Raw genomic sequence first — 71,217 nt, forward strand, 5'->3', positions numbered from 1 at the left:
TAAGATATCAGTTATGATATTTGTGGGTGGGAATGGTGGTGGATTGATCCCTAACCTAGATCTTCATCAAAATAAAACCATTGGTCCCCTACCAGGAAGGTTGATTTTCATTTTGCTATCATATTTTGAGAAAATACAGATACGTGAATATGTATACATTATACATCGTACAAGCACTATGTTTAAATGGATTACATAATTTGTCATTATAGTCTAAAGGGAGCATGCACAGGATCATCTTAAAGAAATGATTACAATGGATGGATATAATAAAACGATCAGATCTACACATTGCGATAAGATATTTGTGAACTATTTTTCAGGAGATTTCTCAAAAAAGGAAGATACCTTAAATGAAACATTTTTCTCTTTTAAGGATGTTCTTAAATTAGAACACATTGAACCCTCTTTTGTGCTAAAGAAAATAAAAAAAACAAATGGAAAGAGCATTTCTTTAGCCAAGGATTCTGCAACTTGTAACGTTAATATGCAAGATCACTTAAAACCATATCTTTATGTTATAATGGAAGACAATTTGGTCTAAAGATCGTACTTCATGACTCATGAGCATCCAACTTTTGTTAAAGTATGAGTTTTAAAGAGTTTAAATTTATTAAGACCCCGTACAGCTCAACTTACTTTTGTGTTGTTTTGTTAATATGGAAAACAAAATACGATAGCCTCTTTAATTTACAACTATGATACTGAGATCGAAAACGGGTACACAGAATAAGAATCATATGAAAATATTAAATAAAAATTAAAAAAAATTAAAAAAAATTAGAAAGCAGATTAGTGTTGGAAGCATGTATATATATAAGAAAATTTTATAAAATTTACGATTAAAAATTATATAATTAAAATTTTAAAATAAAGCATTTATTCATTGATAATAATTTAAAATTATTTCATATTAAAATTTTGAAAATACACATAAATTAAGTTTATAAAAATTGTCATATCAATCATTTTCAATATTTTATAAATAATTGATACAATATATTTTAATATATATGCTATATCTCAAAAAACTTCGATGGTTAAAAATAATTTGTAAATGCATAAATATTATTTATAGTATTAGTTTTAATATTTGTTTATTTCTATTCTCTCTATTTCGTTACTAAATTTTTTTAGATTTTATATAAACACACAAAAACACAACTTTATATTTTATATGTTATTTATTTATAACATTTTTAAAGACGGAATTATAAACTTCCGACATGTTTTTAAATACAATATTTTAGAAGTGTTTTGTAAGCGATATTCCGTAAACTTTTACAAAGTTCTGAAGCGGGAAGTGAAGATCCAATGAAACTTCCATGCGACCTAGATTTACACATACCATAACAATTTTGTAGTCATAAAAAAATTGATAATTAACTACTTCCTTCTCAAACGAATGAGATAATTATTTAGCCTATTTAAATAACTATTTTATAATGTGCTATTTGTCGTCACCTGAGGACTAGTCAGCTTTTACTACACACATAGAGAAATTTTGCTGTATTAAGATCTTTTTCTCTAATTTTAGGATCATACATATTCTAAAGACACAAAATACAATGGCGGACAAGCTTGCACGTGGTGCGAGGAGTTCTCCTTCGGCTATGCTATATGTTGATTCTACACTTCCGGTTTGGCTTTCTAATCCGGCGGTTTTGGTAGTAGAGTAGATTCAATTGTTGTCAAAAAAATTTAACAAAACATACATATTTTAAATCAAAATTCTATCAGTTTTATAAAAATATCATTTTGAGATTTTATTCTTGTTTTTACAAATAATATGGTATTGTAGTGTCACATGTAAATTAAATTTCATTCTTGTCTCTACTAAGCTTATAATTTAAAAAAAAAACTGTTTGATATATCAACAAAGAGTAACAAAAATTATATTTTCGTATAAAATATGTTAAAAGTGATATTTGAAACATAGAGAATATCAAAATATGAGATTATATATATATATTAATCAGGAATAATTCTAGAGCTCTTACCTTATTTTACTGATGAGATCATATCTAGACCAAGCGAAACAGGAGCTCTTGACTCGTATATATGATATCCTACAACTTCAAGATCCTACTCAGCAAAGTCTGGGTACGCAGCAGCAGCAAAGATTGCCCCCGAGAGACCACTCCTACCAACTGTTTAGCATCTATCAACTGGAATAAGGCGATATGGAGGGTCCCCTGCCCACCAAAGCAGAAATTATTCATCTGAAAAATCCTCCATAATACCATACCAACTGGAAACAACCTATAGAAAAGAAGAGTGCTCCATAACACAACTGCTCCTTTTGCGGGGAAGAAACAATTGACCACTTCTTCCTCCACTGCCCGTTTGCGACTCAGACACGGACTAATGCTCCACTGAAGATAACATTTGATTCCTCTTTGTGCTTAACGTTCACAGTTGCACTTGAAGCATCTCAACGATGGATCTGCCTTCAACCAACAGAAGTTATGGGAGACATCTTCTTCTGGATTGTCTAGACAATCTGGACAGCGCGAAACAAAAGACTGTTTGAGTCTCGCTACTCATCTCTTATGGAAGTCATCACCAGAGCCCTCAGAAGCGCACAAGAGTGGATTGCTGGCTTAACCTGAACTGAAGACAGCAATCACTGCTACAATGACATCCCCGCAGCAGCCGATGCCCTTGATTCCTCCCCATACGATTCTCTGTAACTCTGATGCAGCATGGGACCCAAACACGAAAGCTTCAGGTCTGGGATGAATCTTCACGACACAAGGATCCCGAGCGCTACATGGCTTCCAATCTAAATTGCATGTACGATCGGCTCTTCAGGCGGAAGCATTGGCGGTCCGCGCTGCTCTAAGTCATGCCATTTAACTTGGCTACACCAATATCTGGCTAAGATCAGATTCACTTGGACTCATCAAAGCCATCGTTTTAATCACCAAACCAAAAGATTTTTACGGAATTCTTTCGGATATTGAAAATTTATCATCTGCTTTTTACTTCTGTTTTTTCTTTTTTGTGCCAAAAACATTTAACGGATCAGCAGATGTTATTGCAAAATCTGTCTTCTGTAGCTTGAACTCTTCATGGGTTTAGACCCCCCAAAAAAGCTGTAAATGAAAGACATGAAACCGAAACTATATCTTTTTTTTTTGGTCAAACCGAAACTATATCTAGTCTACTAATTTTACCGTGATCTAAAAGAGGAGTATATGTATGCTATTTTGACCTCGACTAATAGAGGGTTGACTACTATTTCTTTGAGTTGTACTCCCTCCGTTTCAAATTATATGTCGTTTTGGAGCAAAATTTTCGTTTCAAAATAAGTGTCGTTTTATGATTTCAATGCAAAATTTATTGACTTTTTAATCTAATCTATTTTTCTATTGGTTGAAATCTAATTAAGTGTATTGGTAATGATGTTTTTTATCTAGTAAATATACAAAATTAAATGTTTTATTAATCTGTGTGCCGAAGTCTAGAACGACAAATAAATTGAAACGGAGGGAGTATCTGCGAACATTTATGTTTTAATAAACATTCTTAAATATTAAATTCATCTGAAAAGTCGATCAGACACATTAAGTCAAGTTATAAAAAAAGTTCTTTGTTTATTCAGGCAAGACAACATTAAACAAAACACAATAACAAAGATTTTCTTTGTAACCTCGTAAGAGCATTAGATCATGACAAGGGACAAGACTGTGAAGCTAAATGTTAATTAGGTTGTTTTTCTAACAATAAAATGGGCCCCTCAGCCTTAATGAAGCGAAACAAATTGACAAATAAAAATTAAAGGGGACGCTAACAATGATTAGTGCTAATTAAAAAGAAGCCAAAACAACAAATAAAGACATGCTCGAGTGTTTTGAAAAGACACTGATAACCCCTGTCTGTCTTGTGAAATTCTAAGCCTTGCGATTAGTGTTGATAAGTGCTAATTAAGGATATTTGTGGTGCTTAATTATGTTATAGGCAATCAATTAGTCTTTTTTTCAGAAATAAGGTTCTTTCTCACTACTTTAGCCGTTCCACACACAAAAAGTAGCGAAATGAATGAATTATTGATCATTTTTATTTTCACATTTGATCAAGGGTCATTGGATGTGAAAGAAAATATACTGGTGTGAAAAAAGGTCATACTGGATACACACGCATAATTTATATATTGGGCAAATGTAAAATACTAATGATATGACAGGGATGTTTCTTTTTGTTTCACTGACAGGGATTTTCATGAGCTAATCACTTATATATTATTTTAGAAGTATTACTGCATTTTTGTGACAAAAAAAAGAAGTATTACTGCATTTTAGATATAACACGTGACATCGTTAAAATGATTTTCAAAATTTATAAAAAATATATTTAATCATATCAAAATATATTATACTTTTCATTGAACTAGGCATAAAAATTAACTAATAACGTACAATTAATATTATTCATCATTTCCTTATATAAAAGATAAAAATTACCAAATATGAATAAACTATATAAATGATAATTAATGATTTTAATAATAAATGTTTATAACAATTTGTTTACCCTCACATCATTGTTTAATTTATATTATTAAAATAAATTTCAAAATTATATAAGAAAAATTTAGATTTTTTAGTATATGTTATATTTTAAATACTTTTAGAACGATTATAAATTATCAAAACGGTTAAAAGTCCAACATTAAAAAATTTGCGATCGATGTTTTAAATTTTTTTATTATATCAAAATATATACCATATAAAATATTTTAATTTCAAAATTACATTGAACAAGAATAGAGAATTTAATCTAATTTTTAAAACTACTAAAAGTTTTACATTGAAAATTTTGTTATCAATGATTTAAAATATTTTTTTTATAAAAATATACAAATGATCATAAAACTATATGATTAGGAAGTTTCATTTAATAGATAACCATATTAAATGTACTATATATATATATTAATATCATTTAAATTTAATTATATATCTTACTAAATAGATAAAAGAAATTGTTTAGTTTAATTTACCATAAAATGATGGTAAATAAACAAGTCATTGTAATAACTTTTAATTATACATTATATATTTACTATTTTGTTATTTCTTAATATATAAAATAAAGTAAAACAAATCATAGTACGTAAAATAATTTGTATATATTGTTCTGCGTAAAGCGAAAGTCTTAAACTAGTTAGTGTTATCCTTGTGTGCTCTCTCGATCATTTCAATATCATCTAGCTAAGTCTCTTAGAGAAAATTGATAACAATATATATATAAAATAATTGTGTATCCTCTGTTCAAGCTGAACCTGTAAACTACTCTTGCCATTACATATTGAAAAAATAATTATATGTTTCTTTGTTTAATATGAATGATGACTAAAAATGTTAATATCTGTTTTTTTTTTGGAATATCATACTTGTATGATTTTCGACAATTTGATTGGGGTTCAATATATTCTCTAGTATAAAAAAGAGAGTTAGAAATCATATTTCACAAAATTCAAGAAAAAAACATTTTGAGTCATAATGCTCCATAGGGAAAATTGCAATCTTTAGTTTACGTCAATTGGTAAATGTTTATATTCTAATGCAATTTTAGATTTTAAGAAAACAATAGTGTCAATGTTTCATATTATTGGTAATAACGTATATATGTAACATTATATTCATTCAAATACTTGGTTTTACTATAAAAAAAGAATACTTGGTTTACTTATTTTTATACAATATCATTTGGAAAATGGTAAACTTTAATAAAATTGTTTAAAATACTAATACTATAAGTAATATGCTAACCATATATTTCTTCCTCCTAATTTTCTAGGGGATGCATCAGTGAAAATGTGATTGAACAAAATTTCAGAATTTTAAATTTTAAAAGGAAAATTCTTTATCTTCTAAAAGTGTGCATTGTATGGTGGATTCTAGCCATAATTGATATACTTGAGGAAAATGTGAAATCCAAGAAAGAGTCAAATGCAACGTGCTAGAGAAAAAGTTGCATTGAAATAAGGGTGGCCCGATTTATCATGTCACATACCTACTACAATTAATTAAATGTATATTAATTCAATATTCTATATACTATCTCTCTACATTCCACTTGATATTATGACAACTTCAAGATTAGTTTTATAACACATGTAATCGGAGTGGTAGATATATTGGAACTTGAAAATACCTTAGAAATATAGGGATGCACTATTAATTTTGAAATTAGTTTTCGTTATAGAGTCTTGCACACATATAAAAAACTGGTTAAATGTTTAAATTTGTTTTTGTTTGACCATTAGAAATACATAAAAATATTCTTTATTTTAGTTTAATTAAGAATAAACGAGATAAATTAATGAAAAATTAGAATCATAAAATGACATCTATTTTGCTACCAAAATTTAATGCTACAAATACATTTAATCCGAGAAGGAGAAAAAATAAATTTATGAAACTAAAATGGTCGAAAGGTAAAGAATCTAACAACTCGGTAAATTACTCGGTAAATGACATGAACTGAAAAAATTACTCCTTTCATTTTCTTAAAAGTATCGTTTTGGAGTTATATTTTATTTTTAATATCATTTTATATTTCTAATGCAAAGTTTTTAATAAATTTTCATTTGTAATTTTATTGTATTAATGATGAAGTAGAAGCTTTATATGATAAAACTAGAAGTCTATTGTATCTAAAAATACCAAAAAACTAGAATAGTCATAAAATTATTCGTTTAGTCTTAGAATCCCCGAATAAACCAAATCTTCTTAAATTTATTGAGATTTCTATAAATTTACCGAAACAAGGAATAAAAAGAACTCTAAATTTTATTAATTAAATCATAAACTGAATAGTATTTATATGAAAACTTATAAACTATGAAAACCTTAATTCTAATTAAAATAGAAAAACTATTAAAATGAAAACAATACAAATAAATAGTAGTTATCATAATTCTACCTTGCATCAATTAGTGTATAATTAGAGAGAGAAAATATTTAGTGTGTCAATAGAGAATAAAATATAGTTTTTAAATGATGTTAACTGTATGAAAAACCTTTAAACGACATTTTTATGAATCAGGGAGTATAAGTTTTATGTTTGTGGTAAAAATGAGATAAGAAAGTGACATAATTTGGTTTCACGATTAATAAATAAACATGAGCATGCACTTTTGAGATCTAGTAGTGGAATCATATCGATGATGTAGGCCACAAAGGAATAAATTAAAGTTTTGTATCTGGTTCATATCTGTGCAGTGCAATAATCAAGTCTACAATATTGTAAAGTATACTCCCTCTGTCCCATTTTATGTGATGTTTTAGGTTATTTCATATAGATTAAGAAAACACATATTTTTATGTAGTTTATCTTGGTAACATAAAAATACATTAAATAAAACTAGTTTAACCAATAATAAAAAAGTACAGTATTTTATAATTGGTCATAAAATTCAAATCATATTAAATTCTATCTAGATTAGTGAAAACATCATTTAAAATGGGACAAGATAAAAATCCTAAAACACCATTTAAAGTGGGACAGAGGGAGTATTATATTTGATGGGTGTATTGATAAATTTAACAAATATATATTTTAGTATAATTTGATAAATATATACTTAAATAATTATGATTTCGAAATGATAAACCTCTAACCAGTGGGTCTATATATTTTTTTCATTTAGAAAACCGAATTTTGATAACTCTGAAACTGGATAAGTTGATGTTTTGTAAAAAACATTATAGCAAAAGAAAATGTCCACTCGAATGTTGATTATATATGCCTTTTACTTTTTGGGTACATCTTTTAACACACGTAAAAAGGGAAAGGTTAAACATTAATATAAAAAAATACTAATACGAAAAGCTGGTAGTAATTATTCAGCTCAATTTCTTCCAACATGCTTTCCTAACGGGAGACACTGTTTTCTCCTTATCCCTTTCTTTTACATTTGAATTAATTGACAGAAAAGAAAATCCTTCGAAAAAGTCACGAGCTGTAATTTTCACATTGAGACTAATTGTTTGAGTTGCTAAAAAAAAGACTAATTGTTTGAATCTTAGTTGATTCCTTTACTCAACTTTGCCTAAGTACATTACAAGGCCCATTAAAGTCTACAGAGATTTGTGCCTAAATAAGCCATTACTAGGAGATGCAAGACCTCTTATTGTATACCGTCTAATAACCAGCCATGTCCAATCAAGCCCATTTCTTCCTCTACAGTCTTCACTCCCGTCGACTCTTTAACTTCTATCTCAATTTTGTGTTAGTGTCTATCTTTCTCTGTCAACTTCTCTATATGTTCCTCTTCATAGTCAAGCTTGCTCTGATACCTTATGCGAGCATCATTTTTCACATATATTACCATTTAACAACAACAATCATTTAGTTCCTGAACCAAGTGGTTGTAGCATTCTTGGAGCTTGGTGTGTACCCATATAAGTCCTTCTCCTTTTTCATCGACGACTTCTGCAATTATTTTCATCGACACCATGAATTTATCCTCACAGTGGTGGTGGAGGCCGTGGTGGAAAAAACGGTGGATACAAACATAAGTTTGACGGTCGCAACATCACTAAAAATGAGGCTCAGTTCCGTGGAAATGATGACGGTGGAGGCCATGGTGGAGGAAGGGATGTATACTTCAGTGGAGGCGGTGGTGGTTATGGAAGCGATGGCGGAAGACGTGTGGTTAGTGGTGGTTACAATGGTGGTGGTTGGTAGAGGTGGCTGCCGAATCTTCGTCCACAAAATCTTGAACATAAGACCGCGTCCACAAGATCTTCATCCACAAAACCTCTGTTCTAATTGATATTTTTTTTCTGTGTCCACAAAAACGTATCCATACAAAATTGTCACAGAAACCTCACTCCTGCTCCAACTTTTTTATTTTATTCATGATTGATAAAAGAGAGAGACATTTAGTATGAGGACATAGTTGTTGTCTTTTTATTGATAGATAATTATAACTTGAGGATTGTGAGGTAGCACTAGGCAAATGTTTTAAAGTTGAAGCAATTTGTGGATGTGTTGGTGCTAGGGCTGCACACTCTAATTGATTCTGAATGAGACTCAAATCTGAAAGAAGCTATCTATATCCACAAAATAATGTCCATAACTTCTATGTCCACAATTTGCATGTCCACATAACATGTAGACGTATCCATACAAAATTGAAGAACCAGATCTGAAAATAATCGAAAATCCACCATTGTTGTTCGATCTCTTATGTGACGAGACAGAGATGGCGATGACCAACACAACGAGGCTTGAATCCGAGTATGACACCATCGGCAGAGTAAAACGACATAGATGGTATGGTGGCGCGAGACAGACGCGACGAGCTGCTGCGGAGAAGAGAGAATTCGAAACAGGTGAATCATAGAGGAGACAAAGCATAAGCTACAGAGGAGGATTGCGGTGGAGAGCTATTGGTCGGAGTACAATGGCTGGCAATTGTAACGAGAAAGAAACCGTCAAGCTTGATCGCGACGAGTTGCAGTCGAAGGCGAGAAAACCTACGAAGAAGATGAATCCAGTGAAGCATGCGACAGAGAACATCGTAGTTTGAAAAAAAGACATCAATAGTCTAATTATTTTCCTAACTTAACTAATAAGAAGAAAGTAAATGATTCTTTTTTTTGCTAACTAGATAAAGGGTATAATGGTCAAAAAAACGTCTTGGTTTCGTGAATTATGTGCTACACATACAATGTGTTCTTTTGTGTAAATGTATCTTTTATTGTAACTCTCTCTAACATAAAGTTTTTTCGATGTAGGCAATGAAGTTTACGTTGATGTGTCTCAACTGGACAATTCTTACAGATACTGTTACCTCTTCTTGCCTTGTGAAGAACAAAATTATTGGTTTGTGCGTGAAATCCACCCTTTAGTTCAGTTGGAAGACAAAAGTTTTGATTAATATTTACCAAAATGAGCCATCCATTTAATTCAGTTGGATGTCAAAAGTTTTAATTAATATTTGCCAAAATGAGTCATCCATTTAGTTCAGCTGCTTGTCAAAAAATTTAATTAATTTTTACCAAAAAGAGCCATCCATTTAGTACATTTGGATGCCAAATTTTTAATTAATATTTATCGAAAGAGTAATTCATTTAATTTAGTTGAATACCAAACATTTTGATTAATATTTCCTTATTCTTAAAAATATTTTTTGTAAGCATAAATTTTGAACTTATATATGCTATATCTATTATAAAAAATTCTAATGAAAATAAAATTATGTTGATCGAACCAATATTTATCTAGCATTATAGAAAACTGATATTACAAAATGAGGCAATTATAAAAATATTATGTACTAACAGATATTATGAAAACATAAAACAAGTGGAGTGGTCAGTGGATGACGAGAAAAAGTGTTTATATGCCGTCTGCAATGGACCAATTGATGAATTTGACGACCAATGCTCCTAGTTTTGGTGATAAAAACACAACAAACAAAACAATTACTCTCTCCGTTTCAAATTATATGTCGTTCTAGAGCAAAGTTTTTGTTTTAAAATAAGTGTCGTTTTCGGTTTTCAATACAAAATTTATTGAAAATATTCTCTATTCTATTTTTATATTGGTCGATGTGTATTGGTAATAGTATTTTTATTTTGGAAATATGTAAAATTAAATGTTTTCTTAATCTGTGTGCAAAGACTTAAAACGACAAATAATATGAAATGGAGGGAGTAGTATTTAAGTAGGAGCTGAGAGTTAGGTGGCAAAAGATAGGAATGCTATGAAATTTAAAGAAATAAAGGGAATAAAGGAAAACATATAAATTATTAAAACAAGATATACCTATGATTTTTCTCACTCATTACCTCTAACTTTTAGCTTAGCCGAGTTTTTCATTAGGGGTAATTAAGACCTTTCGAGCAATTCTGTTTTTCTTTCTAATTTTTTTTTTTGAGACTGCATCTTTTTTTCTTAAACCATTTTAATACTTTAGTTTTAAACCGTTTTTTCATAATTCTAATCTGGTATATAATTTATTTAGTCCCTAATATAAAATTATAATTAAGTTTCCAACCCTTAAATGACATTACATTACGTCGATTGAAACCATAAAATCTAAACCTTAAAGGCTTAAACACTCTTTTTGTTTGTGTTATCGTTTTACTCTTGAATCAGATTTATTAACAATAAAATGTTACTAACCGAATAAAACTATGAATGTTAAATACATAAATCAAATCATTTTTTCCATCTACTCCCATGATCTGAAAATTTCATCTTGCAAATAAAGTGTTTTTTGAGAGAACATTTCATACAGAAAATAGTTATGAACGTAACCCCTAAACTGTTAACACAATCTTTATAAAATCTCAATTTTCATATATTCCTAACAGTACTAAATGATGCTATTATTCATTTTAAATACTATAGCTCACTTTAAAATCAGATATTATGTTTAAAAATTCTGATTTTATATAATCCTAACTATACTAACGCTTTTGTATCATTCATTTAAATTTTTAAATTATAAATATTTGTTCTTTTAACTTAACTCTAAAATTTTCTCATTTAAATTAAATTATGTAATATATTTAAATATTTAATATGGAACCTTCCATAGTTATTGTATTATTCTAAAACTTGGGCGAGTGTCAATGTATTAACTAATGTATATATGCAAACTTTCATGTCTTAACATATATTATATACTTGATCGATCGTCTAAGACCCTATATTACTAAGTAAATAATTAATTTACTTAAATGCAAATGTCGCTATTTTACAGAAGAAAATTTCTCCACTAATTTTTAAATTTTAATTGATCTGCACATATATGTTAGAAATATAGATTGTCTATATATTATCTTAACTGTATAAATGTTTTCTAGGAAATTCACATTCACAAAATATCCGCAACTTCCTAAACTACACTAAAATATTCTCAAAAAATAAAATTTAGGTTTTACGAATACTCTATTGAGAAAGATATATCCGCACATATATGTTAGAAAGGAAGATTGCCTATATATTTATCTTAGCTGGATAAATGTATAAATGTTCTTTAACAAATGCACATTCTCAAAATATTGGCAACTTCCTAAACAACACTAAGATATTCTCTAAAAATAAAATTTAGGTTTTACGAATACTCTATTGAGCTTCTCTTAATTATAAATACAACCAGTTCCATCGACTTAAACTCACAACCGGTTAGAAGTCTTTTGCTCTTTTGCCGTTCACATTTTTTTGGGTGATATGAAACCTTTCAAAAGCGGTTAGAAGGTTCATGTGAAAGTGTTACATACGTGGAAACAGTATAATTCTGTTCTTCGGAGAAACACTTGAAATCATCTTAGCAGATGAGCGTGTATGTTTTGAATTATATTTATACTATAGATTTATTGTTATTTTTTTCATTAAATTCCTTTACTAACTAACTATGCTTGATTTGTATTTGTACATATAAAAAGATGAAAAATTTATGCTTCGTGCAAAAAGACGTACCTGGAAAGTAAGGGGCGACTTCTACTTATTGGAGCTTGGAGGAATATTCAAAATTTCACTCTCTGTCCAGCAACATGGATGTACAGATCAACTAACCACTCATACAAAATGGGTTTTGTTCATAACATAACAATCACCAGATTTAATAATCTGAACAATGACATGTTTCTAAGTTTAGTCAATTTTCAGTTGGTTATAAGTGGATCACTGCAAACATGTTTTCTCATAGGTAGTAAAACAAGAAATTATATATCTATATTTAAATGCTTATGAAATTTAATTTTGTTACACACATATGTTCCAAACGAAGTTGGTCAGGTTGTTGAAATAAGAGATCTAGAAACAATACAGTGTTTAGACAAACCAAGAAGGAAACTTGAGTAATGATCCTCCAAATATTTAATCACTATATTTATAAACTGTATAGGATTGCAAATCCTTCTCTCGAAATGTTAATTATCTTACTCATTTGTTTGAAAGATATATTTGGAGATGGTATTACTTTAGTTGTTGCATACATAACAAAAAAGTTTTTTTATGATTGAAACTAATGTGAAAAATCTTAATGGATAAAAGATCACTTCACATATTTAGTGTGTGAAGTTTCTATGGAAAATGTTACTTCCGTAACACCAAGGTAAACTATAATGTTTTCTTCGTTATATAACTTAAGGGTTTTTCTTTTTAGGAATATGCTTTAAAATTTCTAATGGTGTTGTTCTTAGGTTTAAACTTCATTTGATGGTGTGAATGATGATACAAGAGAAGCAAGATTGATGCTTCTTGACTTGGTGGCTAAGGGATTGATTACTAAATCTACTACAAAACTTTGAACAGATCATGAGGTACATATGATAACTTACTTTTTATTTTCCAAAGGTCTTTGAGTAAATTGCTAGCCCGTATGTATTATTAACCATTATTTCCAGTTTTAATTTGCCATCAGCTAGAAAATCCTAATGACTTGCCTGACGCCATTATTCAAGTTGTAGGAAAATTTTTAAATTTTGGTGTCTATGTTCAAAAAGAGCACATTGTTTATGGACCTGAGATTTACATGGTTGGTAAGGTATTTAAAGAGAGAAATGAATGCTTAACCGATGAAGTCACTCAAACAGAATCCTTCTTAGAAAAGGGATTGACATTTACAAGTGGTGAAGAGGTAATATCTACGTCATTCACATTTACAAATGAAATGCTTAAACAATGCTCAGTGTATTTTTGTAATGTCTCAGAGTGCTTTACATTTACTGATGATTAAGATAACAATGAGGTAATGTCTACGCCATTCAGTAGGTGCACCTGACATATCTTCATCGACTAGGAAAGTTTTCTTCAAAACAAGTTATGTTTGGAGACGAAGAAGAAGATGGAGTTTAAGTTTTCTTTTTTTGTTTTTTTGAACTTTTAGGTATTATTTGTTTTTGGGGTTACAGTTTTTGTTTTGTAATTTTCTAAATTTAATAATATTGAATTTATGTTTAATTTAATTTTTATTAGATATTGGTTTTATTATTTAATATGGACCTTTCGCAGACATCTTTAAACATAACTTTTAAAAAATCAGAAATCCCAACATATCGGCAGTGAGCTTTCTCATACTAATATATGAATCTATTATGGCCCAAATAACATATACGCGTTGTAAGTGTCTTTATTGTTCAACTGAAATACCATAAGTCTATAAAACTTTTTATATATAACAATTTTTATTGATACTATTTCTACGAACCCTAATATCAATCTTCTTCTTTCGGTCCTCCAAATCCCATATGTGTAAGTTTTTTTGTTTTTGTATTTTTTTAACAATACAAGTAGATCATGAGGAATTTGTTTAGATTTATTTCGATGGAAGTTTATTTTCTTCATTTATATTTGGGATTTATATTTTCTAGAAATTAGGTCTAATAGATTTGTGAGATTGTAGATGATCTAACAGATGGAGACTTATTTTATTGTTATAAAATCATTGTCATATTTAAACAAATAAGTAGACCATGATGAATATAGTTAGATTTTATTTCGAAGTAAATTTATTTTCTATGCTTATTGGTTTAAGAAAATTAGGTCCAGTAATAGACTTGTGAGATTTTAGATGATCTAAATGGAGACTTATTTTATTGTTATAAAATCATTGTCTTATAGATAAACATTAACTATGAATGTAGTATTGTAACGTGTAGTTTATACATAATTTCTTCCTGTTCTAAACCGATATTTTGATATGAACATGCAGGAAAACAAGTGACGATGGTAGACAACATAAACTTCAGAACAAGTGAGGAGGCTTATGCAATGGGGAAAATGGAAAGTAAAGAGCATCATCGGGCGATTCTCGCTATGTATAAGGATCAAACGAATGCCATGGCTGCCAAGCATGATGAGGAGATTGAAGTGAAATGTATTGAAGCCAAGCTGGATAATTTACGAACTCATTCTGTTGTCAGCCCTGAAGTCTAAGAAATAAAAGCTTGAAATCTTAAACTTGCACATGCGAATGTGGATGATGTGAAGGTTCTTAATATCGATAGGTTGAAGATGGGTGAGCCAAATATGTATGATTAATCTCTTGGCTTTCTAAATCTAAAATTTCTTAGTAATTATAAAATTGTATGTACTTTTTCCCAGCATTATTTGGAACCAATCAAAAGTCATTATTTTGCAATTACATTAAAAAGTATTTAATATAATTCTGTTTTTAACTTTTTTAAAAATTTTGTTTTCTAAATGTTTGCACTATATTTTTCCAAAAAATCTTTCACATTATTTATTATTTGAAATCATTTATTAAATGAAACCTCAAAATAAAATCAAGTTGAAATAACAAATGATTAAATCAACAAAATCATAATACGGGTCTGAATTATCTCAATTCCTTAAAAGTAGTTTCATTTAAAATAAAAACTAAATCACATAAACTAAATTTAATAGAATTATAGAAAATATTTTGAAACGCACAAATGAATTTTTCAATACAAGAGTGTTGAAGATATAAAATATTTTATTTAAACTAAAAAATCAGTGTAAAATAAGTTTAACTAAGTTTTAAATAAATAAGAATCTTCTAAAATTTAGTCATACTGAAAATAACAAAAATAAGTCATATAGGTAAATTTAAGATAAATTTCATAAAAAGTTAAAATAGATAATTTATCAAAAATCATAATTTATTTACGTAAAATAATTTTCCAACAAAAAATATACCCGCCCTTTTTAAGGGCGGGTCAAAATCTAGTTATAATACTAAATTTGGAACATTCTTCGTTGATGGAGATGTATATCTTTGTTTTATTAACCAAAAATTGAAGCTCACTTCTGCAAATTGATATACATTTAATAAACTTTTGTGGTTGGTAGCGGTTGACCGCGTTTCAAAACAATCATACAAAGTTACAAACTGTTATAAATTGTTTCAAACCGTTTTGAACCTTTTAAAATCAAAAATTGCTTTCATCTAGCGTTTGCGTTTGCGGTTGCAGGTGGATGGATAAATAAATATAAAATTATTTTTTAAAAAATATTTTAAAATTTTAAGAATAAAAATCGATATATTATAAATAAAATATAACAAATTTTATATATTAATTTAAATTCACAAACAATATCATAATTTCTTTATAAAAAGTTTGAACTAACTATTCATTAGAAAATTTTAAAATTTAATATACATACAAATATAAAGATATACACATATAAAAAAAATATTCTTAAAAGTTTTAACATAAATATAACTTTGAACTATTTTAAAAAATTGAATATTATTATTAATCATATTATAATATAAAATTTTATATTTTATCACAATAGTATGCTTTATATTTTATAATATTATAATATGTTTATATTTATAATTTATTATTAAACCTTTGTAATCTCTCGTAATCAACCAGTCATAAATATCACGTAAATACAACAATTTTTAGACGTTGTACCAGTCATACAAAACGCTAAATAACACTTGAAATCGCAACCACCCGAATCCGCAAATTCCATGACCGCAACCGTAACCACTGCATTTGAACCAATAAAACTTTTAAAACCAGTAAGACCTTTAGTGACCGGTGTTTGAATTTTTATGCGTGTATTATTTTTTGGAATATAAGCATATAGAAGGAAATAAAGATTCTAAATCAAATAGTATTTTCAAAGATATTTGAATCATCATAATTTAAAAAGGAATCAGGTTCGTTTTTTACGGGTTTAAAAACAATGTTTCTGGGTAAGTTTACCAAAAAAGACCAGAAATGAAACCCTTAATTTGATTTAGATCTGTTTTTCATCGTATAGTCTTTCAAAGAATTTTGTATACAGCATGTAGTATCGTTTTCCTTTTCCCCCGTAGTATTTATTCTTATTCTCTTTTGTTGGTCTACTATCTATAAGTTATGGTCTTGTTTTCATTAATTTATATTTTTAAAAACTATAGCAGTTGTATATTTATATTTAATGTATAATTAATCAAATGATAATATAAATAATTTATTTATAATTAAAATATATATATATATATATATATATATATATATATATATTTTTAAAAATATTATTATTTTGTATTTTTTAAAAATATATATTTTTCACAAAAAGTTTTTTCATTTATTTTTTTAGAAAATCACAGATTGGCAATTTAAAATCTCCCAAATCAGCATCCGCCATGCACAAAATACTCATAACTCGCACCAGTTCCCGCAAATCGATTTTTCAGCTTGTTCTACATGCACCCACCCTGCGGCGGGATCAAACGGGGTGAGACCCACGTGTTAAGACTTGAATCCCGAAGCCTACTCTTTACTCTCCTCACCATTTAACCAATTCTCTCCATAATTCACAAAACCCAATTCCACAGGACAAAGCAATGTATATATGAATTTCTTCTATATTTACCTTCTCCTTTCCTGTGAACAAAACCAAAGAAAAACCTTTCCTCTCGCCTTCAGTTACCTGAGGAAGGAAGGAAGAACAACGATAGATACGCACCCACACTTTTACTCTCTCTCTCTTTAATTCATAGCCCTGAACGAACTAACGATTATTTTTTCCTTAAACGGCTACCTTTTTTCACTTTCCCTTGACCATAACTCTTCCCCATAAAACTCGAGGAATAGAGATAAACAGAGACACATAGGCCAGAGAAAGAGAGAGAGAGAGAGATTGGTGTGCCAAAACTCAGATGGAATTTGAAGCGTTTCTTCTGTCCTTAGGGACATCAGCATTCATCTTCCTAGTTCTCATGTTCCTTTTCACCTGGCTTTCTCGTAGACCCGGAAACGTTTCCATCTACTACCCGAACCGGATCCTTAAAGGTATGGATCCATGGGAAGGCAGCTCCTTGACCCGAAACCCATTTACTTGGATCCGTGAAGCTTTTACTTCCTCTGAACAAGATGTTGTTAAGTTATCCGGCGTCGATACCGCCGTCTACTTTGTCTTCTTGAGCACTGGTTCGAACATTCTCTCTCTCTCTCTCTCTCTCTCTCTCCCTCTCTCTGCAGCTTTTGTTTGATTCATATTTGCTGAATTTTGTTGCTTCTAATCTGGGTTTGGAGTTTAATGTAATAAACTTTCTATTTTTGGTGACAACTTGATGAAAATACGTTTCCTTTTTTTTATGTTGTTGTCTCTGTTTTACTTTGTCCATATCTGCTTAAAGTACGTTTTGATCTTTTTATTACATGTTATTTAGTACAACGAAGAAGACAAAACAGTTTATTTTTTTTCTGGATATGTTCTTCGTTACTCAATATAACACGACAAAAGTGTTTCTGGTGGTCTTGAAATTGGCTTTTGTTTGGAACAGTCCTGAGGATCTTTGCTTTGTCCAGTCTTCTCATCTTACCGATTCTACTCCCTTTAGCCGCTACAGACAACAGTATAAAGAACACAAGGAACGAAGCAGACACCACAAGCAAAGGAACTATTAGCCAACTTGATAATCTATCAATGGCTAACATCACAGTAAGTTAAAGCAACACACATACTTCATTCATTCAACTTTTGTTTTATTCTATTTAATGTTTTCCTTTCGGTTTTCTAGAGAAAGAGTTCAAGGCTGTGGGGGTTCCTAGGAGCGGTTTACTGGATCTCTCTGGTCACGTATTTCATGTTGTGGAAAGCTTACAAGCATGTCTCTACGTTGAGAGCTCAAGCTCTCATGTCTGCTGATGTAATTCCGGAGCAGTTCGCTATTCTTGTTAGGGATATACCTTCCCCACCTAACGGTCAGACCCAGAAAGAGTTTATCGATTCTTTTTTCAGAGATATATACCCCGAGACATTCTACTTGTCGCTTGTCATAACAGAGAACAGCAAGGTAGATAATCCTCTTGTTCTCTCTTAAAAGTTTCAGGCTTCAAATGTTTACAAACCACCGCACCGCAGTTTATAGTAACAAAAATCTCTAAATATACATATACATGTATATATCTATATGTTTTTATTATTACCGCAGTTGTTTTTCGTTGTTGCCATTCGGACCCTCATTTTTTAAAAAAATTGATTGCCTATGTTTTAAAGGTGTTTTCTTATTTTTGTAGGTTAATAAAATATGGAAAGGTCTGGAAGGTTACAAGAAGAAGCTTGCACGTGCAGAAGCGATATTCGCAGCGACTAGTACACGACCAACGAACAAAACAGGCTTGCTTGGCCTGGTCGGAGAGAAATTAGACAGCATTGAGTATTATACCGACCTAATCAACGAGTCTATGGCAAAACTAGAGACAGAGCAGAAAAAGGTTCTTGCTGAGAAGCAGCAGACAGCAGCTATTGTGTTCTTCACCGACCGAGTCACTGCAGCGTTAGCCGCTCAGTCTCTACACAGCCAGATGGTCGATACATGGACAGTGACCGAAGCACCCGAGCCTCGCCAGATCATCTGGGAGAATCTCAAGATCAAGTTTTTCACTAGACTAATCAGACAGTACTTGATCTACTTCATTGTCGCAGTAACCATCCTGTTTTACATGATCCCCATCGCGTTTGTCTCCGCAATCACCACTCTTGACAATCTCCAGAAGGCTATTCCTTTCATAAAGCCGGTTGCCAAGATAACTTTCATAAGAACCGTTCTTGAGTCGTACCTTCCTCAGATCGCGCTTATCATCTTCTTGGCGATGTTGCCTAAGTTCCTCATGTTCCTCTCCAAGTCCGAGGGGATACCTTCGCGGAGCCACGCAGTTAGAGCTTCCTCGGGGAAGTACTTTTACTTCTCCGTCTTGAATGTCTTCATCGGTGTAACACTTGCAGGGTCTCTGTTCGATAATTTGAAGGCTCTCCAACAGAAACCAAACTCCATTGTAACCGTTTTGGCTACTAGCCTTCCTAAGAACGCTACTTTCTTCTTGACCTACGTTGCTCTCAAGTGAGTTTCCCTTCCTCTTGACTTGTATGAACATAGCATTTGTTCTATAAAAGCTTTATGTTTCTTGAATCTTGAAAACTTTCAGGTTCTTTGTCGGTTATGGCCTCGAGCTGTCACGGATCAAACCGTTGATAATATTCCATCTGAAAAAGAAGTATCTGTGCAAAACCGAAGCAGAGGTCAAAGAAGCTTGGTACCCAGGAGACTTAAGCTATGCTACTAGGGTTCCAAGTGACATGCTCATCCTCACAATCACCTTCTGCTACTCAGTAATCGCTCCTCTAATCCTCGTATTCGGTGTTATCTACTTTGGTTTAGGGTGGCTCATCCTGAGGAATCAGGTCAGACTTTCTGATAAAACCCTATTAGGTTTAATAATGTTTTTTTTGGATTATGAGGTATCTTGGCCCCCACAGAAGTGGGTCCAGACTAGTCACGTGTTTGCAGTCTATGTTTTCAAAAATATTAATTTCCATGTGTCTGACGAGGCCAAAATGTTAATTTCCCAGTGGCCGGCGGGATTAAAAATGTTTTCAGGTGATCATGATCGATAAAAAACGTTGTTTTGATATATGGCAGGCGCTGAAAGTGTATGTTCCATCATACGAGAGCTATGGAAGGATGTGGCCACATATTCACACCCGCATACTAGCGGCATTGCTTCTGTTCCAAGTAGTTATGTTTGGTTACTTGGGAGTCAAGCTATTCGTTTGGGCGACCTTCTTGGTTCCTCTCATTGTCACCTCTCTCATCTTTGGATTCGTGTGTCGCCGGAAATTCTACTCAGGGTTCCAACACACTGCTCTCGAGGTGGCTTGCCGCAAGCTGAAGCAGAGTCCGGACCTCGAGGAGATTTTCAAATCTTTCATCCCGCATAGCTTGAGCACTCACAAACCAGAAGATCACCTGTTTAAAGGCGCAATGTCTCGTTATCAAGACTATGCTGCGATATCAGCTGCTTAAGGTTTGAATCCGTTCCCTAAATATCTCGTAAAATTTGTTTTCTTGGTTTTATTGTTGTGTGATTATTATAGGGTTTACTTAGGGCTTTCTTTGTATGTGTTCTTCAGTTGTTGTAACTTGTAGCTTTGTAGAAGCTACATTTTAAGACAAGCAATCAATGTAGGATTTTACATTTCTTTTTTTTTTAAACTCATAAACTAGGAACTGTATGGAAGATATTCAAACTGGAATATATATGTTTGCGTGTACGCATCTTTGTTAAAAGTTCACATTGTTTAATGAAATATCAAAGTGTAAACGCAACCATATACTTTACTTTCACAAAGTGAGCTATGTTTATTGAATTCAACTTTTAATCTGTTTACGATTTGATAGACTTGAATTTAAAAACTTAATTAATTATAAAAACTTGCAAAAAACTGAAATTGCAATTGTAACCAAAAAACATTGCTGGTCACACTCTAGCATACATTACTTTCACAACTTGATCTATAGTTTGATCCATGTACATTGATTTCAAATGTTGTAACTTTTTTTTTGAACACATCAAATGTTGTAACTTGTAACCGAAACTCACAAAGACAAAAGATTTAAAAAAACGAACAAATGGAAATGAAATATAGATTATTTTCTCATAAGCTATGAATTGGTCTTGGTCCGGTCGATAAGGGAGAGGGGATGTCTTCTGGCGCACGGACCGGCTTCACCCACCTACCGGTCTGTTTGTTGAGAATCAGACCCTTGTGTGCCACTTGATACCAACACTCAGGTATTCTCAGATGATCCAACAACATATCTGTGCTCTTGTTCACAGAGGCAACATCTCTCCTGGCGTTAACCCTAAACCCTGATTTCTTGCGGTGGAAGCCATCCAAAACATGGAGATACACCTCGAGATTATGACACCCCGCTAAATCAGAATCTTGTTTTATATAAGGCGAAGTGAATACATCGAGCTTAAGCTGCGTGCCAACGTGCCTGTAGACCCAGCTGAGTCTCGAAGTTATGGGGTTGAGTTTGTTGAGAACCTTGTTGAACACGATACCAGGAAGTTTAGGGACAATGTCTTGCTTGTTCACCACACGCAACACCTTAACACCTAAACTGTTCATCCTTTCCTTGAACGCCAAGTTACCTACCCTAGGCGCACCAAATGAGATCACAGAAACATTACCAGATAACTCCGGGACATCTCTGGCTGCCTCGTAAGCGTTCATAAGAGCCAACGCGCCTCCAAGGCTATGACCGGTCACGGTTAAGCTCACCTCTTCGCCTCTATCCTTAAAAAACTTCACTAACCGCTTCACTTCCTCCATCGTCTGCTCAGATGCACTTTCTTTGTTGTACCTTGTGAGCTCGCTTTTGGAGTTGTAGATGCTGAAGAAACCGCTTTGCACCTTGACCACATTCTTGCCGTGTTCACTTTTACAATCGAACGGCTCTTTACTAGTTCTAAGATCCATGAACCATTCAGTAGGAGTCACGGTTCCACGCCACGCCACAACGATGTCTCTCCGACCGATCCTCAACGACTCTCTGTCTCCACTCACAGCGACAAACCCCATCCAGTTCGAGTCTTTGCTCCATGTCTCCCCCAAAGATGAGCTCAAGAACCACTGAGGAACATCGACATGAGACATGGCGTAGATGTATTTGGTTACCTTGTAACCATGTCTGGTTAAACCTAGCTCTTCAAAGAGTTTGTTCCTGTTGTATCTACAGCTTCCGCAAAACTCGGACAAAGGATCGAAATCAAGTGAATCATAGACTGATTCAACGAACTCTCCGTATTTGGTTATCTCTCTCCTCAGCCATGGATGCAGAGGATCAAGAAGATTCTCCCAGTTCTTGGAACCGTGAAGCTCACGCCACGCTTTGGAGATATTTTCCCTTGGAGACGCAGCTGGAGTCATCATGTCGCCGCGGTCTAGAAAATCAGAGGCTGAATACTTTGGAAGCTGAAGGAGATAGGCCAGCGAGTTGGTGGCGTCGTTGGAGATTTTGCAGATCCTACGGGCCGCTTGGGCTAATTCTGGTTCTTGATTTCTTGATTTCACGTGCGTGAGGCGTTTCTTGGCTAACAAGAAACCCGGTAGATGTGACCTGACCCGGATCTTGATTGACTTCCATGCCAGCTTCAGCTTTTGCTTCAGTTTCCAGGATCGTTTTGTTCTTCTTCTTCTTAGCTTTCTCAACGGAGTTTTGATCATTGACTTCTCCATCTCTGAAGTTATCTTTTCTATCTGTCAAAGAATTATTCAAGTGATGATGATGATGATAATGATACAAGTTGTGTTGTAGCAAGAAGGAGATTGATATGTTTTGGAATCGACCTCTTAGTGTTATATATACGAAGAAGTGTATACGATCACACACGCATATGTAGCTTCTAGGAAGACTCAAATTCATAGTTGAAGAATAAATGTTTTGACCCGGTCCAATTTATTACATCGTTCGGTACGGACAGGCGATTGCCGGTATAATACTCGGTTTAGTTTTTTAGAATATGAGCAAGCGCAAGTGATTACTAATAAAATCAGTCCCGGTTCCGCTAAACCAGATCCAACGAGTCCATCTAGATGAGATTAATTTTCTAATACTTCTCTTTGATAAGGAAACGACATCTTCAAATTTCTACTTAGCTGGTCAAAGTAATAATAATACGCCCTGTTGACAGTGGCTTCGTACCATTTATTCTTTGGCAGCTTGATAATTTTAATTGTTACGGCTGCTTAATCAAACATACAAGAACAAGAGTCCGCTGTGTCGGCTTTTGCGTTAGGTTATATAGTTCCAATTTTCTTCCTAATTACAGGTCCACTAATGATGATTAACAATCTTATAAATATTCTATATTCCTTATGTAGATAGAAGCATTTACATAAAAACACACAATATCTGAATATATATATATATATTGCATAATCTAACGTACGTATATTAGAACGGAATTTAAGACCAACCAGTTTGACTTAACTGATCCTTTGATTTTCGGTCTTTCTTACTGGAAACAAAATAACAACACAACATTGAATTTTCATTGGATCTAACTAGTGACCATTAAATAAACATTAGTAATTAGTAGGAAAAATAACAGAGAAATAAAATTAGAAGATTAAAATTTTTATTAGTTTTGCTAATGAACAAATTTATTTTATATTCATTTAAAATAAAAAGAATGACAATGAATAAAAAAAAAAAGCTATTCCATATAAATAATAAAAATAACTAGGAATAGTAAATAATGCACTATTTTTTTGTATTCTTTGGTTACCGGTTAGATTTTAACGTTATTGTGGAGCTCGAAGTAAATTAAATAAATTTAGTTATATGAATTTTCATTTAGATTTGAGTGGTAAAAAATTTAATTTTATATATAAAATAGAAGTACAACGGTTGACCTTGTCAAAAAAAAAAAGTACATCGGTTGACCAAATAAATCATTTGAGATTTGGTTTGAAAAAGTAACTGAGGATGAAAAGAATTGACGAAGCTCGAAAGTCTCTTCACGGCAAGTTCGTCCGAACGTGGATGACGAAAGATACCAACCCAAACTCCTCAAAACTAAATGGGCCTCAAGCGAAGCCCGTATAAGAAAAAGTTCACGAACAAAATCTGCCGTGTGATTTGACACGACAGTCTTATCTAGAGTTAACATTCACGAATAGCCACTCGACGTGTCAGCATGATACCAAGATAGAATCCATTTCTGTGATTGCCCAAGCCACACAATGATTTTTGGCTAAGCCTAAATCATTTTTAAAGACAACTAAGAACAGAAAAAACTGCTAGAATTTTTTAAAAAATTGAAAAACAGATCGCCAAGGAAATTAAAGTTTATCACGTAAGAGGCGAAGAAAATGACGAGCATTGTGATGACTACATTGCCTCAGTTTAATGGTCTTCGTGCCAGCAAGATCTCTGCAGCTCCTGTTCAAGGCCTGGTTAGTAACTTTCATTTGTTTTTAGATTTTTTTAAAATGTGATTTGATCATCTACATACTGAAGAAACGTACAAGTATTAACAAAGAAATAAAGATAAATATTGGTGGTCAATTTTGCCGTTGATTATTATATGTTTTTTTGACTAAGGCTTTAGTGGCAGATTCATTGGAGACTATTTTCCACACTGTAATTTGTAGCAGCTATATCACACTGCAGAAACAGTTTGTTATAAATACCCCGAGATTAATTAATCATGAAATGTTTTTTTTTCTAATCTACCAGGCAACTATTCAGCCCATGAGACGCAAGGCAAATGGAGCTTTGGGTGCAAAGTGTGGTGACTTTATTGGTTCATCAACAAATTTGGTAATTGAAGAAAAACTAAATGAACATTTATTCAAGTTTAAGCAATGATTGATGTTAGATACTCTCTAACTAGATAATGGTAACGTCGACAACCCTGATGTTGTTCGCGGGAAGATTCGGACTTGCACCATCAGCGAATAGAAAAGCAACCGCCGGACTTAAGTTGGAGGCACGTGACTCGGGTCTACAAACGGGAGACCCAGCCGGGTTCACGCTCGCTGACACGTTGGCTTGTGGCACCGTTGGTCATATCATCGGAGTAGGAGTTGTCCTTGGTCTCAAAAACATTGGTGCTATTTAAAACTTCTTTTATTGTGTATTTGTAACCATTGTAGATTTCTTAAACAAAATTCTCAAGAAACTGAGGGAGAGATCTAAATAAATCTTTAAGTGTCTTATAATGTCTGCATCGCATGCATATGTTCAAATAGAAAATACCACCAGGCTTAGAAGTTTTACGTGAGCTTCTAACAAGATACGAGATATACATTCTTTCTCCGAAAACATCAGATCGTCTACAAGATTATAGTGTTTTAAAACAATTATTAATACTCTGTCCAAAGTGGATGCAAGTTTTCTTCTAATCTTCCCTATTACCTGAGCAACTCTATCTCCTTTGGAAGTTCTGGCAACGTATAAGAGAACCTTATGCAATCGCGTTTCATTCAAGATTTGTTCAGGCAAATGTAGAGACAACTGGACGCAACTCCCACTAGCACTCCTAAACAGAGAAGTAGCATATTCCTTCATAGATCTTCATCTCATACGAGATAAGCCCAATTATATAAAGCTTAGGCCCATAAAAGACGTAAACTTTTAGTTTCTTTAGCTCTTAGAAGCAAACAACTTGGAAAAATAGGCTTCTGCGATCGACCTGTACTATTTCATATATTTTTTTGTTTATTTAGTCGAATCGTGCACGTGCAAACATCTGGATTCAAACTCGGATCTAGCGCATCCAGGCGTTTCTAACGAAGAATATAAACTTTGGCCAATATGTAATAAATTGGTTAACTTAAACGATTACTAGAACTGAATACACAACTGAAATTTGAACCCTGAAGAAAAGTCTTACTGAATTGAATCCGACAAATGTTTTATTGTTTTATTTGGAATCATTACTATCAACAGAATGAAAATTTTGTCTGAGTTAAGCACTGAAACCAAAAGCAGCAATTGCCAAAAAAAGAGAGAAAAGAAACGTCCACTTGTACTATGAACTTCGTTAGAGCTATGTTTCTCCTTTTCAAAATAAAAAATTATGGATGTGCGGAGAAGGTTGCGTAAGTGCAAAGTAAATATATATTTTCTTTTTTGAAGAAAGGGTTTTCATAATTTCATTAGGAATGTAATTATTAACTTAGATCTTCTCCGAAAATCTGGATATCCGGAAGAACTAGATCTGGATCCGAATATTAAAATATTAGATCCGACAAAATCGAATCTAGATCTAGATATCTTTTTAGTCTAGATATCCAAATTTGTAATTTTATTGATAATTATTTTTAAAAAGTAATATCTATATAAAATTAAATTTATTTATTATATTTTCATTTTATAATAGTATATATAAAATTTGTAATAGTATATATAGAAATCACTAAAAACATTATATACAGTTTAATTTTAAAATTATTGTTAATATTTTAATATAGTTTAATATTGTTTTTATTTATTTTTAAGATACAAATACCGATCTTGATAACCGAAACACTGAATGCAGAAAAAAATAATGAAAACATGGATCCAGATCCAGATACGAAAGCTTTAAATTCTCCCGATATCCTATAAATTCCATCTCTAATCCTCCTATATATTAAATGAGAAGTCATTTTATTGACTTTTGCTAACATGTCAATCATATAAACAGTCTCAGAAAAATATTTATAATTTCATTGGTCGATGATTTTTAATTTTTATTATTAATCAAATCTAAAAAGAAAATCATAGAATCAGTTATGTTAATTGCCAAACTATTTACATAATTTTACGCATAACCATTATAGTATCAAATGATATCAAATATGAAATTCTATATAATACTTCATCATTACATTTTTCATTAATAGTCTATTTATAAATTATATGAAGTATTTTGTTAAAAAGTTGTTAGTAAAACTAAATATACTAGTTTTATTTTTCTATTATAAACCATCGTAAAAACTTTATTTTTCTATATAATTCATAATATACATATATAAAACATATAATTTTAATAAAAATATTATAATAATTATTGATGCATCATATAATGAGTTTATTAATTATTTAAAATAGTTTAAAATATCATGTGATAATTAATAATATATTTTATAAAAAACTTAAAGTCATTTATATTGATTCATTAGTAATGATTTATACCAGATATATAATAGTATATAATTATATAAACACTTGGTAATCATTTTAAGGTTTTAAATCATTAATAATGATTACTATATCATTAATAAGAGCTTACAAATCAATATATAAAAAATCTATACAAAATGTTATAAATATTTATAAAATCATTTATAAAGAAAAATTTTCGTTATTTATAGGAGTTTACCAATGTTTATGATGGTTAATAGGTTTTAAATCATCACAAAATTTTTAAAAATCTTTATAAAATATTTATAGGAGTTTACAAAATATTTATAAAATATTTATAAAATTATTTAAAGTTAAGATTTTAAATTAATGATCATTGATAATAAATTATTTTCTTGAATTATAAAACCATCAATTAGGATTTATGAAACTATTTATAAAGATTTAGAAACTATTTATAAGGATTCTAAGACTTCTGAAAAATAGTTCATAAATTTTAAATTTGTAAATATTTTATGTATTATTTATAATTGTATAGTTTCCTTTCTAAGAGGTTTTTAAATGTTATCAAATCAGAATCAATCGTAAAATATTATTTTTTTACAAGTTCATCATTTTCAAAAACTTTTTCAAAATCTCAAAAACAAAAAAAAATTGTTTTGATTTTATATAAAAGAAAATAACCAGAAAATTACATCAATCATAAAAAATCCAAATAATATTAGGAATAAAAGTATATTCTTAAATTTATGAAATGTTCTATATTCTTAACATTTTATTAAATCAACAAAATTCACATATATATTGTTTCGTTTCTTCTTAATAATTTTTTGTATGTTTATACTTTAGTTGCAAGTGTTGGTCTATTTGTCGCATTAGTTGATGTTTTGGATTTTAATAATTTTTATGGACGAAAATTTGATCTACAAAACCAGTTAAATATATATATATATATATATATATATATATATATTTTCTAACAATAATGTTATAAAACAATTTAATGAAATGTTGATTTGTAAAAGATGTAAAAAAATTAACTAAATACTACATAAATCCTATTTAAATTTTAAAAGTATTAATAAATAAACATATTTAAAATTAGCTACCAAAAATTTACTTTTGGTTTTAAAATTTTTTAAATATATTGTCGCAGGTAGAAAACACAAAATATTATATTATCTCAAAAGTTGTACCCACAAATTTGCGGGCAAGAACCTAATTTTTATTAATTTGAATAAGGAACTTTTAGAGATTAGCAAAAAAAAAGAGAAACAATAAACAAAGCTCAGACTAAATAAGTCAGACCTTACCCAAAAAGAACTATTGTGTGAATAAAAACTCAGACTGAGGTCTTGACCAAAACATTAGCACCATACTCCTTATTATCCAATCAATATTTATTAAAAAACATTTAGAAAAATATTTACCAAATGCTAATGCTCTCAAATGGAGCCATTACTAGAGCATTTGTATTTTTAAATTTTATAAAAAAAATTCACAATTAATTAAATTTATTTACTAATATCATGAAATTATATTTAAATCCAAAAATAAAATTTATATTTTTAAAAATAATTTTAAAATTAAAATATTTTTTAAAATAAATTTTTAACATTAAAAATATAATTATTTTAAGAATAAATATTATATAAATTAAATTAAATGAAATTTTAAATGGGACCTAAAAATAGAAAATATAGTCGTAAATATTATTTTTAAACATGAAATTTATATTTGGATATAAATGTTTTTTTGTGATATATTAAATTAAATAAATAAATATATAGTTTTCTAATCTTATATATTAATAAATATTAGAAACATATTCAATAAAAATATAGATTATTTGAAAATAGGTATATTATATATCATACATTAATTTTTATAATAATTTCAAATAGCATGATGCTAGTACTATGACAATCTTTTTATTAAATAATCTAATGAGAGCATACAACTTATACATCATATTAATTCTATGGCATACTGCTAATGTTTTATCATCAGCTCTACGAATCAAGGCCCAAGTAAATATTTAAATGGCCACATGTGCGATCTCATCTAAATAGAACTATTGTCTATTGGTGACTAACCTTAACTTTTACATTTTGTTGTTGTAGAAAATTTAAGGCAAAATTGAAAAAAGAGACACTCTCAACTTTTTTTTTGTTATTTTATGACTTTTGATATTTTTTGGTCATTCTGAACATATTTTACTTTTTTATGGGAAAAATAGTAAACTAAATTCTTAAAAATATAAAAAAATATGAAAACTTTTGGAAACACATGTATAACTATTTATGTGTTTATTATTTTTTAAAATATAATAGAATAATATTCTATTTAATGTTCTAGTTGGGGATATAATACTAATTCTGGTCATCTACTTAGTCTAAAAATTGGATACTAAGTATTATGCGTAGATCTGTCCTGGATATATAACGCAAACAAAACTTTTCATGTATATTCTAAATAACCTAGAAGTCGTTAGGTTATATTCTAGAAAGATGTCGTTAGTCTACTTGTAGCTTTATCACGTCTTATAGTCACAACTCTACGATATACATATTCTTGTTTATGTGTCATAACTTATTATGCTTTTTACTTTATGTTACGTTTAAGGCAGAATAGAATATGTTTCTTACCAAATGTACTGTGTTATGTGTTCTGCATAACGTAGAATGCATATTATAGAAAAATCTGGTAAATATTGAAACTTCCATATTTCAATTAATATACTTCCTAAATCTACATAAAATATACCCTAAATTCCGCACATTATCTTCTCTCCCAGATCAAAAAATCATCAAAAGTACACTTTCCTTCGCTCGAACCTGAGTTATTCAAGAGAAAACTACACATGCAAGCTACTAGACCACATAGGATTCACACTACTTTGATAAGTATACCAGTTTTTACACACTATCAAGTTTAATAAAAGTCTTAAAATTAATCTTCGATTAATCAACAATTAATTTCTGAGTTTTGTATACATTGAATTTTCATATATCATGGTCAAAAGTGCACGTTTGAAAGTTTAAGGCAAAATCATAAGAATATTTTTGTAAATTTGAAAGACTGGGCAAACAGTAAAACAACAGAAAATTTAGAGACCAAGGTTGAAAAATATGAATATTCGCCGGTCTAAATTGCATAATTGAAAGTTTTAGAATTAATTTGAAAAAACAATATGTCCAAACAGAAAGTTATGAGCCGTGATTAATCAAAAGTTTGAAGACATGCCTTGCAAAATTACCCAAACTGGCCACTATTTCTCTTCGACAAGCTTTCCTTCAATCCACGACAGCAAGGGCTGATTCCGACGTAACAAAGATTGTGGACTAAAGCAGAGATCACAACAAGATTGAAGATATGGGATGGAAGACTGACATCACGAGTTGACGTCGTGGAGGAAGCATGGTCGCAGCGATTGGAACAGAGCATGATAACAAACTTGACGAGATGAAGCCGACACGAAGCAGAGCATGATGGTGAAGAACTTAAGAAGATGATTGGAAGTTTTTACTGTTTTTACTTTTAGTTTTTTACTTTGTCGGAAAAGACGATGGTAAGAAGTTTATTTTGTCAAAGAAGATGATGGTGTGAATTTTTTCTTTTTTTCTGTCTTACTTTCTTTTTTAATAAAAACTTAAATTATTTACAAAATATTAAAAATGATTAGGTTAATTGAAAGGTATAATGATATTAATGGAAACACAAATCCTAATTACCTAAATAATCTTTTACAAGTCATATTAGGACAAACCTAAATGGAGAGTGTCTCTTTTTCTAATTTTCCCAAAATTATTTAACACTTCTAATAAATGATGTTATAATGAATAATATGGGGAATTTGTTTTTTCAACTGACTGATAACATTTTATAAAGAAAATGACGTGCAGATTATTATTTTGTTTAGTCAAATGAGGTTGATTCAAACGGCCATAGGAGTGTTGCTTTCAACGCTACCTACCCGAAGAGAAGAGATGGTCTACGTTTTGTAGAGCCGCCACAGAAAAGTCAGTTAAAACTAGTCCCCGATCCTGGAAAGATTATGTAATTAATTATTAGGGCTAGAAAAAAATATCTATATATTTTAGTTCGATTTGTTATTTATTTCGATTCGAATAAAAAATCCATAAATCTGTAATTCTACGAAGCTAAATAAATACTAATATTTTAAAAATAAATATTCGTTTTGTTATATATATATGTTACTAAGTTTTATAGTACTTTTATTTACTAAGTTTATTAAATTATATATTAGAATTTGAAAAGTAAATAAATTATATTTTATAGTAAAATGTTATTATTTATATTATTTTGGAATTTTATTTTATTTCTAATTTTTATTTACTTTTACTAATTAAATCGGATATCCATTTAAAATTTAAATTTTCGGGATATCCGAATCATCGAATGTCTAGATAGATAAGGATCATATCAGATCGGATGATTATCTTTTAGATAAAATATATGGAATAAAGAATATATGCAAAAACTAAGATATTTGATTTGTGTCTGCCCCTAGTAATTATTAAACAAAAAACACTTAATACTTTTTTGCTTTACTACTTTTCAAATTAGTTAGTGACTTTTAACCCATAATCAGGATAGTGCGTGCGACTAAATTGAAGATGTAATAAAAGAAAAACAGATGTATAACAAATCTTTAAAATATGTCCCTTTTCAGATATCTTGGACCGGATTATTTAATACAACATGTTCACCCACACACCCACCGCGGTGGACTTGGACAATCCCAGCAACAGAAAGCTTCTTTTAACTTTTCTTCATTTTTTTCCTGAAAAAAGGGACTATTCTTTCTTTGTGGATACAGGGTTAGTGCAGTGCGCTCAAAGACAAAGTGCTTTGTTGGATTAATCGATTCTTTTTCTTATTTTTTATTTTGTTTACTACTTTATATTCAGGTTGCTTCTTCGTAAGTAGCAGTCGGCTGAAATTTGATTCATCCTTTTTTTTTTTTTAATAATATTATTTCATTAGAAAACCCAAAAGAGGATCGGAAAACAGTGGTCGTCACCGGAGAAACGACGGTGCTTACAAACACGAGGCTAAGAACAAGGAATCACAAGCAAAAGATACATGCATAATAATAATAATGCAGTAGATTGGAATTTGTAGCTTAATGATAAAATTTAATACCTGTATCATGGCATAGTCCTTACTTATATATAATAATCAGTATCATGGCCAAATCCCGATTTATATAAAATAAAATTTTCTATAATCAATACTATTAAAACATGCCCGACTTTCCCATAAGGTTCTATGATCATAAGTTATATCAAGATCCATATAAACTCTAATGAGCCAAGGAGATTCGCATGGCAAGTCATGAAGAAATGTAAAGATAAGGTATACCTTCACAATTGAATTGGTTACCACTTCGGTAAGTTAACTTAGCCGCTTCGTTAACAATCTATCACAAACTCAATCCGAAACCAGCTGTTAGAATCAGATTCTTGTTTATAAGATGGGAACACTTAAACTAATCAAAAGCATGATATATATACTAACTGAATTTCTAAGATTGCTTGATTTCCCTGCCAAGAACAAACACCCATAAATATCAAATTCAGTTTACAATAGGAACATAAATATTACGCAGACACCATCTCTGCAGGATCAATTCCAAATAAAAAAATGGCCTGAATCCATTCAGATACTTAACCCAGTCAAAATGCTTACATGAATGGCCTATCAAGAACAATAAGGTTAACTCAAACAGAAGCATGACAGAGATGTGAAGGTTTAAAAAATCCTTTTGCACAAATGGTACTTTTGAAGACCTCAGCTTCTCGTGGATCTTGTTCCACCTGCAAAAATTCACCTGACATATCAATTAAAGGGGAAAGCTTTTATTAACGTGGAGCTGGATTCAGATAATAAGCGTTTATGGAACAAATGATTACCAAATAAAACAAAAAAGAGGTTCCAGGTCATTTCAACAACAACAAAAACAACCAGGGGGTTATGGAAAAAGGATTTTAATGTTTTACTGGGAGGAACATTATCAAGGACTCTGGTCTGTAAGAGCTTGGTGTGGCTGTTTATCAATACATCAACTGCATAAGAAAAATTGATTTATTTTTGAAATTTCGTAAGCCTATATCTTAACTAAACGAAGGTGCTTACCTGCTCATCGATGAGTAGCATGTCAAAACTCATGAGTTCACTGCCTTTCCTAACGTCCTGCTGTTCATCGGTGCAAGATGTGATATTTATACTCACAACTTTAGTCGGTTAGCTTGGAAGCCAAAAAGGTCGATTGTATGCTTTAAAGTGCGAGTAGTGGGATAATTAACTTAAAATCTCGGATTTAATAGCTTATTAGTAGAAGGTAGATGCGTTACTTTGAATCGATTGAAGCTTTTGTTTTCTGAGAAAATGGGCAGAGAAGAAGGTGAGAAGACGATGAAAAACTCTTAGTTGGGCTGCATAATTAATTTTATAAAAAACCAATAAAACATGAGAATGGGCCAATAGCAATATAAGATGTAAACCCAAATCAGTAACAAAAACATATGCTGGTTTTGTTTTTTATAAAGTACACCTGGCAAAATTCCCCCAATGGAGAAAAAGAAGTCTATTTTATTAGTTAAGATTTTATTTTTGTATTGGTTAAGTTATATGGATAATGATATTTTTATATTGAAAATATATAAAATTAAATGATTTTTTAATCAGTATTTACAGCTCTAAAATTGCACTTATAATGAAACTAATGGAGTAATATTTGTTTGTTGTAAAAAAAAGAAAAGAAAAAGGTACCGAATGTCATTACTTATGAATCCATTTGACTTTTCCGTCCATGTACAATATAAATATTGACTTTTTTCATCTGCAAGTTGTAAGCAGTGACGCATCGTTTTGCACCCTCTCTCCATTCCTCTCTCAATTCCTCTCTCTCATAATATAACCAGCGACTAGCGACTGAAACAAATCTCACAGAGAGAGAGAGAGGAGAGAGAAATCTCAATCCAAGATTCGGTTTACCACTCCGTGATTTCCTCCAAATCTCGGGCAAAACTGTGCTCCCTCACTTCGGAGGTTTACTTCTCTCTTCTTCCTCTTCCCCTTCCTCTTCTTTAAAGCGGGAGAGACGTCGTTAGGCACTTTCGATTTCGTGCTTCTCACGTGATTATTTCTTCTCTTACTGCTTTTCATATCATTTTTTAAATTTTTTTTGAAGAATTTCTTTCAGAGAATCTATGGCTTACGATATAAAAGCTATACTTATTATTGGGTGCTCGTTTCTTTTTCCCCTTTTTGACGATGATTCAGGGGATAATACAATAAAGTTTGCCTCCACTAATAAATTGCTAAAAAGCTTTTCCACCTTTTTTTTATTTATTTCACCTACGAATATTAGTTTTTTTTTCTTTCTCACCTCTCATCGAGTAAAAGTTCATTCTTCTCACTTGTCAAAATCACTATATATGTTTCTTTGTTTTATTTATTTTATTTTATTTTATTTTATTTTGCTGAGTTAGAGGATTGTTTGTTGTAAGCAGAGGGCAGCTTTTTTTTTTCCAACGAGGAAGAAGATGGGGTTTGAGCCTTTGGATTGGTACTGCAAGCCGGTTCCAAATGGTGTGTGGTCTAAGATGGTTGATTATGCCTTTGGTGCATACACGCCTTGTGCTATTGACTCCTTTGTGCTTGGCGTCTCTCACTTGGCTCTGTTGATTCTCTGCCTTTACCGTATTTGGCTCACCCTAAAGGATCACAAACTAGAGAAGTTCTGCTTGAGGTCTAAATTATATTCCTATCTCCTCGCTCTCTTGGCTGCTTATAGTACTGCCGAGCCTTTGTTTAGATTGGTCATGAGGTTATCACTCTTGGATTTGGATGGTGCTGGGTTTCCTCCTTATGAGGTGCGTGATGATGGGTCAACATTACTTGTTTTTTTTTTTTTCCTTTTTATGTTGTTGTTGTTGTTATGTATGTTTTGTCTAAAAAGTTCTGTTTTTTTTTTGTGCTTTCTTTGGCAGGGGTTCATGTTGGGTCTTGAGGCTTTGGCTTGGGGTTCTGCATTGGTCATGACTGTTGTTGAAACCAAAATATATATCCGCGAACTTCGTTGGTATGTCAGGTTTGCTGTTGTTTATGCTCTTGTGGGAGACATGGTGTTGTTAAATCTTGTTCTCTCAGTCAAGGAGTACTATGGCAGGTTGGTAAATCTGCGATCTATATTTTGGTTTATTCAAGTTCTGTCTAGTAACTTACATGCTTCATGTTTTTTTTTTTTTGCAGTTTCAAACTGTATCTTTACATAAGCGAGGTGGCAGTTCAGGTTTGCACATTTGTAACACTCCTTTTTGCATTCTCTAAACTTCTATTTACCATGTGCTGTATCTATAAATTAGATTGTAGATTATACAACTTATTTTGATAATGACGTAGAGGTTTTTGGATCCAGGTTGCATTTGGGACTCTCTTGTTTGTGTATTTCCCTAATTTGGATCCTTACGCTGGTTACGCACCACTGCCGGCTGAAACCTCAGAGGACTACGAGTATGAAGAGCTTCCTGGAGGAGAACAAATATGTCCTGAGAGGCATGCAAATTTATTTGACAGTAGGTCACTCTACCTACTCCTCATTTCCGTTCTGTGGATTTGGCTTTGTATATTCTTTTCTCTTTTGTTGTGAGAATCACCACACCACAGCATCTCTGATCTCTCATCTGTAGTTACTACCTATCTGTGTTGGAATTTGTTCAGAGCTTAAAATTTCCTCGGATCTGTGAATTCGTTTGTAGTGTGAATAGTTAAAAGCCAGTAAACTGTTTTCGCATTTAACACAATGAGTTTTCTACAGTCTCTTCAGTTTCTTTTTGACCTTATCCTCCAGTTTTCATTAGAAATAAACTTTGGGAAACTGGATTGTGACTGTGAGAGCAAGCTGCAACATTTTTGTATAGTGGATTAACATTTGTTGACCTTTGACTTTTTAAGTATCTGCTTACCAAAATCTTTTGCCCCACAGGAATCTTCTTCTCATGGTTGAATCCATTGATGACTCTGGGATCCAAACGGCCTCTCACAGAGAAGGATGTGTGGCATCTAGATACTTGGGATCGAACTGAAACCCTTATGAAAAGGTATTATTAAATCTTTGAAAAGTAGTAACTGCTCTCATAGTGTCTACGACTGGCATGGTTGAGTGATATATTTTTTCTCCTTCTCTTAGCTTTCAGATGTCCTGGGAAAAAGAACTAGAGAAGCCCAAGCCGTGGCTCTTGAGAGCATTGAACAACAGCCTTGGGGGAAGGTAAAAAGAAACATCTTTATAGACATGGGTTCTCATCTCTTCATAATATAGATTGATTGTTTGGGTAAAGAGAAACATCTTTGTAAAAAAATCATACATTAATCTATAAATAATCAGAAGCTATCAAACGTCTAATGGTTGTGAGTTCGAGTATGTTTTGAGTTAAATAGCAGATCTGTCCTTAAATAATTCTCATCCTTATGGGACTGTCTCTTATGGGAACCTGTTTATGTATTTTGTAGGTTTTGGTGGGGTGGGTTCTGGAAGGTACTTTCTCTATTTGATAATAGCTTATGTTTCCTGATCAAGTGTTTTAAATTTTAATCTAAAAATGTATCACAGATTGGAAACGACTGTTCACAATTCGTGGGACCTCTTCTTCTGAATGAGCTCTTAAAGGTTTGTTTCTTTCCCTTTGCCAAGTGCCCACGGTACTTCAATGCTTTGTAATTTTTTTTGTTATACTGGCCAAAGTTAGCGTTTAAACGTTCTTGGTAGATTCAAATTCCTACCATCCTTTGGATCTTTTCTTTTCTGATAGTATCTCACAACGTGGTCGTAAAAATTTCTGCAGTCAATGCAACTTAATGAACCAGCCTGGATAGGTTACATCTACGCAGTCTCAATCTTTGTTGGAGTGGTATGCTACAAATTTCTTTTCTCCTATGCCTATTTTAATATGCTTGCATTTTTTGAACCTTTGTTGGAGAGAGATGAAACAAGTTCTAATGTTTTGGTAGATGATGCGCACTGTGGCACCGGTTTTGGTTTTGTGAACTGAGTCTAATATTCGTCTGATTCGATTGTGTTAGAACCTTATGCAAATCTTGATCAAGGGATTCCAAGCGCTTGATGTTGATTTTGACATTTTCAGGTATTGGGGGTTCTGTGTGAAGCTCAGTATTTCCAAAATGTGATGCGTGTTGGTTACCGGCTAAGGTCTGCGCTGGTAAGTTAAAGTTTCACCTCACTTTTCTTTTTTGATGCAAAGAGGGGCGGTGGTCGTGTTTTATTCTAAAGATGCTTTTAGAGTGTTTCTTTCTGCTGATGAGTTCCTCCCTTGTTAGATTGCTGCTGTGTTCCGAAAGTCGCTGAGGCTTACTAATGAGGGGCGGAAGAAGTTTCAAACTGGAAAAATAACAAATTTAATGACAACTGATGCTGAGTCGCTTCAGGTATATATCTTTGCTTTCTTTTCCTCCCGTTTATTCGTATGGTTCTAGATATCAATTTGTGTCATTACTGTCTTTTTACCTCAGAATATGAGTCTAAATGCAATTTATCAAAGATCATCCTTTCCTGCAAATTTTTGACTGAATCTGAATAAGCTAAATTTGATAGGCTATTCACTTTTTTTTTTCTAAAGTTTCCCCTGTCTGTGACAGCAAATTTGCCAATCACTTCATACCATGTGGTCGGCGCCTTTTCGCATAATTGTATCACTGGTTCTCCTTTATCAACAACTGGGTGTTGCCTCGCTCATAGGCGCATTGTTCCTGGTTCTTATGTTCCCTATACAGGTCCGTAATTCTTTGTAATCCTTATGCTTTTTCCTCTGTATGCTGTTTTGCTTTTGACTGCTTATTTCGCATCTGTTTCCCGATTATCTCTGCTTATCTCTCCTCAACCTCAACGTTTTTTCTGTTCAGTGACAAGGATTCCTTTTCTCTATGTTTGTTGAAACAGACTGTTATTATAAGCAAAACGCAGAAGTTAACCAAAGAAGGGTTGCAGCGTACTGACAAGAGAATTGGCCTAATGAATGAGGTTTTAGCTGCAATGGATACAGTGAAGTACGATTACTTTTATTATACGTATCTTTCTTTTTTTTTTGCATGATTGGAAATTTGAGGCAATGCTTGACTCACTAAACCAAAATACTGTAGGTGCTATGCGTGGGAAAACAGTTTTCAGTCCAAGGTTCAAACTGTTCGTGATGATGAACTATCTTGGTTCCGGAAAGCACAACTTCTGTCGGCGGTATGGTTTAAGCACAGTGACTATTATATTGACTGCTTCTATCATCATTATTCATGGTGTGCCTGATTGTCTTGTTACTCCTTACATTATGCTTGTATATAAGGACAAATCCAGGCTACTCATTAACTAAAATCCTTTGACTATTTGAGACTGGTATCCAGGAGGATACGTTTATTGTGTTTAATATACTTTCTTCTAGTTCATTGTAGCCATATGCATTGTACCTTTGATATAAAGTGCATTACGTTTATCGTCGTTTAATGGTAAATTTATGACTCATTCTTTGCCTTCCATTTGTTGTGCAGTTCAACATGTTCATCCTAAACAGCATTCCTGTTTTCGTGACTGTTGTATCATTTGGTGTGTTCTCATTGCTTGGAGGAGACCTGACACCTGCAAGAGCGTTTACGGCCCTTTCTCTATTTTCTGTGCTTCGCTTCCCTTTATTCATGCTTCCCAACATTATAACTCAGGTGATTTCTTGCACCTCGTCTCCATTTTTGTTACTGAATAGGCATCATTTGTAACGATTGCTCCGAGTTATTCTTTCTATTTTTCGACCCTACGTCTTTTTCTGGACCAGTCATTGTCATAACTTGTTTCTAGATGCTGACCAGGCTTGACTTTTGTAGGCGGTAAATGCTAAGGTATCCTTAACCCGTTTGGAGGAGGTATTATCGACGGAAGAGAGAGTTCTCTTACCAAATCCTCCCATTGAACATGGACAGCCAGCTATCTCAATAAGGAATGGATACTTCTCATGGGATTCAAAGGTCTCATTTGTCTTACCTCTTTACTTTCTTTCATCACATATTCTCAGTGAAGTCAAAAATTGAGCCACCAATATACATTTGCAGGCGGAAAGGCCAACCTTGTCAAATATCAACTTGGATGTACCTGTTGGCAGCCTAGTTGCAGTAGTTGGCAGTACAGGAGAAGGAAAAACCTCCTTGATATCTGCTATGCTTGGGGAACTTCCTGCAATGTCTGATGCCATAGTTACTCTTAGAGGATCAGTCGCTTATGTTCCACAAGTTTCATGGATCTTTAACGCATCGGTATGTTCTTATATTATTCTCTTTCTATAGTATGTTTCTCACTGCGAAGTTTTCACATCCTCCTCTTCGCATAATCTTAAGTTTACGAATCAGAATTTGAATTGTTTCACGAGTATTTAATTTTAAGCGACTCTCAGCTGATGATTGTAATTTTCATTGTGTAGGTACGTGACAATATATTGTTTGGTGCTCCTTTTGACAAAGAAAAATATGAAAGGGTGATTGATGTGACTGCCCTAAGGCATGACCTTGAGTTACTGCCTGTAAGTTTCTTTAAGGGAAAACGGTTCTTTTGGTAGCATAGAATACTATGTCAAGTTCTCAGGTATCTAAGTTTGTATCCTCTTCTTTCTCTTGATTGATATAGGGTGGTGATCTCACGGAGATTGGAGAAAGGGGTGTTAACATAAGTGGGGGACAAAAACAGAGGGTTTCTATGGCTAGGGCCGTCTACTCAAATTCAGATGTGTGCATATTAGATGACCCATTAAGTGCCCTTGATGCGCATGTTGGTCAGCAGGTAAATTAAATATTCTCATGAATATTATGTTTCTTGTTTGCCATATATTTCTCTTATAATTGGTCATTGTTATCTGATTGCTGGAACTGGCTGTTACAGGTCTTTGAAAAATGCATTAAAAGAGAACTTGGGGACAAAACTAGAGTTCTTGTTACAAACCAGCTCCACTTTCTATCACAAGTGGATAAAATTCTTCTTGTACATGATGGAACAGTAAAAGAGGAAGGAACATATGAAGAATTGTCCCATAGTGGCCCATTGTTCCAGAGGTTGATGGAAAATGCTGGGAAGGTTGAAGAATATTCAGAAGAAAATGGAGAAGCTGAAGCAGATCAACAATCTGTAAAGCAAGTTGAGAACGGAAACACTAATAATCTGCAGATGGATGGAATCGAGTCAAAGAAATCCAAAGAAGGAAACTCTGTGCTCGTTAAGCGTGAAGAACGTGAAACAGGAGTTGTGAGTTGGAAAGTCCTGAAGAGGTAAGTTTCCTCTGTATATATATTTTCTATTCATGTTTTCTTGCTAAGCTTCGTATTTGAAGGCCACTGGGTGATGACTAATGAGGTGTTACCATGTTCCAGGTACCAGGATGCACTTGGAGGTGGATGGGTGGTGATGATGCTCCTTATATGCTACGTCTTGACACAAGTATTTCGGGTTGCAAGCAGCACTTGGTTGAGTGAATGGACTGATGCAGGAACTCCAAAGAGTCATGGACCCTTCTTCTATAATATTATCTATGCGCTTCTTTCGTTTGGACAGGTATATGTGTTGTTGCACTTGGTAAATGATTGAGAGAAGAAAAGGATACATAGAGCTCTTTGGTTTTGTGCTAAGACTTATTTATCTTTGGTTTCAGGTCTTTGTGACGTTGGTCAATTCATATTGGTTGATTATGGCGAGTCTTTATGCAGCTAAAAAGATGCATGATGCTATGCTTGGTTCCATACTAAGGGCTCCAATGGTCTTCTTTCAAACCAATCCATTAGGACGGATCATCAATCGATTCGCAAAAGATATGGGTGATATTGATCGAACAGTTGCAGTCTTTGTAAACATGTTTATGGGTTCAATAGCACAGCTTCTTTCAACTATTATCTTGATTGGCATTGTCAGCACTCTGTCCCTGTGGGCCATCATGCCCCTCTTGGTCGTGTTTTATGGAGCTTATCTCTACTACCAGGTAACATACCCTTTTAAAACACAATACTGACTACTGTTGTGTGCTAAACCATTCTTTCCTTATTGTAGAACACAGCTCGTGAAGTTAAACGTATGGATTCCGTTTCAAGATCCCCAGTTTATGCTCAATTTGGAGAGGCATTGAATGGACTCTCAAGTATCCGTGCTTATAAAGCATACGACCGCATGGCTGAGATCAACGGAAGATCAATGGATAATAACATCAGATTCACTCTTGTGAACATGGGTGCAAACCGGTGGCTGGGAATCCGTTTGGAAGTTCTGGGAGGTCTCATGGTTTGGTTGACTGCGTCATTAGCCGTCATGCAGAATGGAAAAGCAGAGAACCAACAAGCATTTGCATCTACAATGGGTTTGCTTCTCAGCTACGCTTTAAGTATTACCAGCTCCTTAACAGCTGTGCTGAGACTCGCTAGTCTAGCTGAGAATAGTTTAAACTCTGTTGAGCGTGTTGGAAGTTATATAGAGACACCATCAGAGGCTCCATTGGTCATTGAAAACAACCGTCCACCTCCTGGATGGCCATCATCTGGATCCATTAAGTTCGAAGATGTTGTTCTTCGTTACCGCCCTGAGTTACCTCCTGTGCTTCATGAGGTTTCCTTCTTTATTTCTCCAATGGATAAGGTGGGGATTGTTGGAAGGACAGGTGCTGGGAAATCAAGCCTCTTGAATGCTTTGTTTCGGATCGTGGAGCTGGAAAAGGGAAGGATCTTGATCGATGAATGTGATATTGGCAAGTTTGGACTGATGGACCTACGTAAAGTTCTTGGAATCATACCTCAAGCGCCAGTGCTCTTCTCAGGTACCTCTCACACAGCCTCTGCTACTTGTTCTTACTTGTCTTACAAGTCGATAATTGATGTGTAATGCTTATTCAGGTACTGTGAGATTCAATCTTGATCCATTTAGTGAACACAACGACGCTGATCTTTGGGAATCTCTTGAGAGAGCACACTTGAAAGATACTATCCGCAGAAATCCTCTTGGTCTTGATGCTGAGGTACTTAGTATTTTTTTTAAACATGTTTCCTCTTTTGTACTCATTAGAGTAACTCGAGTGTATTTGGTCAGGTTACTGAGGCAGGAGAGAACTTCAGTGTTGGACAGAGACAGTTGCTGAGTCTTGCACGTGCATTGTTGCGAAGATCTAAGATACTTGTGCTTGATGAAGCAACTGCTGCTGTTGATGTTAGAACAGATGTTCTCATCCAAAAGACCATCCGTGAAGAATTCAAGTCATGTACTATGCTAATCATCGCTCATCGTCTCAATACCATCATTGACTGTGACAAAGTTCTCGTCCTTGATTCTGGAAAAGTATGCAAAATTTTGATTTTCTAACGCTATATTCGCTTTGTTTCTTCAGCTAACATATTTGAGATTTCACAATGCCTCAGGTTCAGGAGTTTAGTACACCGGAGAATCTTCTTTCAAACGGAGAAAGTTCTTTCTCGAAGATGGTTCAAAGTACAGGACCTGCAAATGCTGAGTACTTGCGTGGTATAGTGCTTGAAAACAAACGTATCAGAGAGGCTAACGGTGATGATTCATCACAACCTTTAGAAGGTCAGAGGAAATGGCAAGCTTCTTCTCGTTGGGCTGCAGCTGCTCAGTTTGCTCTTGCTGTGAGCCTCACTTCATCTCACAACGACCTTCAAAGCCTCGAGATCCAAGATGATAACAGTATATTGAAGAGAACGAAAGACGCTGTAGTCACTCTACGTAGTGTTCTTGAAGGGAAACACGATAAAGAGATTGACGAGTCTCTTACCCAAAATGATATCTCTAGAGAGCGTTGGTGGCCATCTCTGTACAAAATGGTCGAAGGTAACGTTGCTGTTTAAGATCTATCTATCTCTCTGCTACTTGATAGAGAACTTTTTCTTGACTCTTAAGATTTTGAGTGTTACACACTTTCAGGGCTTGCTGTCATGAGCAGATTGGCGAAGAACCGAATGCAACACTCGGACTACAGTTTAGAGGGGAGATCGTTTGACTGGGACAACGTGGAGATGTAGACGAAAAAGGCTTATATTACTTGACCCATAGAGATGTCATTTTGATGAACATTGTTTTTGTGTTTCTTGTAATACACGGAACAAATTGTCCATTTATTGTAGTGTGATTATAAGCTACGTTTCTTTTTGGCAAGGGGAGTGTATTTGGTTGCTGGAACAGTGATATCAACGATTGAAATTATGTGTTAATTCCTCCGTCTAAATGCGATTACATGCACATCCTTAACTGGTAAGGATGATATGATAAATCAGTAGTTGTACACTAAAATATTATATGATTCGTATATAAATCATCATATCAAATTATATACACTAAATTTTGATCTGCCCGTTTCGAGATTATTATGAAAGTTGGATATGAATTAGTACTTTGGTAACGAATCAGAGTGGCGCAGCGGAAGCGTGGTGGGCCCATAACCCACAGGTCCCAGGATCGAAACCTGGCTCTGATAATTATTTCGATTTTTTAACATGATTACCAAAAAAAAAATTAGTACTTTGGTTAGCTGTATACTAATAAGTTATAAATTCATATTATATTGAATAAAGAAATTTGTTTAAATTATATAATCTATAAATTTTTTTATTTCAGATTTTGTATTTACATTTTTATATAATTTTTTCTTAGGCATGAGAATTTTATTCGAATCTGAAAGACGACCGAAACTGACATGAAATACAGATTCAGATCTAGATCGAAGAAAAATACCTACTGGATTTTTTGGATGTTTTTGTTCGATTTTGGGTGCCCAAAATATCAAAAATGTTTTGTGTATATTATGTATATTTGAATATTTCATATATATTTTTAGTAGGAGAATTTTCAAAAATACTACTTTAAAACATCATTGGAAGTTTTTGTCATTTAGAAATTTGCATTATCGAAAACATAAATATTTTTATTACTAAGAATATCTAGTCAAAGTTGATTAATATAAGAAGTTGGTATACCCAAAATATAAAGAAGTAAATCTCTTAAAAGTGAGAAAAAATTCAATTTGAATATAGCGAATAGATTTATATGAATAATAAAATTTATTCAAACTAAGTAAAATAGAATTTAGTTGTTCTTTTTAAAATTGTAAGCTACGTAATATCTGATTTTGAAAATTAGATTGTGTAGATTTTGATAAATCTTAAAACATTACTAAGTGGGTGATTGGTTGGACTGTAACAAGTGAATTTAATTTTATTTTCTATCTACAACCATAAATCATCAATCATGTTTTATGTAGTTTTTAAATCTAAAGCTAAAAATTTAAAGAAATTGTTGTAGGAGTCTTCTTTTCTAAAGCAAAAAATTATTGTTGTACCTGTAAGCTCTTTCCTTTTTTATTTTTTTTTCTCGTTAAATTTCTACAGCTACATTAGTTATAGCTACATCAAAAAATTTACAGACTAAATTTTAAAGTAAATTTTATATCGTTACAGTACAACCAATCACCCCCTAAATCTCTTTAGAATATTCTCAAAATTTGATTTTGGGAAGATCTTTATTAGAATGTAAATGTTTAGTAATTTTAAAATACAATATATATGAATGTATTTGTTTAAATTAGAAAATTCTGAAATTATACTAACCAAAAGAATGATTTTGATTTACATATATAATTGTTTATAGGAATTTTGCACCTAATAGCTAAGAAAAAAAAACAAAAATTCATTATCAACTAAAATCTCACCCTCTCTCTTCTTTTCTCTTCCTATCTCTCTAAAAATTTAATTTTTTTTTAGTTATTTCCTAAATAAGCCCTTGTTTAGATAGGTGAATTATTTGTACCTCTAATACAATATAGTATTAGTGTATTACTGAAAAACAAAATTACTAAGTAAATAGTTAAATAATGTGATATAACTGTAATATATGTTGTATACATTTATGGGCGCTGCAATAATCATTTCGTAATGATTGAGTAATTTGGTCACAAGTGTATCAAATATTATCAAATTCTCAAATTCTATAGATATTAGTGCCCATATTAGTTACCAAATATATATTACGTTTTCCAATTTTTTTTGTATCTCTTGTAATATTATTAGAAATTAACATATCTATATGTGGGTTTCTGAATTTTAATACAATATATATGATTACTAAAATATACCAATTTAGCAAAACAACACCGTACAAATATAACTACGAAACATAGTACTACTATATGTAATCATAACACAATACAAAAACTATAAAAAATAAACATTATACAAAAACGCTATACCAATATTTTTATACATTAATTATAAAAATGTCACGTCCAAATAATGTATTGTTAATCTAATAGTACCTTCAGTCTAGTTTTATTTTAATTGAAAACGATTGGTTTACTTATAAATTATAATAGATTAATTTCTGGTTTTACTTTAAGTTGTCCGGTTATATTGTAATAGTAGCATATAATATAATTATATTGTAATTAATTCAAAATGATCTATAAATTAAGTAATATGCTAACAAACTTGAAATAGTCTAAAACTTAAATAACAATTTTAATGGTAGATAAATTTAGGATTCTATTTTAATAGAATAGATACTTTATATTCTTAATTAATTAATAAAATTTTGTTTTTATTTTCCCGAAAAATCTAAAGATTTCAATTTCTAATTTTAAATTTAACTATCAAAATACAACTTGATGAAATTAAATTTGATTATAATAAATTGTTGTCAAGGTTTAACTAAGTAGATATACCAAATTATAATGTTATACAATAAATTGTATCGACAATAGTCTAGTTTGTTATAGTTCGCACAATTTTATGTTTGTTAATACATGATAGAGAAATGTTTAAAGTTTCTTGATTGTTGTTGAGACAGTGATATCCATATTTTTTATATGTTTATGATTCCATCTAAATGCGATTACTTACACATAAATCCAAACCCCAAATTAACTTCAGCCAAGTTATGACGCCGAAACTTCGTGGGCCTTTCCATTTTTCCAACAACAATCCCATTTCATACGCATTAATTGTTATAAATATTGTAGTGATGTCCATATGGAAAGTCCTAGATATACTTGTTCCCCACTCCAAGTTAAGCTTTGTCTCCAAGCTATTGTATCCTATATAAGGAGATCATTATTCATGGAATAAGACACACAAATTCCTCTCTTCTCTTCTCTTCTCTTCTTTATTTACAACACGTTATCAGCACGAGACTCTAAACCCTAGCTAAAATCCAGCGACCACAAAAAACCTTAATTTCAGCCGCAACTTTAAACCGTCATATCTCCCTAACCGTAAGGATCCAGACGGCGAGTAATATATCAAATTGAAGCTCTTGACGAGACGAATCCAGCGCCGCAGACCACGCATCAATCCGACTCCAGACGCGCCGTCACCTCCCAGTGCAAGCCGCGCCGTCAAAGATCATCCAAAACCATAATAGCCGCCAACTCCTTATCTCTCTTAATTTCGATTTCTATTGTTCTTAGATCTCATACTAATCCAACTTTGAAACTTTCATTGTTGATTATTTAAGGTTTCTAAAAGAGGAACCAAGGAGAAAAGATCGGCAAAGATTAAGGTAAGATCTCAAGAACCCTAATCTTTACTTGTGGTTCAAGCAATTCGGATTTCAAACTTCTCTTCATCTTAAATCCGATTTAAAAGGTTTTGCGATTTGATTTGGTTGATTTTAGTTCTTGTTTTATTTAAAATCAAAACCCTAAACCCTTAATAGTTTTACATGACTTTAGTTTTGTATGGACAACAAGTGATACCCCTTTAAGGATGACACGCTATATGTCCAAACAAAATTTAAGGTCAATGTTTAACCTAATCCTAAAAACAGATTTGAATTTTAAACCCTAATCCTTAAAGTTTAAATCTGATTTTAAGAAACCCTAAATCCTAAAATATAAAGCATGTGATTACATGACTTTCGTTTTGTATGGACAACAAGTGATACCCCTTTAAGGATGACACGCTATATGTCCAAACAAAACATAAGGTTAATGTTTTCCACATCTTTTGGTCGATGATGCACACCATAGTGTGGCTAGACCATGATTTTCTTTTAAGTCAATGATGCATACCAATAGGTATGACTAGACCATATGAAGTAAAGGTCGATGATACGTACTCTTAAGTACGATTAGACCATAAAACAAAATCAATGGTCGATGATGTTCACCCTCAGGTGCAACTAGATTTTTCACCTATGATTCACGGTGATCATCCACGATGATCCGCGTTGATCTATGATCCATGATGATCCTCGATGATCCGCGATAATCTACGATGATCAGTGATCCAAGGTGATCCACGGTGATCCTCGATGATCCACGGTGATCCACAATCACCGGTGATGGATGATGCGCACCACAGTGCAGCTAAATCACGATCCGTTTTATTTGGTCGAGGATGTGTACCGAATGGTACTACTAGACCATTAAATCGCATGGGTCGATGTAGCATACCATATGGTATGGCTAAACCATGCACTCTTCCATCCCACTATTTTCAAGGGATTTATAAATCAAATAAGTTGATTAAGTGATGGATGAGTTATGAGAAAGTAAATTTCTAAAGAGAATGCAAACTGGCCGTATGGCCCTCTTATTTGTTTGCTGGCAATGTGATTTAATTGTGTAATAGCCGAATGGCATTGGTCACACAAGCCATATGGCTTTATTGTTTACATACTAGCCGAGTGCCTTTTATTTCTTGGATAGCCAATGGCATCAGAAAATTGTATGTACTAACACAAATCATTTTGATATGATTCAGATGTCGAGACTCCATCACTCGGATTACCCAGCCCTTGATCTCAATGGAGACAATTACCTTGATTGGGCGATGAACACTTCAGCCGATTTAAAGTCTAAAGGACTTGGGAAGTGTATCAAATACGGCAATGATACCCTTGCATATGAAAGGCGTAGAGCTGTTTTGATAATGAAAAAGCATCTCGTGAAGGATCTGTATGATGAGTGCAGTTACATCAACGATCCTTACGATCTCTGGTCGAGATTGAACACCATGTTCTTCGAGCCACTACTAGATGAGTCCATGAAAGAATGGAAGGCTCTGAGGTTCCAGGATTATGAATCCGTGGATGACTATCACTTTGATCTTATGAGAATCACCTATAGTCTTAAACTATGTGGTGTAGTGATAACAAACTATGACTTGTTAAGCAAGACTCGTGACACGATCCATTCAAAGGAAGTGTTGTTATCACAGAAGGCTAAAGGTTTCACAACCTATTACGACCTTCTCTCATACCTTTCAGCTCTTGAGGAAAAGAAGCAGAAAAGGAAAGTCAACCTCGACAAACTCGACTATGTTATGGAGATAAGTGCCGAGTATCAATGTGAGATGATATACGGTGATGCTGAAGAAGCTAAGAAAAGAAAATTCGGGTGGACTCATATAGATGATGAGATTGGTTTATTCATTGAATAGAGAACCAAATGTGAGCCACGTCCAAGATGTTATTATGGACTGGCCGGCTATTGTTTAAGCCTTTTGACATTCTGATTTCATACTTATGATTTGGTGTTTTGTTTTAAATATAATTTGTCATTCAAATTTCATAGCATTAATAAAAGTTTTTCTTTTATCTTGATTGATTTGCTTGAGAAATATTTTTTATTGACAAACGAGAATGAAAACTCGAGAAGAGTATGTCTAGATCACCACGCCTAAGGCATGGCCTTAAGAGGCAGGAAATTTATCACCTAAAACCCATTGAGAAAGACCCAAAATCCCCACTGGCCATGGACAAGGATACCACAATAACCGTGGTTGTAGATCCAATCATGGCCGAGGAGGGAGTAAAGGTCGAAGTGGCATTTTCAAGCCACCTCAAAATGGTTTCAATAATAAACCAATGGGCAGAGCAAAGCAAAAGGAAATGTTCCTTTTAGCTTATGAAAATCGCCAAAGGCATACATATAAAAGAGGTCGAGACTACATTCTCCCTACTGATCTAATACTATGCTAAGGATCAGTGTGATAAGGCATAAAAGCCTAGGTAACCAGTAAGGTTCACCAACGAATTTATACACTTTATGGCATGACCGGATTAGCCATCATGGTCTGAACTTGATTAATAAGGCACAAAGAGTTATCCCATAAGATCTCACGTTGTGAAACATGTACACAAGGGAAACTCAGTAGGCTTCATTGTTCCAAGCAACACGAAAGTATAATCTGATCATGGGGATAGTGAGAACAAAACCCGTGATCATGACCAGACCACAAATTCGTGTATCATGGTCTAAAACCATGCTGACCTTCCAAGCATTACGTTTAAGTGAGGACAAACAAACGTACTTTATAGCATGTTCATGAGGGGGAGAATAAACACTCCGTGTGGTCCATGACCATACTATAAAACCCGAACATGATAAGCCTGGCTGAAGGCCATAAGGCATTATAGCTTGGCCGTATAAGGCATAACCTATAAGGTTGAGACTTCAAAAGTCTATAAGCTTGGGTACACCACAAGAATACATGTATGAAAGATAAGATACATCAGGCCATATAAAGTGAGCATAGATATTCCCGTCTAAAGATGATAAAGGGTCATAATCCAGATATAGACCATCCTAAGAGTCTATGAATAAACCACCACATACCTATGTGCCATCTAGGATGGAATACCTCATCTAAGGATGAGATGAAAATCGGGAATATATGTTGGATAAGAGAACATGATCTTTCTCCCACGAATTCAGTGAGACCATGAGCCAAACAAAGGTGATCATATTGTGGCCAAGGTACACGGATTACATACAAGATGAATCCGACTATCCAACATCATGGAGAAAGCTATAAGCTGGTAAATAGAAAGTGAAAGTGGAATGGTTTTAACCATCCAAGTCTTGGCAAAGATCCTCGGACCAGATATATATGTACTGGACGTCCATAAACAAAGAAAGAATGATAGCCAGACAGACCCGAAAGAACGACTAATTCATACCAGCTTAGCACCACTATATAAATGTCCTAGTAGAGACATAATCAAGTTGCTGTAGAAGTCTATACAAGATAGACAAGTATGTTCCATATATAAGGAACCTCGGATAGAAAGAGATAAGGTGCTCATAATGATAGATCCGGGTTCATGAAAGAGAAACCATACTAGACAATGAGATAAGACCGGCCGGTCCTAAGGTACAGGTATCATACAATGTAGCCTTGCAAACTACAAAGTATTCAATGATCCTGATAATAATAAAATCTCAATCGATTGTATCATGTCTAGAACGCGATAGAACGCGATGGAACATTATATAAAGTGTCGACACATACACACACTCATAAGTGATAAAGAGAAAGCACTTGAGCATAAGAGATATGCGAGGATCACTAACCCACGTAAGAGTACTCATAGAATGAGACGTGGAGTTAAACCCAAAGAATGTATGAGATGGGCGTATTGGCCAAATACATAAGTGAGACGCCATCTAACCAGTGAACAGATGAGTCTTGTGAGGAAAAGAAAATCGTGAGCAGTAGAACATGAAAGTACAAACAAGTGGTCGTACATGTTGCTACATAAAGCATTCAATGGAATGGCTTGATCACACAAGGATACTCACAGGGACTAAGGAACAAGGAAATAAATTCCTAATGTGGTGAATGCTACTACCCAATATCGAAATCTGGACATCTAAGAAAGATGTAGTAGACATTGGATATCTCACTGGATATAAAGGTAATATAAGATACCTTGAAAGATGAGAAAGAAGTTCTCATAGAACAACATCGTTCCTGCGTTGTTCATGGACTGAAATGCAGCTGCATACACACGATATGATAAGACTAAGTGATGCTTAATAGAAAGTTCTATAAGAACGTTTCAGATCAGTCCATATAGTAGTCAATATATTCCTTGTGTTTATATTTAAAGAAAGGATGATTAAGATGATTGATTCTTGGAAAGGCCATAGAGATCATTAGCCGTATATGAATGTTGGGATCTATGATCCAACGTACCAAGAATAGATAGATCAAATGGTCCGAGAATCCATCAGATTCACGACCAAAGGGAACCATACCGACTAGGATCATGTCCGACCTAGTTCGACCTTAATCATCATTGGTCCTGACCAATCCATCCCGTCCAGCTTGTTCCGACCAGTTCCTCTAGGTCTTAAATCCGACCTAAACCATCCAAGTGAGAGGAACGTCCTATTGACCAAAAAGTGGCTTAGTTTTGATTAAACTTCAAACTACAACACAATAGCCACTTCATGAACAGGCCGTGGACATATACTAAAAGTTCATAAAGAGTTTTGGTCAAAGGATATGAATAAGATATATAGTGGACAAGAACATAGTCCGGATGGATTATGGATGATGTCATGATCCAGACAGATCATGGACATACAAAGACATTCATGGTCGAATTTATCTAAGAGAGATAAACCATATGATCCGAATGGACCATGAATATCATGAAAGCATTTTGTTGATGCAGGTTACCAGTCCGATCCACACAGTGCTAAGTCCCAAACCGGCTATGTTTTCACATATGGAGGCACGACCATTTCATGGAGATCAGTCAAGCAGACTATATCAGCCACATCATCCAATCACTCGGATATATTGGCGATCCATGAAGCAAGCGGAGAGTGTGTCTGGTTGAAACTCATGACACACCATATTCGGACAGCATGTGGGATCACGGATGGTAAAGACGAGCCGACCGTTCTTTACGAAGACAATACGGCCTGCATAGCTCAGCTCAAAGATGGTTACATCAAGGGTGACAAGACTAAGCATGTTCTCCCCAAGTTCTTCTTCACCAACGATCTTCAGAAAGAAGGAGAGGTCAAGGTCCTCTAAGTTAGATCTAGCGAGAACTCAGCCGACCTCTTCACTTAGGCATTACCAACATGCACGCTCAGGAAGCTTATGCAGCAGATTGGTATGCGATCACTGAGAAGCCTTCAGTGATATTCACTTCAGGGGAAGTAATGCGGCTGTACTCTTTTTCCTATCCATGGCTTCCCGTTTTTACCACATTGGGTTTTTGGGTTTACCATGGAAAGGTTTTAACGAGGCAGTATTCCAAACGCATTACAAACTCTAGACGGTTATGGCATTACAATCTCGGTTTTTAACGAGACAGCATCTACGGCGTTTTGAAAGCACTTCGACATATTGGACATCAAGGGGAAGTGTTATAAATATTGTAGTGATGTCCATATGGAAAGTCCTAGATATACTTGTTCCCCACTCCAAGTTAAGCTTTGTCTCCAAGCTATTGTATCCTATATAAGGAGATCATTATTCATGGAATAAGACACACAAATTCCTCTCTTCTCTTCTCTTCTCTTCTTTATTTACAACATTAATAGTGTTTTCAGAGCTGGACAAATAAACCGAATCTGAAAATCGAACTGAATCTGATCTGATAAAAGTGAGTCTGAACCGATTTGAACCCGACATAAATACCGAATATTTTTTTTAGATTATGGTTATTATCCGAATCGAACCCGAATCTAAATGGATATCCGATAAAACCAAGAACATTCAAAATTCCAAAACATTAACTTGTACCAAACATGATTTCTAATATGTATCCAAAATACATTTAGATATTATTAAACATCTAATATAATTATTTATCACATGAAGGTTGATGGTTGAAGGTGGCGATTGAAGCTTGAAGTTTTTAGATTTTAGTTTAGTTTCAATTGAATAATGTTTCTCATTTCATAAAAATTTGGTTTTGTTTTATAATTTTAATTATTTGGTTTTCTTTCTATTAATAACTAGGTTTTCTTTTTGTTTGATTAAATGATCATGTTTGATGTTCTTTTTTTATTTTGAACTGATTTTACTTATGTTTTGGTCACAAAATAAGTACAAATCAGATACTTTAAAAAAAAACAAAAACAATTTATTTTACTTATATTTTAGTTACAAAATAGTGAAATACAAATCACGTACTTCTGAACCAAACAACCGATTGAGACCCGAACCTGAAAATACATTGGATTGTACCGAATTTTTAAAGATTTACTAACCCCGATTTGAATCTGATAGAACCTTAAGCGGTCTCGAACCGAACTTTAATATAAATTCGGATGAGGCTAATTTTGACAAACCCGAAAAACCGAAATCTAAATAAGACTAGTTTTGAAAAATTCGAAAAACCAAGATCCGACTAGACAAAACCGAAATTCGATTAGGATCCCAAATATCCAGACCTAATTGTTTTCATTAGGAACAAGTACGGCAATAATAAAATAAATAATACTCTACATCTTTTCAATTGTGTTTTTCATTTTTTATAAATGGAAATGGTGACGGTACGTAGATCTGGAAAGAAGTTTCATAAGGCAAACTTTACTTACCATATTTATAACAATTTATGAATAAAATTATATATGCTTAATGCTATAGAAGCCAAAAATTTAAATTAAAACTTTGGTTTTAGACAATAATTATTTTAAATTTTTAACGTCTGATTAATTACGCATTACTTCGATGAGAAATATTACATAGACAATTATACAACCGATAATTATACCACCATGTAAAAATACACATCTGACTGCGCACTCTGAGCCGTCCTATGAGATCCATATCCGATGATATGCTATGCATGCTGAAGATCTCTTGTAATACATTCCTCTATCATCTGCATAATTTGTGTTTGTTAGAGTTTGAACTCGAGATCTCTAAGTGTAAAAACATTAATGAACCCTTAGTCAAAACCGCTGGACTAAGAGGTTTTCAAAAAATTAAAAATTCTTTTAAAAAAAAACTAAACAAGAGAAAAAAATTGAATGAATCCAGAAATACAAATAAAATATTTGATGAAAGATGAAAAAAATAGAAAATATCATAGGATATCCCTAAAAAGATTTTTATCACAAATATAGCATAAAGGATCAAAATGACAAAATATGTTTTATTAAAGAGATTTAAAAAACGTATATAACTAGGGCTTAACTAATCGAAATCTATACTATTAAAAGAGAAACAGTTTTGAAAAATTGACTTATTCAAGTTGTTTGGACCCTTTCATTTAACTAATTATATGACGGTCTAACTAAATTTTGACTTACCATAAATTTCTCTAACAATAATTTATTGTCCTTTTACTCATATAATGTTGCATTTTGGTTTAATATTCTCATATGATGTCGCACGTGGTTTAATATTATGGTCTTAACTAACGTTGCACCTATATACTCATATGCTTAAACAATATGAAAATCTTCTTCCAATTTTTCATATTGACCTTATAGTTTTCAATTTTTTTCTTTGACAGTGGAAAATGCCGCCATCCTAAATAAAAACACAAGATGTGAATATAAAAAATGTTTTTTACAACGATAAAAATTGCTTTATTTAGTAGAACTTATAGTACACAAAAATATTAAAATGCTTCTTCAATAATGTCAAAACTCTTACTCACATGTTCACTTATTCACGTTAAAACCATGACAGTGTTATAGAGCTAGACCACTATAATTTTGACCCAATCATTCCACCCTATTCATCTCATAATCTATTATACAAACTATGACGTCAAAACCAATTAAACATAGCATGAGATATCACAACATATTATTAAAACTATTATCTATATTATTAAAATAATAAGAGTAGTTGTTCATCTTATCAATAATTTTGTAAACGTTTGAAAAAAAATCCAAATTTTAAACTCCCTAATGATATTGCCTAAATTGTTATCAACAATCTCTATAAATAACAATTTTTTGATTGCTATTTAAATTTACTGTTCAAATGTTTTTGTCAACAATATATTGCAGATATGAATTTTAATACCAAAACTAGATTCTTACCCGCCCTTGAGAGGGCGGGTATTTTTTTGGTTTTAAATTTCTTTTGAGAAATTTAATGTTTAGATTTGTGTTTTTATAATCATATTTATGTTTAATATTAATTTAATTTAATATAATTTTTGATAACTATATTAAATATGTCAAATTGCATAACTATATACTTGTGTCATGTATTTCATAAATTATTTTTAAACTTTAGGAAACTTTATTCCTAAAGTTTGTAACATATTATATTTTCTTAATAGTTACCTAGCATACTTAGTCAAGAATATTTGTATCTGAAAACCAGATCGGAATCGGCCCAAAAATCAAAGTCTTATACTCTAGTAGATCTAGCCTATATACTTAAATAGTTCTTAAAGCTTTATTTCAAAAACCAATATCAAACCCAATATGCACCGTAACCCCAACAAATTTTTTTATATATGTTTGAAATTTTTTAGTTAAATATATTCGGCTAAGTGTTAAGTAAAGATATATGTATATGGGTTGATATGGTCTTCGCTAATTTTAAGTAAAAATCACATTTAGTAAGTATTTTTAAACGAATAACCTTTTTAAACTCCGTTAACCTAAATGATTTATATAACATTTTATTTTTATCAAAAGTCCACTTAAACACGTTAAACCTTATTTTAACATCATGTGCTTTTTAATTGATAAATTTATGGGGTTTTTTTTGAAACACACTTAAAAGGTTAAGAAAACAAAATTCGAAATTGAGCTAAGAATAATATATTTGATTTCTGGAATGTTCTTGTTAGTTAAATAAATAAACTTGGTATAAAGTTATTTATTTTGATTAGTTGTAATAATTTTTGAATCATGTAACGTGGAATGAATAAACTTAAGAAATTGATTTTTTTTATTGTAAATAATTTATTGAAATTTCCGGGTACATTTAAGTATAGGTTTAAATTTGGAAGATAAAACAGAATATTAGTGCGGTCTGGTGGTGATAGAATTTGGTCAGTAGCTTCAGTAACTTAGGTTCAACGCATGTACTCTTCATTTTGTTTTTTTTTTCCATTAACGAATGGCATTTAGTAAATTTTCATCTTCTTCACATTTTTAGGGTTTACTGCAATTGTAATGGCCGCCGTGATCACACAATTGATTTTTCGCCTTTCTCCACACTGTTATATCTTAAAAGTTATAAATTTGTATTAGAACATTTGATTTAAAGAGAATTTTTTTAAAATCTCAATTCACCGCATAAGTTGAATTTTCTTTTAAGTTTGATTTGGATTCCAAGAGTAGAACTTTGTTTCTGCTATCTTGGTTAAATCTTGAGAAATTGAGTATACATGAGGAAAAAATATATAGTCAAACTGATTTTTGGAAAGATGATCGATAACTTCTTTTATTATTTACAAAGAGAACGTGGTTGGTTAGTAATTTAATTAAAATTGATATATTATAAAATAATTAATTAGATACAGTTATATAAAAGAATAATAATTAGTTGGACCTAACTATTATCAGTAGGGCATACTTCAAATTTAATAGTATTGATCCGAAAATATTTAAATTTCTTGTTCAACAAGTTTATTTAATACCACAATTAGTTTTTTCTTCACAATTAGTTTATATTTTCTTTATACTAATATAATTTTCTCTAACCTATTTTTTTTTGTCATCAAATACACAGACTCATATAGACTCTGCACACCAAACCGGTAGCTCTGCATCCATGTGAACGACGAAAGACGATTGTTGTCTGGCACTGCGTGCTAAACGATCCGCCCTTGAATTCTCCGTTCGTGGTACATGAATGAGCTGTGAGCTATGGAAACTGCCTTGTAAACTTTCAATATCCTCCAGATAACTTGCGAACGCTGGCCACTCCTCTGGTTCTGAAACCATCTTCACCAACTGAGAACAATCCGTCGCAAACGTAACCTGAAATTGCCGTAAGTTCTTCATACACTCCATTGCCCAAATTAGAGCCTCTACCTCCGAGTGAAGGGGTGATATACTGGCTCGAACATTTCGTGCCCCCATTAAACTCTGAAAACCTTCCAAAGTACTATACCAGCCTTGTCCCGAAAAAAAATCCTTATCCTTCCACGATCTATCTGTAAAACACCATCTCCCTGGAATTATGGTCGGTTGATTAGCTTGTAGTGGTAGAGTTCTTTTTACATCTAATACTTGTGCCGCTGCCCACATACTAGATTTCGTTTCTGCCAGTTTTAACGTGTCCATTGGATCCACATCCAGTTTTAACGTGCCGTTTCTCTAACCTATTTTTATTGGATAAATATAACTCTTATAAATTTTAAAAGTAAATTATAATTCCTATATCCTTGCATAATATTTCTTATTCGACAAACTAACATATCTAATCAAATCTTCCTATTATTCTACCTTAAATTTGTGTGACCTACATCCGTGGCATCCCCTCCTATTATAAATATAACATCAGTTAACCACGATATACATCAAACATATTGATATACATAAAACATGGCTAACAAAAATATTTAACAAACGAATATTGTTATACATCAATTAACATTTTATAAAAAAATAATTTATCTAATACCAAATCCTTACATGTTTTGTTGGAGTGTGCTTCAGAACTTCTTAGAACACATCAATATCCATTTCAGTCTGGATGATATGTTCTTAGTAGGTGTCAGAAACAACATTGGAAACTGTTCCTGAATTTTTTGGCTTGCTCCTGAATTTTTTGGCTCAGTTAGATCTCCGTAATACTTTATATCAAAAAGAAATAATAGACAAAAGATTACCGGTTCAAAACGGTGAGGAACGAGTCGGCGGTGAACTCATGCGGTCACTGAATCGCCATCGGAGAAAACTTCTAAATTTTTTTAAAGTTCGATCTGTTCAAAACAAGATAATACTTATATATAAATGTGTGCAACAATCTTTCATATAACAATATATACTTCATTTTGTAATTTCTATATTGAACCCACAAACTTCATCTTTAAAAACATTTTGAACAAAATTTCAGAAAAGAAATGTATGTTTGATCACATCCATATCAATCAATATGAATTTTTAACTTAATAATTTACATCAAACACAATATACTAATATATATATATATATGATATTGTTATTAACCGAGAAAAAACCCGCGCTTTAAAAGCGCGGATCAAAATCTAGTTTAAAGTTTAAATCTAAAAACAATAATAACTAAGATTTAAAAATTTTAAATTAATTTCAAAAAGATACTTTGTATTTTGAAATAATTATTTAAAAAAAAATCGAAATAAAAAATTTTGAAAAATGTTTTTTTTGATTTTTTAATTTATTATTTATTTATATATAAATATCTATAGATGTTAGGGTATAAAAGTTGTTTACCTCTATAGGGAAATCTCTTTTAATTATTGTCCTATTTTGTGTGTTTTAATCAAAAATATATATTTTCAAAATTTGTTTAGGAGATTTGCCCATAAGATAGTAACTAGACCTTGACCCGCCCGACCGGGCGAGTATTTTTTATGGTTTTAGTTTTTTATTTATACAAAATGATATATTTGTAATATTTAGACATAAATTTAGATTGGAAATTATCATTTATAGTTATAATAAAAATTAAGATTAAATGTTTAACAAAATATTTTGATATAAATTTTAAATTTTCTAATTAAATAATATAGAGGTTGGTCATAATTTTTTCCAATTCCAAAATCTTAACATTCTTTAAAAAAATATAAATGAATAAAATATAATCTTACGCTGTTGTTGTTTATTTCTATAACTTGACCCGTGACCGTATAAATATTTGTTTTCACTTATTTTTTTTTGTAATACTGATAATATATATATATATATATATATGTATTTGTAAATTATATGTATTACATTATTATTAATATAACATTTTAAAACAACAATTTATTTATTACTTAGATATAGAAAAAATGTAAAGATATTTTATTATTCACCAAATTTTAGAAGTTAGCGTAATTATATGATAATTTTCTGTGTGTTTATAGGTATATTAAATATTTGAGAGTGATTATAGGTTAGAACTTATTGTCAGCAAAGATATTCTGTTTAGATATTGAATTTATTTTGGCTAAAAAAAATTCAATAATCATCTATTGATATAGGTGATTTATCTCTATCATTGATTAAGTCATTAAAAATAAAATAAATAAATTTCATCTCTGTGAAGATGTTGTTTCCGATTTTTAAGGAAAAATGAGAGTGAGAAAACATGCATTTAATAATCTGAAAAGACAAGATTTTTTTTAGGAATGTTAATTAATAAGTTTAGTGGCATGGAAGTGTAATTAACATTGAAAATTCAGGGGCATTTTCTAAGTGTACTTCTCTTTTAATAATAGAGATGTCTATACTATTAAATGGGAAACATTCTAAAAAACCTACTTAAACAAGATTGTTGAACCTATTCACTAGAAGCTTAATATTTACCTTAATCAATATTAATAAAATATAACCTTTCTTAATATTTACTCCTAAACCAACTAATTTTGTATTCAGTCTAGTTAATTATAAATTTGTTCCTGTTAATTAATTAATCACCAATATTACGTAAGATTTCCACGCCATATCCCACATATATATTGTTCCATCATGCATAATTTATTTTGGTCATATCATTAATTAATTTAACTATATAATATTTTAAATACTTTTAATAGTATAGATATTATTACTCCTCTTGTGATTATACTTCTCCTATAAATATTATAAATTCATTTTTATAAAGAGTATTTATAATAAAAAATTATTTAAGAAAATCTTAAAAACCATTAAAAATCATATAGATCTATACTACTAAATTAACTAAAAATCTGCTAATAAATCTTACTAATCAACTTAACAAATATAACTCTTATAAAATACTCACAAAATATAATGAAAAAAGTAGACATGTGCATACGGATTGATTCCTTTGGGATCCAGATCTTTTATGTCCTAGACATTTAGACTCAGCTAAATATTTCAAAACTTTCAAATACGTAATAGATCTAGATATATAAGGCAAAAAAAATATTTAAAATATCTAAAAGCTCAAAAATACTCGAAAACTCAAATACGCCCAAAAAAATAATCAAATACCAATCCCTCCAAAATTTATTTGAAATCTGACTGAGGAATCAAAAAACACATTCAAAATTTTACCGAATACCCAAAATATATTTTTTAAAAATTTGAAATTTATTCAAAACTTGAAACTATACCTAAAACCAAATCCAATACTGCAAAAAAAAATTTGTAATAAAAAAACATACTCAAAATATCCAAATATACTCAAAACATTTTAGATATTTTAGCCATCCGGGCAGATCTCGAATAGGACCCAAACTCGAATCGAAACCCGATGCAGACTCGAACTAAGACCTGCGGATCCAAAAAATACTGAATAAGTATTTTACCCTGGACTCGGATCCGAACCATACCAGTATTTTTAAGTCAATTTTGGTTTGGTTTCTCAGATCTGGATAATATGCCAAGCCTAAAAATAGTTATATAAGAGTGTACATACCAAAATTTTAAATAAAATAATTCATAATTTATATAGTTTTAAACATATTCGTTTCTGGAATATAATACGATTTTATAATATAAATATATATAAATTTCAAAATACTTTATTTATAATTAACTTTTTTAATTATATTTTAAAAAATCTGCGCTTCGAAAGTGCGATCAAAATCTAATTAAATTTAAGATTCAAGAGAACGTATATATTGGGCAACTAGGAAATACAATGGAAAATAGAGAGTGGGGTTATGGAACTTTTCCTTCACATTCTTTATGCTTTCTTTCTTTCCAACTCTCTGACAATTGTCAGTGGGATCATTTACATCATAAAATATTTGCATACATATTTGGGAATCATTTTCTATCAAAGCAAGCTCCTTTATTTCCAGGTGGTTACGTGCTTGACGAATTAAATTCTAACCCTCAAAAGTCTTCCCTTTTATACTAATTATTAAAGGAGTTGCCAACCCTCCAAACTTTGGGTCTCCTACGAACGATCACAGGAGCAAACTTTGGGTTTACGCTTCTCTCTCTTTCTCCCCTCACCTCTTCTCTGTATAAGGTTGATGCTTTTCGTTAAAAGGTTTTAACTTTTTTGTGAAATGGGTTTGATGTTTTTCATACGTTGACTTGGACGATCAAAAATCTTGTCTTTTGTTGTCGTTCTACTAAGTTAAGTTTTTGTTGGCTTTTCACTTGTTGACTTCGTTAGATGTTTTGATATGGGCATGAAACTGTTGCATCATGACATAGCCTTTTTTTTTAATTTTAATAGAACTAAGCAAATGCCTTTTTTTCTTTTCAGTTTTGGGTATTCGAGAAGATGGGGTTTGAGGCCTTGAATTGGTACTGCAAACCAGTTGCAGAAGGATTTTGGGAAAAGACAGTAGATGGTGCCTTTGGCGCCTACACGCCCTGCGCCATTGACTCATTAGTGATGCTTGTTTCTCAGTTTGTGCTTCTTGGTCTGTGTTTGTACCGGATATGGATCATCTTCCGCAACGCCAAAGCTCAGAGATACGTTTTGAGGAGCAAGTACTATAACTGTGTGCTAGGGATATTGGCTTCTTACTGCGTCGTTGAGCCTGTACTGAGACTGGTCTTGGGGATCTCACTCTTTAGCATGGATGAAGAGACTCATCTTCCTCCCTTTGAGGTTATTATGAATTAATTAACTCATATACCCACCCTTCTTGTCAAAAAATGATAAATATTCAATATCAGAAATGTGATGATGCAGGTTGCATCTTTAATCGTTGAGGCATTCGCTTGGCTCTCCATGCTTTCTTTGGTTTGGTTAGAAACCAAACGATATGTCAAAGAGTTCAGATGGTACGTGAGATTTGGTGTTGTTTATGTTTTGGTTGCTGATGCTGTGCTGCTGGACCTTGTGTTACCTCTCAACAACTCACTAAATAGGTTTGCTATTTGTATTATCTCATATTAAGGAACTCAACTGGGTTTGATTCGACGTTTAAATTTCAAGAGTTTGTTTATATATTTAACAAATTTAAGCAATAAGGTTTTGGTAGCTATTGATAAAAAAAAAAGGTTTTGGTAGCTCTGATTTTTCATTATAATTTTTCCTTTATCTGCTACTGCAGAACCGCACTATATCTCTGTATCAGTTCAAGATGTGCTCAGGTTGGTAGAACATGGTCTTTACCTAATAAGCTTGCACTTTATTGTTCTGGGAACTTACATCCAAAGCTTCCGTATTTATAAGAAAAATATGTATAGTGGAAGACATTATAAATAGCTAAACGTTTCAAAGGAGAGGCTGTCCTAATGTTGACGTTGAGATATGTTACCAATCAAATGATTAACCTCACTGATTATGTAAATTATTTGTTTTCTGTTCCAGGTTCTGTTTGGAGTTATGCTTCTTGTTTACATTCCGGAACTAGATCCTTACCAGGGTTACCATACTCTAAACGGTGAATCATTAGACAATGTTGAATATGATGTCCTCCCTGAGGGAGAGAACATATGTCCCGAGCGACGTGCCGGCTTCTTTACAGGTTGGTAGCCCCTGATAAAATGTTGAATGCTCATTTTATTTGGCCTAATGATTATGATTTCTTGTCTTAGGAATATTCTTTGACTGGATCACGCCGCTTATGCAGTTAGGCTACAGAAAAACCTTAAACGAGAAGGATGTTTGGCAATTAGATAAATGGGACCAGACAGAAACTTTGATCAAAAGGTACATTGAGTCTTGCTGCTTTGCTTTCTGCCTTCTGTAGGATCTCCTCTTTTTTTTTTTCTCTTGTTAGAATGTTCTGCCCAGTTTCAAGAACATTAGATCTTATTCACTGAATGAGTTATTTGATAGATTTCAAAGATCCTGGACTGAAGAATCACGGAGAAGCAAGCCATGGCTTCTCCGAGCACTGAATAAAAGCCTTGGTGGAAGGTAAAGGCTGATAAAAAAAGTTTCCATAGTTTACTTCAAAGCCACACATTATCAGTACCGGCAATAACTTTTGTTTTTCTTTATCTTTGTAGGTTCTGGTTTGGTGGTATTTTTAAGGTAAAGATACTCGTGATCTATATGAATAATATAGATCCACAGTAATGTTCATTTATGTATCTGACAACATTCAAAGCAGTTTTTAACACATCATGTTTTAGCGTGTTGTAGATTGGACATGATCTTTCTCAATTTGTTGGACCGCTTATATTGAGCCAGTTATTGCGGGTAAGCTTTGCTTCTGCCTAATCCTTACTAAAACAATATTGGAATAGTGAGCATTATTATATCATGCAATGTAGGCAATGCAAGAAGATGATCCGGCTTGGGTCGGCTATGTCTATGCTTTCTTAATTTTCGTTGGAGTGGTATGTATATCATTTACATTTTTTTCCTAAACTGTTATGTTTGGTTTTCTCACACTGTAGTTATTTCTTGTTGAAACCTCTTAAAACCTCAGACACTAGGTGTGCTTTGTCAATCTCAGTACTTTCAGCATGTTGGACGTGCGGCATTTAGGTTGAGATCAACTATGGTAATTTTTTTTGTGATACTTTTCTATTACACTCATTTTAGTTATGTTCATTCTCCAACAGATTTTTGTTAATTTCGTTGTAGATTGCAGCTGTGTTCCATAAATCTTTAAGACTAACTCATGAAGCTCGCAAAAATTTCACATCTGGAAAGGTCACAAATATGATAACCGCAGATGCTAGTGCACTTCAGGTATTCTTATGTTCACTAGTTTGCACAACTAATGGATTTGTAACTGCTGCTAACATAGACTCCCAATATTTTTTTTGTCCAGCTAATAGTAGAACAGCTTCATGGCTTATGGTCAGCTCCCTTTCGCATCATTATGTCTATTATTCTTCTCTATCAACAACTAGGCGTTTCTTCGCTTTTCGGTTCATTGATTCTGTTTCTCCTGATTCCTGTCCAGGTATTATGTTTTTTTTGCCTATTTTTGAATTGCATATAAACTCAGACAAGTCTTTCTACTCTGTTTCCTTAATAAACAGACTCTGGTTATAAACAAAATGCGGAAACTAACTAAAGAAGGACTCCAATGGACTGACAAAAGAGTCGGTATCACGAATGAGATTTTGGCATCGATGGATACTGTAAAGTATGATACATTGTTCTTAGTTATTCATTTTTCATCTTTTCTGAATGTGGCATTCTTAAACCAATTGTTGTACTATTTTTTTTTGGTTAGATGCTATGCATGGGAGAAGAGCTTCGAGTCGCGTATTGAAGGAATAAGAAACGAAGAGCTCTCATGGTTTCGCAAAGCTCAGTTACTATCAGCTGTATGACTCCTTTATCTTTGATTTTTTTTGTATTGCCTAAGTGCGAAAGGAAGATATGTCTTTCATTTTTAATGTTTTTTTTCTTCTTGCAGTTTAATAGTTTTATACTAAACAGCACCCCAGTAGTTGTGACTGTGGTTTCATTTGGGGTTTTTGTTCTGTTGGGAGGAGATTTGACACCGGCAAGGGCATTCTCATCTCTTTCTCTCTTCTCAATTCTTAGATCTCCTCTCAACATGCTACCAAATCTACTAAGTCAGGTTATTGTTACAATCATGACCCCCTCAATGATTTCATATGCCTTGTTTTATTCAGTTTTTTTCTGTTTGCTACTTCTCCTCTTAGGCTGTCAACGCAAATGTTTCACTACAACGCATTGAGGACCTACTTCTCAGTGAAGAGAGAGTTCTAGCTCAGAACCCACCTCTTCAACCAGGAGCTCCAGCCATTTCAATTAAGAATGGATACTTTTCATGGGATTCAAAGGTGAATACTCTAGACATTCCCTCTTGTTTAGATTATCAATAGATGCAAAACAGTTCATAACTTTCTGAAACGTACATATATATATGGATGTTTTCCAGACAACAAAGCCCACATTATCCAATATCAATCTGGATATACCGGTAGGAAGCTTGGTTGCCATTGTAGGTGGAACCGGAGAAGGTAAGACATCACTTGTCTCGGCAATGTTGGGAGAGTTGTCTCACGGTGAAACCTCAAACGTTGTTATTAGAGGCTCCGTAGCTTATGTTCCTCAAGTTTCATGGATCTTCAATGCCACTGTGAGTCACATTTACTTCTTATCGGCTCTGGAAACAAATATTACAGCTTAGCTTTCATCTATGTAACTGCAGGTGCGTGAAAACATTATATTTGGTTCGGATTTTGAACCGGAAAGATACTGGAGGGCTATTGACGTGACTGCATTACAACACGATCTTGATTTGCTTCCGGTTAAGTGGGATCATGAAAGGCTTTACGTAACATGCACTTGGTGTGTGACATTTCTTAGTAACTTGCTGACTTTGGTTTATTCAGGGACGTGATCTTACAGAGATTGGAGAACGTGGGGTGAATATCAGCGGAGGGCAGAAGCAGAGAGTGTCAATGGCTAGGGCAGTCTACTCAAATTCAGATGTTTACATATTCGACGATCCTTTGAGTGCTTTAGATGCTCATGTTGCTCAGCAGGTATTTAATTTATTTATTCTTTACTTATGAGTTGATCCTGAGTGTTGCATTGCATGACCAAACTATACCTTTGTAAACAGGTCTTTGATAGTTGCATGAAGGAAGAGCTGAAGGGAAAAACGAGGATTCTCATCACAAATCAGTTGCATCTTCTTCCTATGATGGATAGAATTGTTGTAGTCTCCGAGGGAATGATTAAAGAGGAAGGAACCTTTGAGGAGCTGTCAGGGAATGGTAGTTTGTTCCAGAAATTAATGGAGAATGCTGGGAAAATGGATGAGATGGACAAAGTTGATGACGAGAAGATCTCTGAAGATCCTAATATCAACAATGTTGAAATAAAACCAGGCAGTAGTACCAAGCAAAGGGAACATGGAAGATCCGTGCTTGTCAAGCAAGAAGAACGAGAGTCTGGCGTCATTAGTTGGAACGTTGTGATGAGGTATTATTAGCTTTGATTTAACTTTGATACAAAGAGATGATGGCTAAGGTCCCTTTCTACTTTTTTTTTGCAGGTATAAAAATGCAGTAGGCGGCTTATGGGTAGTATTGATTCTCTTGGCATGCTATTTAACAACTGAACTTCTCCGAGTTACAAGCTGCACTTGGTTAAGTTTCTGGGCTGACCAAAGCACGTCCAAGAGTTACAGCACCAGTTTCTACGCTGTAATGTTTGCTCTTTTCGGATTTGGTCAGGTTTGTGTTTCTGACAAAAAGACTGTGAGAGATATGTAGTACGGTTACACTAATGGGTCCTTGATTTTTAGGTTGCTGTGACGTTTACCAACTCATTTTGGCTTCTGACATCAAGTCTACATGCGGCAAAAACACTCCATGACGCAATGCTGAGCTCTATCCTGAGAGCTCCGATGCTCTTCTTCGACACAAACCCAACTGGTCGTGTGATAAACAGGTTCTCTAAAGATATTGGTGATATAGATAGAGTTGTCGCCAACCTAATGAATATGTTCATGAGCCAGCTGTGGCAACTCCTCTCCACGTTTGCTCTTATAGGTGCCGTCAGTACCATTTCATTGTGGTCAATACTGCCACTCCTCATACTCTTTTATGCAGCTTATCTCTACTATCAGGTAAATTTTTTCTACCTTCATGTTACATCAAATACATACACTATATATTTTGGAATTAATTTCATTTTTTGTGGTTTGTAGAACACGTCACGTGAAGTAAGACGTATGGATTCCGTTGCAAGATCACCTATATATGCTCAATTTGGAGAAGCGTTGAATGGTTTGTCAAGCATCAGAGCCTATAAAGCCTATGATCGGATGGCAAAGATTAATGGAAAATCCGTTGACAACAACATAAGGTTCACTCTTGCTAATACTACATGTAACCGTTGGCTAACTATAAGATTGGAGACTCTTGGAGGTGTCATGATTTGGTTAACCGCTACTTTCGCGGTTATGAGAAGCAGTAACGCAGAGAACCAAGCTGGTTTCGCATCAACGATGGGTCTTCTTCTTAGCTACACTCTGAACATCACTACTCTAATGAGTGGTGTTCTACGGCAAGCTAGCAAAGCAGAGAACAGCTTGAACTCTGTTGAGAGAGTTGGTCACTACATTGATCTTCCTCCTGAGGGTTCGGAGATAGTAGAGAGCAACCGTCCAGTCCCTGGCTGGCCTTCAAGAGGGTCTATCAAGTTTGAAGACGTTCACCTACGTTACAGGCCAGGGTTGCCTATTGTGTTACATGGACTGTCCTTTTCTGTCTCTCCTAATGAGAAAGTAGGAGTGGTGGGAAGAACTGGTGCAGGGAAGTCTTCTGTTTTGAATGCATTGTTTAGGATTGTGGAAGTGGAAAAGGGAAGAATCATGATTGATGATTATGATGTGGCTAAGTTTGGACTGACAGATCTGCGGAGAGTCCTGAGTATTATACCACAATCTCCAGTGCTTTTCTCAGGTTTGTGTGTAGCTTAGGATAACGTTGTAAGTATGTTCCTGTTGCATTTTGAGAGTCAATTTTTCTTCTTGTTAGGGACGGTGAGATTCAACATTGACCCATTTGATGAGCACAATGATGCTGACCTCTGGGAGGCTCTACAAAGGGCGCATATGAAAGATGTTATCGCCAGGAATCCTTTAGGCCTTGATACTGAGGTATACTAGTTTAAGGAGTTATTTGTTATGGAGATGATTTGATCAAACTGTCAAACTCACTTTTAATCTGTGAAGGTCTCTGAAGGAGGTGAGAATTTCAGCGTGGGGCAAAGGCAACTGTTGAGTCTAGTGCGTGCGTTGCTAAGAAGGTCCAAGATCCTTGTTCTAGACGAAGCAACTGCCTCTGTTGATGTCAGGACAGATACTCTGATACAGAGGACCATCCGTGAGGAATTCAAGTCTTGCACAATGCTTGTCATCGCTCACAGGTTGAATACCATCATCGACTGTGACAAGATCCTTGTGCTTAGTTCTGGTCAGGTAAATGTCAAAGATTATTACTTAGAAACGGAAAAGAGGATTTTGGTACAGCTTGACAGCATACTTGTGTGACTTCTTACACTTAAAAAAAATAATGTGTCAATTTATGTTTAGGCTTTGGAGTATGATAGTCCACAAGAACTGCTATCAAAAGATACAAGTGCCTTCTTTGGGATGGTTCACAGCACTGGACAAGCAAATGCTCAGCACCTTTGCAACTTGGTCTTCGGAGGGAGACAAGAAGGGTAATTGTCACTTTGCATGATGATGATGATGATGATGATGATGATGATGATGAAAATTGCGTCATTATCATTTACCATGACCAATACACGTTAGAAAGCACCGGATATGGAACATTGGAGAAACATTTGAAGGGGATTTGTGCATAACAAATAACTGTAATGAAGTATTATTACCTACCAAGTGTTCATATGTAGAAAGACTTCGTAGAACTAATGACCTGCAAAATAAAATAAAATAAAATAAGTTGTCTTCATAGATTAATAAATATCTGAGATGTGAATCTCCTTTCATCTCACAACTACCATAACATGAGAAATAAGATGTGGTCGTCACTCTACGCAGTTTTTAGATGTACACGGAAAAAGGAGTGTGCATAGTTAACAAAAGAAGTTAATGTCTATTTTATCGTAGAATAAGTAGGAGGCTACTGCTTCTTTGACAAATAATAGAGTGTTTGGCTTCTTAAAATGTGATATCCACCATTGAATTCAAGTTTCTAGATTATTTGATCCAATCTCCATATAAAACTACATACACATAAAACTACAAATGAGTTAAGAGTGCAAAATTTTTTCTTTGTTCTTTAGGGCTTTACATAAGATTCTCTTGATAATATATGTGCAAAGACTTCATAAAAAAAACAAATTATCTGCACAACAATATAGATATGATTTGATTCTAAATCTTTTCATAGAAAATGGGACATTGACTATTTTCGGAAACCTAAAAAAACACTATGGCCTTCTCCTTTCAAAACAGCTTATAATATAAAGAAACAAACAGATTTTGTTAAATATAGGAAACAAAATACAGATTCAAAACAATTTGTATTATTTCTTTCCCCATAAACGTCGGTATGTGAAGCTACAATTTGGCTTGCTTATCAATAATCCGTTGTAGTCTAGCTGGTCAGGATACTCGGTTCTCACCTGAGAGATCCGGCAACGGAGTTTTCTTGTTTCCTCTTAGGTGGAGATTATTACTTTTTAACTTTTTCCTTTTGGGCTGCTCGCTTAGCCAAAACTAAAGTATTGACATAAAAAGCGTGACGAGCCGAGGCGCATTGTGAGTTTGTTTCCCAGCGCGTTGTAAACATATGATATAGTTTTGTATGTAATATAGAAAATATATACATAGGTGAAATATGTTTTAATATACAAACATTTATTTCAATGACGAAAACATATTCTAAAAATTTTAACTCCACAAAATAATCAATTTTTTTTGTTCGTTCTCTATTAATGTTGAATCCAAAAAAATATTATATGAGGGATGTTTATGTTCGTTCTCTAATAATGTTGCAGTAAAATGGAAAAAACGAAACACATTCTTTTTTGTTATTTTGTTTATCACAGAACCTAACGTATGTGATAAACAAAAAAAATGTTTTATATAGTAAACACAAATATAAAAAAACCATATGGGATATATGATGTTTTATTACAATAACGAAATCATTTATAATATATGTTTTATCACATTATGTAGATGGGATGTATATGTAATTAGGGAGCATTTAGTTTTGTTATCTAATAATTAGAAAGCATATAGTATATTATGTGAAGCTACAATTTAATGATCAATGACACTATATGTAATTAGTCTAGTAAGAACATAGTTTTTAATAAAAGAGTGTGAGAATGATTATGATGTTGCTACATAGTAAATGGCATAATTGTAATAAACACATAAACTAAAGTTTTATTTTAAAATGGTCTTCTCGAATAATAGAAAGAGGATGAACACACTTCGTGGTTTAGGTTTGGATCGTTGAACACTATTGCATGCGTATATTTTCATTTTCTTCTTGCTCTAACCCTGTCTTAGTTATTTCTGTACCAAATAAAAAAAACGCATGATGATTGTTTGAATGATTTGAAACTTTTGGTTATTTGAAGAACGGAGATGTTAACACAAAGCTAATACACGCTTTTAAAATTGCAATGCTCCTACATAACATGATATTTTTATACTAAAAAAAATTCTATAATTTTTTTAATTATACACCATAATAACCAATATAACATCTCATTATATAGTAATAACAAGTTAACAACTTCTGCCTCATTGTGTGTCTAGCTAAGGTTATATTTGTAACATGTAAGTGCTAAAATTATATATGATCACGGTGAAAATGGATGTAATATAGAAAAAGCACCATGTTATCGTGAGAAACACATGTTATATATATATATATATATATATTATATCCTACTAAAACATGTTATTTATGATAGAAATTTATTAAATGTTATTTTTAGATGCAAAACTTATTATCTTTCTTAGTTTCAAAAAAAACTTATATATCTTTGCGCACAAAAAAGTAACTTGTATCTTTTATTTTCGTGGTATACTGTCAATGATTGTGAAGCGCAAGAACCGTTAAACTCTTTGCTATAGTTTCGACCTTAGACCACCAAATTCTCAATAGTTATAGGATCAACGACTCTAAACATAGAACACTAAAACACTATAAAAACAAGCAAATAGTTCCATTTCGATTAAAATCATCCAATTCATTCCTCGCAAAAAAAAAAAAAATTTCCTTATAAAAAAATCAAAAAGAAAAGAATAATGGCAAGAGTTCATCTATTGTTATGCTTGGCCCTTCTATTTGCATCTGTAACCCTTTTTGACGTGGCTTCAGCTTTTCTGAAGCTAAAGCCATCTTTGCCTCAGATTGAAGATCCGAAGACTGTGGGTGATGTGGAAGAATACACTGTTAAGGTAGTGATGGTATTTGTGGGGGACCTCGAGAAAGAATGTCCTAAAACAAGCAAATTCAAAGCGT

At 32.8% G+C, this 71,217-nt stretch overlaps 7 protein-coding genes, 2 long non-coding RNA genes and 1 other non-coding gene across 10 annotated transcripts in view; 8 read left to right on the forward strand and 2 right to left on the reverse strand.

Annotated features, from left to right (window-relative positions):
• The first annotated feature begins 13,163 nt into the window (after window positions 1-13,163).
• On the forward strand, window positions 13,164-15,094 carry LOC130499570 (uncharacterized). Its single transcript, XR_008938450.1, has 3 exons — window positions 13,164-13,612; window positions 13,686-14,226; window positions 14,687-15,094. It is a non-coding gene; the product is annotated as an uncharacterized LOC130499570 (long non-coding RNA).
• Window positions 15,095-17,471: 2,377 nt separating this feature from the next.
• Window positions 17,472-20,930, forward strand: LOC108861885 (CSC1-like protein ERD4). Its single transcript, XM_018635864.2, has 6 exons — window positions 17,472-17,891; window positions 18,248-18,405; window positions 18,485-18,760; window positions 18,984-19,807; window positions 19,893-20,148; window positions 20,387-20,930. Exons 1-6 carry the CDS (start codon window positions 17,621-17,623, stop codon window positions 20,768-20,770), a joined length of 2,169 nt encoding a protein of 722 aa, XP_018491366.2. The 5' UTR covers window positions 17,472-17,620; the 3' UTR covers window positions 20,771-20,930.
• Window positions 20,931-21,295: 365 nt separating this feature from the next.
• LOC108841370 (phospholipase A1-Igamma1, chloroplastic) lies at window positions 21,296-23,065 on the reverse strand. Its single transcript, XM_018614136.2, has one exon. It carries the CDS (start codon window positions 22,990-22,992, stop codon window positions 21,403-21,405), a length of 1,590 nt encoding a protein of 529 aa, XP_018469638.2. The 5' UTR covers window positions 22,993-23,065; the 3' UTR covers window positions 21,296-21,402.
• Window positions 23,066-24,523: 1,458 nt separating this feature from the next.
• On the forward strand, window positions 24,524-25,482 carry LOC108853651 (photosystem I reaction center subunit psaK, chloroplastic). The gene is made up of 3 exons (XM_018627069.2): window positions 24,524-24,714; window positions 24,998-25,081; window positions 25,155-25,482. Exons 1-3 carry the CDS (start codon window positions 24,631-24,633, stop codon window positions 25,380-25,382), a joined length of 396 nt encoding a protein of 131 aa, XP_018482571.1. The 5' UTR covers window positions 24,524-24,630; the 3' UTR covers window positions 25,383-25,482.
• Window positions 25,483-32,967: 7,485 nt separating this feature from the next.
• On the reverse strand, window positions 32,968-33,950 carry LOC108861057 (uncharacterized). The gene is made up of 2 exons (XR_008943511.1): window positions 33,554-33,950; window positions 32,968-33,234 (listed from the first exon to the last, which is right to left on the reverse strand). It is a non-coding gene; the product is annotated as an uncharacterized LOC108861057 (long non-coding RNA).
• A 588-nt stretch (window positions 33,951-34,538) lies between these two features.
• LOC108805643 (ABC transporter C family member 1) lies at window positions 34,539-43,666 on the forward strand. The gene is made up of 28 exons (XM_018577586.2): window positions 34,539-34,555; window positions 34,933-35,295; window positions 35,413-35,591; window positions 35,675-35,714; window positions 35,841-35,997; window positions 36,408-36,522; window positions 36,612-36,692; window positions 36,935-36,959; window positions 37,035-37,091; window positions 37,267-37,332; window positions 37,567-37,641; window positions 37,760-37,867; window positions 38,078-38,212; window positions 38,379-38,485; window positions 38,579-38,672; window positions 38,978-39,145; window positions 39,305-39,445; window positions 39,530-39,730; window positions 39,895-39,993; window positions 40,098-40,250; window positions 40,350-40,732; window positions 40,835-41,015; window positions 41,113-41,436; window positions 41,505-42,261; window positions 42,338-42,459; window positions 42,531-42,776; window positions 42,857-43,286; window positions 43,380-43,666. The coding sequence occupies exons 2-28, from the start codon at window positions 34,966-34,968 to the stop codon at window positions 43,475-43,477; spliced, it is 4,872 nt and encodes a 1,623-aa protein (XP_018433088.2). The 5' UTR covers window positions 34,539-34,555; window positions 34,933-34,965; the 3' UTR covers window positions 43,478-43,666.
• A 191-nt stretch (window positions 43,667-43,857) lies between these two features.
• On the forward strand, window positions 43,858-43,929 carry TRNAM-CAU (transfer RNA methionine (anticodon CAU)). Its single transcript has one exon. It is a non-coding gene; the product is annotated as a tRNA-Met (tRNA).
• A 2,660-nt stretch (window positions 43,930-46,589) lies between these two features.
• LOC130496993 (uncharacterized) lies at window positions 46,590-53,099 on the forward strand. Its single transcript, XM_056989771.1, has 3 exons — window positions 46,590-47,003; window positions 48,209-48,843; window positions 53,075-53,099. The coding sequence occupies exons 2-3, from the start codon at window positions 48,209-48,211 to the stop codon at window positions 53,097-53,099; spliced, it is 660 nt and encodes a 219-aa protein (XP_056845751.1). The 5' UTR covers window positions 46,590-47,003.
• An 8,447-nt stretch (window positions 53,100-61,546) lies between these two features.
• Window positions 61,547-68,669, forward strand: LOC108835689 (ABC transporter C family member 12). Its single transcript, XM_056985871.1, has 26 exons — window positions 61,547-61,909; window positions 61,994-62,172; window positions 62,358-62,397; window positions 62,618-62,774; window positions 62,845-62,959; window positions 63,089-63,169; window positions 63,262-63,286; window positions 63,398-63,454; window positions 63,529-63,594; window positions 63,687-63,761; window positions 63,845-63,952; window positions 64,035-64,169; window positions 64,249-64,355; window positions 64,446-64,539; window positions 64,632-64,799; window positions 64,885-65,025; window positions 65,124-65,324; window positions 65,397-65,495; window positions 65,581-65,733; window positions 65,814-66,175; window positions 66,249-66,429; window positions 66,501-66,824; window positions 66,906-67,662; window positions 67,738-67,859; window positions 67,935-68,180; window positions 68,295-68,669. The coding sequence occupies exons 1-26, from the start codon at window positions 61,577-61,579 to the stop codon at window positions 68,427-68,429; spliced, it is 4,461 nt and encodes a 1,486-aa protein (XP_056841851.1). The 5' UTR covers window positions 61,547-61,576; the 3' UTR covers window positions 68,430-68,669.
• A 2,266-nt stretch (window positions 68,670-70,935) lies between these two features.
• LOC108840152 (uncharacterized) overlaps window positions 70,936-71,217 on the forward strand; it is a 2,118-nt gene continuing 1,836 nt past the window's right edge. The window contains exon 1 of the mRNA XM_018612983.2: window positions 70,936-71,217. This exon is cut by the window's right edge and continues 131 nt beyond it. Within this exon, the coding sequence (XP_018468485.2) occupies window positions 71,001-71,217 (217 nt within the window). The 5' untranslated portion in view covers window positions 70,936-71,000.

The sequence above is a fragment of the Raphanus sativus genome, chromosome 1 (assembly GCF_000801105.2).
Source record: "Raphanus sativus cultivar WK10039 chromosome 1, ASM80110v3, whole genome shotgun sequence".
Classification (NCBI taxonomy): Eukaryota; Viridiplantae; Streptophyta; class Magnoliopsida; order Brassicales; family Brassicaceae; genus Raphanus; species Raphanus sativus.

Excerpts from the sequence above, each read along its gene's own strand:
- LOC108841370 (XM_018614136.2), bottom strand. The coding sequence starts at position 22,992 with ATGGAGAAGTCAATGATCAAAACTCCGTTGAGAAAGCTAAGAAGAAGA.
- LOC108853651 (XM_018627069.2), top strand. The coding sequence starts at position 24,631 with ATGACGAGCATTGTGATGACTACATTGCCTCAGTTTAATGGTCTTCGT. Across the intron at positions 24,715-24,997 it reads CAGCTCCTGTTCAAGGCCTG|GCAACTATTCAGCCCATGAG; the intron begins GTTAGTAACTTT and ends CTAATCTACCAG. Across the intron at positions 25,082-25,154 it reads TTGGTTCATCAACAAATTTG|ATAATGGTAACGTCGACAAC; the intron begins GTAATTGAAGAA and ends CTCTCTAACTAG.
- LOC108861885 (XM_018635864.2), top strand. The coding sequence starts at position 17,621 with ATGGAATTTGAAGCGTTTCTTCTGTCCTTAGGGACATCAGCATTCATC. Across the intron at positions 18,406-18,484 it reads TATCAATGGCTAACATCACA|AGAAAGAGTTCAAGGCTGTG; the intron begins GTAAGTTAAAGC and ends TCGGTTTTCTAG. Across the intron at positions 18,761-18,983 it reads TCATAACAGAGAACAGCAAG|GTTAATAAAATATGGAAAGG; the intron begins GTAGATAATCCT and ends TTATTTTTGTAG.
- LOC130496993 (XM_056989771.1), top strand. The coding sequence starts at position 48,209 with ATGTCGAGACTCCATCACTCGGATTACCCAGCCCTTGATCTCAATGGA. Across the intron at positions 48,844-53,074 it reads GCTAAGAAAAGAAAATTCGG|GTTGATGGTTGAAGGTGGCG; the intron begins GTGGACTCATAT and ends TATCACATGAAG.
- LOC108835689 (XM_056985871.1), top strand. The coding sequence starts at position 61,577 with ATGGGGTTTGAGGCCTTGAATTGGTACTGCAAACCAGTTGCAGAAGGA. Across the intron at positions 62,775-62,844 it reads ACGTGCCGGCTTCTTTACAG|GAATATTCTTTGACTGGATC; the intron begins GTTGGTAGCCCC and ends TTCTTGTCTTAG. Across the intron at positions 63,287-63,397 it reads GGTTTGGTGGTATTTTTAAG|ATTGGACATGATCTTTCTCA; the intron begins GTAAAGATACTC and ends AGCGTGTTGTAG.
- LOC108805643 (XM_018577586.2), top strand. The coding sequence starts at position 34,966 with ATGGGGTTTGAGCCTTTGGATTGGTACTGCAAGCCGGTTCCAAATGGT. Across the intron at positions 35,998-36,407 it reads GCATGCAAATTTATTTGACA|GAATCTTCTTCTCATGGTTG; the intron begins GTAGGTCACTCT and ends TTTGCCCCACAG. Across the intron at positions 39,994-40,097 it reads ATGACCTTGAGTTACTGCCT|GGTGGTGATCTCACGGAGAT; the intron begins GTAAGTTTCTTT and ends TGATTGATATAG.